Genomic DNA, 72,089 nt, shown 5'->3' with positions numbered 1-72,089 from the left:
CTTTGATCCTGGCTTCCTGTCAATGTTCCAGTGTTGGACTTGCTTTTCCCTGGATCATTCCTGTGGCCTGCTGCTCTGCATAGCTAAGTTCTTCTTTGCTATTTGTTTGCTATTTTTTTCTGTCCAGCTTGTCTAATTTGTTGCTGGAAGCTCTGGGACGCAAAGGGTGTACCTCCGTGCCGTTAGTTCAGTACGGAGGGTCTTTTTGCCCCCTTTGCGTGGTGTTCTTTAGGGTTTTGTGTAGACCGCAAAGTTACCTTTTCTATCCTCGATCTGTTAAAAAAGTCGGGCCTCACTTTGCTGAATCTATTTCATCTCTACGTTTGTCTTTTCATCTTAACTCACAGTCATTATATGTGGGGGGCTGCCTTTTCCTTTGGGGTATTTCTCTGAGGCAAGGTAGGCTTATTTTCAATCTTCAGGCTAGTTAGTTTCTCAGGCTGTGCCGAGTTGCATAGGCAGAGTTAGGCGCAATCCACGGCTGCCTTTAGTGTTGTTTGGAGAGGATTAGGGATTGCGGTCTGCAGAGTTCCCACGTCTCAGAGCTCGTTCTATGATTTTGGGTTATTGTCAGATCACTGTATGTGCTCTGACCGCTATGTCCATTGTAGTACTGAATTGCCTTTCATAACAGTGGCCTGTGTTATATACTGTTTGGGCTGTGTTATATACTGCATAACCACTGTGTTATATACTGCGTTGCCTGTATTAACGCATCGCGTATTCTACAATATGTATGTATGTATGTATATAGCAGCCATATAGTATATAACACAGGCCACGTAATATTTGCTATATACTACGTGGCCTGTGCTATATACACTATGTGGCTGCTATATACATACATATTCTAAAATACCTGATGTGTTAGAATCAGGCCACCAAAGCGCTGCGGAATATGTTGGCGCTATATAAATAAAAAGTATTATTATTATTATATCTAGTTTCATTATACATTTTGTTTTATCGCCACTTGAGGGGAACGTTCCACAATAGTTCGCCTTTATTGTACTTCATCCTTGCTGACTTTTTATATTGCTTATTCAGGGTGATTGTTCAAATTCTTATTTTTGATTTAAAGTTATACAAAATGATACGGTAATTAAAAAAAAAAATATATATATTTGCGCTTCTCAGGTCCTACGTAAAGTTCAGTTCTTCATGGCAGCCATGGACAATCTTCACACCTGTGGCCGGCGTTTAGGCCCTGTGACCTAGTAAAAACGCCAAAGGTGCCTAGGATGCCAGTTACAGAAGTGAAGACTGTCCTGGTCTGGTTGATATGAAGCCAGGTCAGGGCAGCACAAATCTTTTTTCAGAACTCTACTGCATGCAACTTCCCATTAGTTACTTGCAACCTTTTTATCATAAATATGCTAGGTTTATATAGAGAAATCTGCTAATAGACTTCCTGTAGGTAAGAATATTGTCCTAATTGCTTCTGTGACCCAAGAGTATCTGCATAAGGGCATACCGTAATTAATATTTACACACTGTACAGTGAAAATACCAGTGGAGATTTCCATTGCCCAGGAAGATGGTAGTTCTGTACATAGGCTCATTTAGCAATCTTATACGTTTGCAGAGTCTGCCAGTCCGCAGCCTATTTTGACATGACAGGAGATCTGCATGATCTGACCCTACTTCACCTACTTATACAAGGGGTAGACATAACTAGTTGCTGATTGATGGTATTCCGAAAGCAGACAACGCTAAATATATCCTGCGTAACCAATCTCATATGGTCTGCAGAGGATGAACTTAACGCATCCACACCATCAATACACTGTTATATCAAGGGTCATAAACCCATCAAGGTTGGGAGACAAATATGGCAGTGACTCAGTCCCCCGACCTGACTGTAGAAACTAGTTATTACCTGTATCGTCTATCCACCCACCAAAGAAAAAGGTGTGGGGAGACGTTGTCTTACATGGAGAGATTATGCAAAACAAATATTACTATGTGTCATATATGCAGAAAACAAACAACCGCATCCAAAAGGAGATTACAGCAGCCATGAACTCCCTGGTGAAAGCAATGACTTATCAAGGGGGTTTCCCAGTCTCCATCTGAAGATCTCATTCACCTATCGGGGACCCGACTTCAAGGAACTGCATGGGCAATGCTCTATAAATCATGCCAATTATAGTATAAGGAAAAGTATCACAAAATTAATTCATAGAGTAACAAAATCACAAAAAATGTATATGAGGGCTGATCAAAAAACAGTTAGTTATTACAATTTTTGGCACCAAGATTCACTTCTGACTTTTATAAATGGAGTCTTATTCAAAAAGGGTCCAAGACCTACACGACAGTTGCAATAGTGTAAAATACCATCAAGGGCTACAATAAAGGTCTTTTTAAGGGCAGAAAACCTATCGTAAACTAGTGCAATATAGGAAGTTGATTTGTGCTCGTTTCCCTTGGAAAGTTTGGGAGTGGGAGCAATATGAACAATTTTTCACTCCCCTTACTACCAGTGAGGTATGGCTAATATTTGGGCAAATTCACACAGAGAAGTAATCAGGAAAGGTATACCCAAGAATGTTCGTAAGGCCGACGTTGAGTGGATAAAAAATTCCCCAATTCAATGTTCGTGTTTGCAACGAAGCTTCCATAGGAGAATACTATTTTTTCCAGTCAAAGCTATAGCCATCATGAGGGAACCTACCAATCCCGATTATAAAGGCAGTGAAATCTGTCAGGTGCTGTTGGGGTCTATCAAGAGTCTAATATTTATGGACAAAAAAAACCAAAATGAAATAAACTTGGGATAATTAGGATTCCACCACTAAACTGTCCCATTTACCTTAACATGTCAGTGTCTAGTCTGAGCGTTGACTAATCTATGGCACTGGAACATGAACATGGCACGCGAATAGGGCCTTAGGTCTCAGTGGTGAGCATTGGTCACATTCAGCTGCTACCTATTTATTTCACAATGGCTGCTCAAGGTGGTGTCTGTATGTAAAAACGGACACTAGAATAATCAGCATGGTTTGTTTTGGGGAAGGATATCTCATGTGTCTTTCCGGCATGATATCCAGAAACAAAAAGGTGAAAGTATTCAAGATCCATCTCTTTGGCCCAGGACTCAAGGCTTAATATTATGTATTTGTAGGAACATGATTGTACATGACGATTCTTCCTGAGGCCGTGCGTGCGCAGATGGAGTGTCCTGCTTCCTGGGGCTTCAGGAAAATGGCCGCGGGATGCCGCGCGCACAGATGGAGATCGCGGTGGCCATTTTCCTGAAGCCGAGATGCAAACTCGGCTTCAGGAAAATGGCTGCCACAATCTCCATCTGCGCACGCGCGGCCTCAGGAAGATGGCCGCGCCCACCGATAAACCGCTGAATAGCGCTCTTTTTCTACAGCTGCGCAGTGCATTCGGCACTTGCGCATGCGAGAAGCACTACGCCACCAATGGGAAGATAAGCAAGATGTGGGGGAGAAACAGCGATGTCACCACGCCCTTTTGACCAGACCAGCCTGATTGACAGGCAAAAATGGCAACTTTTGTAAGGTATTTCGGCAGCATAGGTGTGGAATCAGGGGACAAAAAATACCCTATTGTAAAGCACAGCTCAGGCTCTATTTAACGGTATTTTTATCTCATACTGAAAAAACGGGGTGACAGGTTCCCTTTAACATTAAAATGTTATAAAAGATAAAGGATAAAAACTATAGGTACATTAAATACTGAGCCACAATATTAGGGCTCATCTCCACTTGTGAGATAAACGGACGAGTGCAATCCGATAAAAAAATCGGATTGCACTCGGACCAATGTTAATCAATAGGTGACATTCCATTTGCGATTTTTTTCTCAGCCGAAATCGGACTGAAAAAAATCTGTGTCGGCTGAGAAAAAATCGCAGCATGCTGCGTATTGCTGCGATTCTTGGACGAGACTCGCCAATGCAAGTCAATGGGTGCGAGAAAAAAAACGCACAGCACTCGCACCATGCGAGTGCTGTCCGATGTATACGCACCCGTGTCCTTAGAAAAGCCGGCAATTCAGCGTAGAGTACAGTAAAATCACACTGACAGGTTAGATTAGAGTAGATATATACACATAGAATAGGTCAGGGAGACACCTACGGTATATATATATATATATTTATATTTAATGCAGCGTGAGATAGCTTTAAAGCTGGTAATTCAATTACCGGCTTTTGCTTTCTCCTTCCTAAACCCGACATGATATGAGACATGGTTTACATACAGTAAACCATCTCATATCACCATTTTTTGAGGCGCCCTCTGCTGGCTGTTCCTAGATCGTGGGAACTTTCCTAGAAAGCTCCCTGGCTCGAGTTCATAAGAGGCGCCCTCTGCTGGTTGTCCTCATATGAACTCGAGCCAGGGAGCTTTCTAGGAAAGTTCCCACGATCTAGGAACAGCCAGCAGAGGGCGCCTCACCGCAAATGAAGCTAAATATAGATCATTGACCTATATTTAGCTTCATTCGCCGGGGTTTTGCAGAAATGAGCATCCTGCATTAGCGGAGCTCGTGTCTGCAAAATATTTTAACCCCTTCAGATGGATGTACATCGTTGGACGTGCCAGATCCTCGGAAGGTATGTATATTGTTGGTTTATTTATTTTTTTTTATTTACAGATCGAGGGTCTTCAGTGAGTGGATTGAGAGTAGAATAAACTAATACAACAACCTTTGTGATTTTTTCAATAAATTTATTTTGAATAATGTGTGTTGTTTTTTTTTAACCCTTTACTAGTATTGGATTAATAATGGATAGGTGTCATAATTGACGCCTCTCCATTATTAATTAGGCTTAATGTCACCTTACAATATCAAGGTGGCATTAACCCTTCATTACCCCATATCCCACCGCTACACGGGAATGGGAAGAGAGTGGCCAAGTGCCAGAATAGGCGCATCTTCCAGATGTGCCTATTCTGGGGTGGCTGGGGGCAGATGTTTTTAGCCAGGGGGGGGGGGGGCAATTACCATGGACCCTCTCCAGGCTATTAATATCTGCCCTCAGTCACTGGCTTTACTACTCTGGCAGAGAAAATTGTGCGGGAGCCCACGCCAATTTTTTCCGTCATTTAACCCCTTATTTTACTAGCTAGAGCGGCCAAATTTTGCATATACACACTACTAACATTAGTAGTGTGGAATATGCAAAAAAAATGGTGATATGAGATGGTTTACTGTATGTAAACCAGGTCTCATATCATGTCGGGTTTAGGAAGGAGAAAGCAAAAGCCGGTAATTTTAAAGCTATCTCACGCTGCATTTATATATATATATATATATATATATATATATATATATATATATATATGTGTCTCCCTGACATATATATATGTATATATACCTATTCTATGTGTATATATCTACTCTAATCTAACCTGTCAGTGTGATTTTACTGTACTCTACGCTGAATTGCCGGCTTTTCTAAGGACACGGGTGCGTAAAAATCGGACAGCAATACGGATGTCATACGGATGTTGCGATAAAAAACTCGCATCACACTCGCATGACACTCGCATGACACTCGCATACGTTACATCCGTTTTTTCGGTCCGTAAATCGGACCATTTTTTTCTCACACAAGTGGAGATGAGCCCTTAGGCTGGCTTCACATATCCAACGTTCACAGTCTGAGTAAGAACCATGACATCTGGACCACCCACAGGTCTACTGACCTAACACAACAGCCTCATATATGCCTTTTGGGGCTTTGAGTTTGGATCAGGAGATATGCTGCTGGTCTGGCCATCGTGGTCTGTTGTTACACCATCAACGTGAACCGTGTAAAACGGAATCACAGATTTAAGGTATAGGATATGCCATCACATTGTGATCAATGGGGGTGCAACTACCAAGACCCCAACTGACCTTGTATATAAAATAACCACAGAGCTCGGACTTCATTGCAGATTTGGCAGTGGGTTTTACCCTATTCTGCTATAAGCATTGAAAACGGTAAAAACTGCAATTAAAATCTGCATAACAATATGAGAATTCTGTAGATGTGAAATAAGCACCATGCTTTAATTTTCATGCAATTTATTATTCAGCTATGTATGAAAGTGTTTTTTGTTGTTTTTTTGTAATCCCAATTACTTGTATTGTACGGTAAAATGCTGCTTAATTGTGAAGTTGGCCTAAGGTTTCTTCACGGATTTTACCTGCATATCGTCTCCCCCGCTACTTGCTTTACCGTGAACTACAAACAGCTCAACAAACCACGAATGTGCTGCAATACTTTCCGCAGCAGGTGGCGCCAATGTGCTTTAGGGTAGGTTCACACTAGGCGTTTTTTCAGAGATTTTTTCTGCAGCAAAACCTGATCTCTTGGCAGGAAACAAGCTGTAGAAAAAAAAAAAACATTTTTCCTTGATTTTTCGTTTTTTTTTTTTTTATGCGTTTTTATGCAGCGGTTTTGGCAAGCTAGATTTGTCTCTTGTGCATACTGATAACATTTAGTGTTAACAAAAACAAAAAAGTCCTATTCGATAGAATCAGGTTTTGGCATACAAAATACGGCAAATCATGATGCCTGCGTTTTTTTCACAACCCATTCAAGTTAATGGGTGAAAGAAGTGACATGCTCCATGTCCAAAAAACCATGCAAAGCATAAAATCCTGATGGAAAAAAAAAAAAAAAGAAAAAAAAAAAAAGAACAACTGTGAGATTTCCGAAATCTCATGGGCTTGGCTGGTACAGTAAAAAGCTGAACATTAGCATAAAAAACACACAGCAAAAACGCCATGTGTGTACTTAGCCTTAAAAAACTTGAAGCCTTAAAAAACTTGAAGTCTATAAAAAAAAAAAAAAAAAACAACAATCCGCTCTGCTGGGACCCAAACCAATCAGCTGGTGATTGCATATCCTAGAAATTATTTGCTTTGTGGTAAGGGAAATGGTAACCAAGAATTAGGGTATGTGCACATGTATGCTGGAGGACTGCGGATTTTTCTGCAGCAGATTTGGAGAAGCCGCAGTGCAAAACCGCTGCGGTTTTTCCTGCGGATTTATCACGGTTTCTACTGCGGATTCCGTTGCGGCTTTACACCTGCAGTTTTCTATTGGAGCAGGTGTAAAACCGCAGCGGAATCCGCACAAAGAATTGACATGCTGCGGAATGTGAACTGCTGCGTTTCCGCGCGTTTTTTTCCCGCAGCATGTACACTGCGGATTTTGTTTCCCATAGGTTAACATGGTACTGTAAACTCATGGGAAACCGCTGCGGATCCGCAGCTGCAGAAACGCTGCGGATCCGCAGCAAAATCCATGGCGTGTGCACATACCCTCAAAGTTGCCCGTACAAGGAAAGACACAACATCTCCAGATCTAGGTCCACAAAACCCCCCAAACAAGTGTGATTAAAAAGTAAAAAACACACACAGAAAAAAGTAGCAATACAAGAGTCACTGTAATAATTAAATATTTTTATTTCATTTTTGAACAGTTTAACAGTACAGAAGTATTTCCATATACACAGCAAGTTTTTATGTATTTTTTTCTTTTTATCTTCTAAAACGTAGATTCTAAAAATGAATGTGCTGAATGCAGTGAAAAGCACCATAATGTGATCTCAAAACAGCGCTCGAGAAGAAAAAAGTTAAACAAAATATACAGAAAGAACAAAACAGGAACAAAAAAAGGATTAAGAGAGACATATGGGAAACAATTCAAAGAGTTTCTCTATATATTATTATTCTTGTGCCTTTTTGCAACTTTCATTTTTTTTTTGGAAGACTAGCAAAACAATGGAAGGTGACACTCATTGTAGCAAGGATGGAGGAACAGATCATAAATATGGCTGCTTAACAAAGTAAGTGAACATGGCAAATAAATATTTGGAGCTAGCGAGCTGCAGAATTCACACGACTGCCACGGTTTGTAGCCTACGTTCAGCAACCCCGTTCTACAACCCTCGCACAGATTACGGCCTATGGAACGCTACTACAATTAAAATATTGCACTGCTTTCTTGGACAACAGAACGTTGCAATACGGGGACAATCACGGCAACACCGCCTAAAACATACCATACTGCTATCGAAATGCATCCCTTATTTACACTTTTTTTTTTACTTTTTAAACCTTCCAAAACGCTTTTAAATGTCTAGAAAAAGGGGGATTCATAAATCTTTAAGTATATAATATAAGCAGCAATTAAATTTCCACCAATACATTGAGCGTACAGGAATAGGCAACCAATGGTTTGTTGGACTGAAGCAGAAAATCTATACCAGCCGTCTACGGTTAGGGACGGAGGAGGGGAGTGGTTCAAAAATTTGACTGCATTTATTGAAGCTTGCTCCACCACGACCATTCACATTTATATATGGAGAACATCTTGCAGAGGTCGTAATGAACTTTGTGTTTCAAGAAAATACAATTTTGGTAGAAAATGCGCTTCGTCGAAATTTATTATGCAATAATAAAAATTGCAGGCACTTGCCTCAACTTAAAACTGATCAGACAAAATTGATTTAGTTTAATCGTTAAAACCGTATACAACATAGATAACACATTCACAAAATGGGGAAATACAAAAGGGGAAACAAAATAATAACAAAACAAACAAAAAAAAAAACAATGCTAGAAATACTGCACCACCAGACGTGCCATCATGTTATTGTTTTTTTTTTTTTTTGTTATTTACCAATCCTAAGTATTAAAATTTAAGCCGTAGTGGGAACCCTGTCCCTAGCTGCCCGAATGCCACTTTAAAACAGAAGGATGGTAATGGCCTGACAGTGATCTGTATTCAGTCAAGACGTGATGTTGGAGCTTGTAAGGCAGAGAAAGCAATACATATGCTGGTAATGTAGTGGTGAACTAAATAATAAGCATACTCAGCTGACAAGTCACAGGGTATCATATAGGTACACAGTCTCCATGCTGGATAGGATCACACACCCAATTCCTAAAAATAGTGCAGCAAAACTAATAAACCTAAAATGGTTCCCAAAGAACAGGACCTCGGAGCCTTCAAAAACCTAGACATGGCAAAAATAGTTTATATACCCAACCTGAAAAGTTTCAATTTCAGTCCAAGATGAATATACAATTCCCAAGAGGAGAACATGGGGTCAACAACCATATGGTTAACTCTACGATCTGCCAAAAAAAAAAAAAAAAGGTGAAAAACGGGGAGCGCAATATATTTTAGGAAGAAATTTATTTTTAACGTTTCCTTCCACAATATTAAAATTGGAGCAATTAAAAAAAACTGGGATTGAACATTTTTGTGTTATAATCAGGATAAGTGCCATCTTTCGGAATATTTATAGGGATTAAAAAGTTTGGGGCCTAATAAAACGGTCACAAAAGTGGGCAAAGCAACTGACTGCAGCTCAACTTATATTGCTGGCCCATGGAGTCCCAGATTCCAACTAAATACATTTGCGACACCCTCTTAATATTACTGGGTGTCCCAGTGGTAGGGCTCTCCAGCAATTATACTTTTTTCACCTATTATCTGGATAGTTGATAAATGCCATTAAATAAAAAATATATATTATATACTGGAGCCGCAAAGAAGCAAGGTACATAAATATACCACAGTAACGCACTATTCCTTTGGTCAGTAGTAAATTAAAACTGCCTTTTATCAGATGCTCGTCAGTAGGCAAGACACTCTGACATCAAGGCAAGGAAAAACGTTGCATACTAAAGATTTATATTCCCTATAGTGATCCGTTGGTAAAAGACAAGACATTCTACCGCAAGACAAGGTGCGCATGTGAAGAACATGCAGGTTGGATATAATTATTGCAGGCCTTAAGAGCTGGTCTACATTCTGATCTTGTAAGAGGACATTGGCCAATAACAGTTTCTGACTTGGTGATGCTGGTGGGCACACTATAAGAAAATAAAAGGTCTTCCAGTCATAAGAGGAAGCCGTGGTTATTGTGCAAAGTTAATATTAACTTCCTCTCTTCATCTACGCAAGGCAAAGCTAAGAGTAGTGTTGTGTCTGAAGGCCTCAGGCTTGGCAGCTTTTAAGGAAAACATCCATTAAGTTGAAAGCTTAAATTTAATTTAAAATAAAATTGGGTTTACAGAGTCATTGGTAATCTTAAAAACCCATCACCATATTACATGTTATAAAGGCCCGAACAAATCATAACATTTGTTGAGAAAGGAGAGCTGGGATTCCACAAATGTTCAGAACAACGTGGAATCAAATGAGGCGTTAAAGACAAATGCTGTGTCTTAAATATTGGAAAAGTACTGATTAATGGGCAACATTTTGGGGGAGGATTTCCACAGAGGTCTGAGACCTCTTCAGAAGTTATTTGACATACTAGAAGATCAATTATGGGATCAAGTCAGTAAACAAGTCTACTGAGGGCAGAAAATCTTAATTGCTGCTGGTAATTGGATCGATTGCCTTGAATACTGGTTTTGCAAGATGGCGTCCTGGAGTGGCCACACCTTTCTAAACCGGATTCTTTTAGGGGATATGTTTTAAAAATTTAAATAGTCAATGGAAACCCACAAGTTAAGCACCTATATTACCAATACACAGAGAAAAGAAAAGGCAGCTGAACTCCCCAAATTCAACCGGGCAGATCTCTTATGTGTATGATGGCGCTAAACTCTCATGAGCAGATGTGATCAGGAGAATGAAGAATCTACATTGCATTTCAGTGTGTAGTACTTTTGATCTAGGTGTCTAGGTCTAGCAGTGACTTATACACCTCTTCCCATCGAGAACACATGCATGTCTGTCCACGAACGACTACATGTAGGTATATTGTCAAGGGGAAAAGCGTTTAGTCAAAAAAAGCATTTGACCGCCAGCTCCAGAAGGTGTATAGGCACCGCTAGATTCAAGTTTTTTTTCCTAGTCCATTGGTCATCAAGCTTAACCTGTAGAGAATGGTTAGCCAATCTTCCCACAATAAGAATACTGAATTCAGCTAGTTACTTGATCGTTAAGGACAAATTTTCTGAAGACATGAAAAATAAAAGCATCTGTGGATATGTTCCCTTTTATCTTAAAAGCCTTAAATTCTCTTATTACATCCCACACTGTACATGAAGGGTTTCAGTGCATTGTGTTATCTACAGACATTGTTTGATGTCGAGACATGAAAAGATAGAAATGGAACCTGGAATCTGCAGGTTTATTTCTGCCTATTTTATGTAAATAAAATGAAATATCTTCAAACGAAAATAATTCAACCTTTGGGAGTTATTGCACTACAAGAGGCACATAGCTGGGTGGGTTTCACCATTATCGATACTCTGGATAGTGTGGGTAACTCCTGCATCACCACTATATACAGATCAGAAAATTGGATATTGGAATTTGAAATCAACCGTGGTACCATCAACTCACCAACTCCACTCCCCAGCTCCAAATCCATGGATACCTCAACTTTCTGCTATGCAAGGCATCATACAGAAGTGAGCACCAGCTAAACCAAGTCCTTTGACTCTTACGTTACAAGTCCTGTTGTCCCTGAGAATGATTCTTGTCTAATACATTTGGTAAATGGTTAATGATTAAGGTAATGGGCAACCAAAGAGAGAGAACATTTCTTATTGAGATGGTAATAGGCAGCTGCAGAGTGATTGAGGTCTCCAAATGTTCATCAAGCCTACAATTCCAGAAGATCTCAATCCTAGATTGTAATTGGTAACCTCTCTCACTCTGCAGGTGCCCAATGTCCACCAAATCTCCAATTCCAGAAGACCTCAATCCAGCATGGTAATTGGTAACCATACTCACTCTGCAGGTGCCTAATGCTCGCCAAGCCTCCAATTCCAGAAGATCTCAATCCTAGATGGTAACTGGTAACCACACTTATTCTGCAGGTTGCCAATGTTCACCAAGCCTCCAATTCTACAATCCATCTCAATTCTAGATGGTAACCTCAACTACAAAAGGTGCCTAATGTGCACCAAGACAGTTCCAGAATATTTGATGTGATTAGTTTTAGGGTTATCTACTGTTTCATTAACAAACTCACACAATATAACATTGTACACAAAGTTGAAACATATAGAGAAAATAGGAAAAACTATTGCCATTTTAAACTGGTCCTCTACATACAGAAAAGGCAGCCATATTGTAGAAGACTAAATCAATATTCCGTCTATCAATCCAACATAAAATTAGGGACATCATTAGTTGAATTGATAATCTGCATTCACGTGAATATTGCTTGAGCCCATACAATGGTTGCTGCCACACTATATAGGACTAAGTACTTAAATCTCAAAAAAATAATGCCTCAAACAACCCCTCCCCTAGCTGTATGAGATTCAGTGTAGTGTTTTTGATGGACACATTGGCACAATTCTGGCGCTGTCACCCCTGAGCTTTTTCATGCTTTTACTGGAGTGTCGCGGGAGGTATGGTATTGCCGATTTTATACAGGGTTGATAAACTTCTCTTAGAATAGCAGCAAAGAGATTTTTTTTCCTACAGAGTACTTATGGTATCGGTAACGGCATGATCTGCCGGTCAACTTGGCCATTTCAGCCTGGCACAGGAGTCCAAAATTATTCTACAAAGCCCTGTCAAGTGGATGGATTCGTAACCACACCACCGTCGTTTCTTTAGCGCAAGGAAAAAATAAATGAGAGTAGTTAAAAGGTGTGCGAAAGTCCCGTGTGTAAGAGAATACACTTATAATCTGCAGATCGAGATCTCTATTATATATTGATATACATACAAAAAAGTCTGGAGAACATTTATAAAAGCACAAAGTCATAAGAATCTCTAATACATTAGCTATACAAAACATGAATAAATAGATTTAATGTGATTTATTTACAACTAGGTGTGCTTTTTTTTAGTAGCATAACTTAAATGTGTTCCTAAAAGGGTAAAAAAACAAAAAAAACAAACAAAACAAAAAAAACACAAAACCCTCAAGCAGAGTCCATAATGTAGGAAGGATTGGAGGGAAAGCAGGCAGGAAAGCAACAGATTGTGGACGCTTCAGACCCGAATTTTGTAAAATGTTCGGTACCTGAATTGCTTTGCAAATATTCATAGAATACTTAGTCCGGAGTCACGTCAGCCCGGTATTATTAGTTGCGCAAATGTTCCCGTAAGCCCTTTTATGCTGACCGTTGTGATGGCCCAATTCTGTACTAGTTGACGCAACAGAGATTGAGGGAAAGATTAGGAAATCTGCAATGCTGGTTAATCTCAAATGTGGGATTTAGTTTTGAGATTATAGAAGGAATAGAATACGGCAGGGGAAACAATGCGTTGTTGGAAACACCAAGTGCTATTGTGAATACAATGGGCAAATGAACGGTATGGAGTGAATGCGAGAACCGACCATCTGGGTGAATGAAGTGTTAATATTACTCTAGATTATTGCTCCAGTGTCTGTGTGAATGCCCTCAGTATAAGGCCTAATATCAATAGGGGAACTAGCAACACAATATTTTACTCCTAGTATTAAGAGGAACCCAGGGGCGGTGTTCCAAAAAAAATGAAAAATCTGATTAATACGGAAAAATGAAGTTTGAGGGCTCCCAAATCTCGCAGACCTTTGTCTAGATTCAGATCTGTAACATTTTGGTCTTGAGCTGAAGCAGATTTAAGCCAATTTCACAAGTCCGATATTCACAGATCTTCTCGGATTCTCATGAGGCTGTGAAGTCGGGGTCAGGAGACCCGTGGCCGATGCGGTTACTGCAGCCTGTGCTCAGACCGTAAATATCGGACTTGTTACACTGACCTATGCTGGAGTCACCTGCCCGTCAGTCAGGGCTGTGGAGACGGTAAGCCAAACCTCCGACTCAGACTCCTCAATTTCCATGACTCCGACTCCACAGCCATACTGTCAACACCATTTAAAAAGGCAGGGTATCTATGAAAATACATTGGTCTGGTATGTTTCAGCTGTCAAGACCAAATCTGGATTGGTCCTGTGCAGATAGTGAAGAAATTCAGAGTGGCGAAACTGCATTATCTCTGTCTCACAAGGTATTAGTAATCAGATTTTTCCAACAATGCATTGACAAAGAGAACACCTTTAAGAAAAAACATGGCTAGGAAAATAACAAAAGTGCTAGCCTAACCACTGGAAGTCTTTTCTCTTGACATATAAGTGCAAGTCGTCCCTACTGCTTCCGTTTTATCCATTGCTGACCTAGGGCCACAGATTCCAGGTTTGGTTACAAGAAATATATAGAACAAAAAAAAAAAAAACATAGAAAAAGCAAGACAATATTAGACCATGCACTCAAAGCACTGAACCATTCTTGTTCATCTTTCTAAGAGCTAGAAAATAAAAATGCCCCAACAGAAAGAAAAAAAAAACCACAAAAGTATGCTTGGGGTAAATCTACGCGGTAGCAACTGCTGGGGGTCATAGATGTCCACACTAGTTAAAAAGATTTTTTCAAAATGGTTGTAAAAACCTGTGTCCAAAAACACTTGAGTTTTCAACCGAAGAAAAAAGATTGCCTTTGTCTTTGTACTGAGCGCTCTCTGAATGGATTTAGGTCTTCAGGGGATGGATTTTGGAGAGACACAAAAATTACAAAAATAACAAAAAACGCACAACAAAAACAAATAATCAATGGCATGTGCTTTAAATGTACTGCTTGCAGCCATGTGGCCAACTTAAGGAACAAAGTGTGGCTGTCCAGATGTTTTGATTGACACGTCCCAGCCTACCCTGACGGTCATTGATTGTCAAGACCTTCTGAGACTTTTGGTTTCCACACACCTGGACCACAATATATTGCCCCTGGATAACATGCCGGATTTGGGAACAGTAACTGATTTCTAATTAATTAGTCCATATTAATGAAGTACTGCTAAATAAAAACAAGGCAGACACCAACAATCTAAAAAAAAAAAAAAAAAGGGAAATCAAAACACAACAGTTGACAAAAAAAAAAAAGTGGCTTTACAGATCTTCCAGAAGAGCCGGAGAGGTCCAGCTTTGTGTTTCTTTAGAGTGTGCTGGGTTCAATGCAACATTAGGTGCACGGATTTGTGAAAATAAAATCTATCAATATATATATCATCTGTATTAGCAGCATTCTCACTGTTCTCAGCCAGAATCACTGAATAGAGACCTCAGTGTCCCCTCTTCTGTAGCCTCCTGGCAGCTTCTGATTGGATAGTATAAGAGCTGTAAACTGAAGCCTTGCAGCGTTGCAAGACGCTTTCGACATAAATCCTTCATACCGCTCCCAGATGTGTATTCCAGGTGATGCAAGAAACTGTCCGAGTTGCAGGGAGATGGCAGAACATCTGTGCTTGGTCAGATCTAGTGGGTGGCGATGACAGATGCAGAAGGTGAGCGCGCACACTCGCCTCCACATTTGCAACAATCCTTCTCACCGCTGCATTGTTGCACCTCTTGTACATAAATATATATATATTTTTTTCGATTTGAGTGCTTCGTGTGTTTCTGGAATGTAGTCTCCTGGAGGACAATGGCGGATGGGATAGCGTGTGACTTAAAATGTAAACTGACACCCACATACCTCTCAGGAGCTCTAGGGGAAGGGAAGCAACAAACAGAGCCGGGAGTCGGAGTGGGCATTTTTTTTTTTTTTTTCCTTTTTACGTGCAAGATTATGGTGTGAATGCAGTCACTAGATAAGACCGTCTCCGATGTGGGAGCACTGGGGAGGAGAGTGAGGAATTGCTGGGACACTTGACAGCTCCCCCTCCCCTCACCTCTTACAGATGGTTTATAGGGTAACACTGGCTTTAGGATTGTCTTGGAGTTCTATCCTTTTAATTCCCGCACTGGAATAACCTTCGTCACTGCAAATACTCTGCAGGCTTCCCCGCTCGTCCAAGTCACTGGCACTGCTGCTGCTACTGCTCCAGTCAAGGTCTGCTGTTAAATAGTCTGTGCTTTCCACATCCACGTCAATCTCTTCTGTGGGGAAAGAAATATACACATTTAATGATTATAAAGGCTTCACACAGCATTTATTGCGTTTCCTCTCCACCTCATGCTAATACACAAGCTGCAGCTGCATCCCCCTCCTCAGTCTTTGAACTACTAGTCTCTAAACATGTACACAACCTGCGATCAGAGAATGGGGAAGTACAGGTTGCAAGAAGGTGAGGAAGATGCAACTTCCCTTTGGTAGAAAACATTACAAGTTCTCACGTATTCACACGTACTGCCTAATTATGCAAACAGGGTTGGCAAAACGATAAGTAGTCTTCCTTTTCCTATGAACAAACATGTTAGAAACTGACTTGCGAAATATAAGAACTATAGTGTACGAGGACTACACACTACTATATGGAGAAAAGTAGTGGGACACCTCCACATCTGGAATTGCTTGCCTGAGGAGGTGGTGATGGCGAACTCAGTCGAGGGGTTCAAGAGAGGCCTGGATGTCTTCCTGGAGCAGAACAATATTGTATCATACAATTATTAGGTTCTGTAGAAGGACGTAGATCTGGGGATTTATTATGATGGAATATAGGCTGAACTGGATGGACAAATGTCTTTTTTCGGCCTTACTAACTATGTTACTATGTTACATTACACCTATAGGAGCTTTTTGACCTCCTATTCCAAAGCCAAATACATTAATAAGGCGTTGGTCCTCCACACCCCTACTCTCAGCAGCTACAACAGCTCCCACTCTTCTGGGAAGTCTTTCTAAAAAAATCTTTGGTGGTGTCTGTGGGAATTTTTGCACATTCATCCCAAAGAGCATGTGTGAGGTCAGACACTGATGTTGGAGAAGAAGACCAGGCTCACGATCGTCTAGTTTATTCCAAAGGTTTTATATGGGGTTGACGTCAGGACTGTGTGTGGCCGGTCATGTTCTTCCACACCAAACTCCCCCCAACCATGGCTTTATGGACCTTGTGCACTGGGGCACAAGCTAAAACAGAAAAGAGCCTTCCAAACCATTCCCAAAAAGTTAGGAGGTCCAATTGTCAAAAATGTAAAGTATGCTGAAGATTTCCCTTCACTGGTATTAGGGGGCCTAGGCGATCCCTGAAAGAAAACCCTAGATTATTTTCCACAAACTTTACAATTGGCACAATGCAGTGAGGCAGGTAACGTTCTCCTGGATTCACGAAACCCAGACTGGTCCATAAGATGCCAGATAAAGAGGAGTGATTGATCACTCTACAGAAAACGTTTCCACTGCTCCAGAGTCCAGTGATGGCGGCTTTACACCACTGACACTTGGCATTGTACTTGGTGAGGTGAGGTTTGCAAGCAGCTGCTCAGCCATGACACAACGCTCCCTGCACACCGTTTACACAGGTTAATGGCTCAAGCGTTTAATTATCTGCAGTTATCTGGTCAGCAGAACGTTGGTGACTTATGTCCCTCAGCACTCGGTGACCCTGCTATGTAACCTTACATGGTCTCCACTTCATGGCGGAGTTGCTGAGGTTCCTTCCACTTTTTTAAAATACCACTCACAGGTGATGGTGGAATATTTAGGGGGGAGTCACATTACACCAGGACAGCGCTGGTATCCGTGAGCTCTGTAGAGCCAGCTACAAGGGTTAGTAACGGCAGTCGGCATGGTGAGGGCAATAGGTCTGAATAAGTAACATGGCGTCACTGATTAGAGGGGTCTCCCAATACTTCTCCATATAGGGTTATGGTTGATGTTAAAGAGGACTTCATGAGATTTTCAAGCACTCACCCCGATCAGAATCCGACCTCTCGGAGGACACAGCAGATTCTATACTGTCCATTCTTATTCTTTCCACTCCAAATTTTTCTAGCTGCCTTTTTAAGTGTCGCTGCTCCCGCTGCAGCTGCTCTATTTGGTGCAGTGACTTTCGGTCACAATCTTCAAGTTTCTATAGAAGATAAAGCAAGTAGGATTACACAGGGCAACGCATCGCTACACGGCACAGACTGGCCTGGATCCTGATTAGCCTCACCTTTATGTGCAACTTTGCTCTTGTTAAGAGACTTAGCGTGGTATGTCTGTTAGATTCAGGACCTAAGGGGACCAATACTTTTAGCTTTTCCAGACATAGCCGCAGATGAGCTCTCCTGTGGAAGAAAACACAATAGCACAGCGGAGTTAATAAGTGGTTTGGGGAAGATCGGAGCTCAGAAACGTGATCAGACATTGCTATGCCCGAATAATTATAGGCTGCCACGAGCAACGACCTAAACCAGACTGGCCACTGGCCATTAGGACTAGTGTAACAGCCATCCGCTGATATAAAAAGGTCAGTATTGTACAACATATAATACTTTTATCTCCCAAATCTTAAAGGGGTTGTCCGGGACTTTACCAATCTGCGGGGGATGTGATATGTGGCACCCCCGCGGATCAGCTACTCCCGCTGCCGATGGGAACCGCTCAGTGGTGAATCTGCACAGCTCCGTTATCTACAGAGTGACCGCAGCCGGGTACTGCATATCTGCACCCTATTCAAACCAATTTGGGGAGCGGATATGTAGAACTTGGTCGCAGCCATCATTTTGTAGACCGAGATGTGCAGCTCCACAATTGTTAAGTACCGGCTGCCGCTGGCATAGGGAGTGGCTAATCGGAGGGTGTGCCAAATATTGCACCTCAGCTAATCAGACATTGACTATCCATCCTAAAGATCGTCCATTTATGTTTACGTCCCAGACAACCTCTTCAAGTTTCAGAACATTTTATGTATAATTATTTTACATGCGTGCTTAGTTATGGTCCCGTGTTCAGATTCAGAGCTCCAAATTCCATATATAAAACACAGGAGGTAATTAGCGGCTTCTTGGAAATACCACTGGACGGAGTGTAATGCATACTGGTTGCCAGTGGGGCTCAATAACACAACTCTATGCAGCAAGCTCCAAAGCGCCATCTAGTGGTGGCTGCAGGGAGAGAAAAAAAAACTCCACAATAACATGAAGCTGTTCAAAGACCTTCATAAAGAGCACAATCTACCAACACAATGGATCAATGGATGGTTGGCCCAAAAAAAAAAAAAAAAAAAAAAGGCACGAGCGGCTTATTAATCTTTAAAAACTTGACAAAAAAAAATAATTTTTACTTCTTTTCTTTTAGATTAAGCAATTCTTAAAGAGGTTGTCCAGGCATATAAAATTGATAATCTATCCTTGGAGTTTATCATATCAGATTGGTGGGGGTCTCACATTGGCGCCCCTATAGATTAGCTGATTTAGTAGCAGATTTGCGGCACATTAAATGGAGCAGCGCTGTTGAGCTCAGTTTAATGTTTGCTGTATATCTGTCCCTCATATTGGCTGATTGGTAGCAAGTCGGGTGTCCGACCCTGTTCAATAGAGGAGCTTATCCTAACGACAGGTCCTCGATATTATATGCCCGGACTTCCCCTTTAACTGCTCTCAAGATCTATCATTTCGACAAAGACAGACGTCTTGTCACATTATTCTAAAATAATCTGGAAAATTCCTACTGTAAAGACACAATGTACGATGTGAACAAAACCACCGTGTTACTGTAGAAACTAGACCCTGTACATCAACTTTTTTGAAGTAGGGAAATGCGACAAGTCTACACCATAATTATAGCAATTACCAGGGTGGAGTGGAATTGGAAAACGACTAAAAACAAAAACATCAATACAGGCACAAAAATAGACCTGTAATGACTCAAGCAGAGAATCGGGTGACAATTGAGACACTGCGGCCCCGCACTAAAGCCACCGGTGATGACTTAACCAAACAATAAGGAAGAGGTGATGGAAAGGGCTCCTGTAAGGAGACATGGCCGCGGCACGGAGGGAGAATAAACCAACATGGAAAGAGACTGGACCTACCTGTTCTTCTCCATTTCATTATGGGTTGATCTGAAATGCAAAAAATAACCAATGAATTAGTCACATCCGCTCTAATATTAGGCTTACACAGTCATTTAAATATAAGAAACGTGGCCTTGTTAAAGGCAGAGCCGGATTACTGTCAGGGAGACGAGGAGAGCGCCGTGTGGGTGCACCCATTACTACGGGAGTAAAGCACATGGGTTTCTAGGTGGAATCACAATTATAATCCAGATTGAGCAGAGACGTACGTCAGTAATACAATGTTTGTATTAGTCCTTAAGCCCCATACACATTAGACTAATGTCCGCCGCACCGGCCAATACGGACAGGTTTGGCTAACACTCATGTGTACGGGGGCACAAGCCGACTGAGTGTCGGGGAAAATGGCGCTCAGGTCTGTCCAATGTCAGAGTGCCGATTGTTTTGTTCTTCTGAAGATAAACAACCGACAGACATCGAGAATACAGGTGAGCTCGGACGAATGAGCGCTCCAATATGGGAGACACAGCCGAGAGGACTGTCGGCCGAACGATCATGGAGATGACAGTCATCAGATAGCGGGTTAAGGCTTGCGGATGCTACCACAGGTGGTCTGGTGACTACAAACACTTGTGAGAGGCAAGATGGTCACTAGAAGTACTTGTGAAACAAGGAACAAGAACATCATGGCTATGAACGATCGTGTTAACGAGAAGCCTAAGATTTACAGATGCTGGGAGGGCAGTGTGGTCACTAACAGGTATCCTAGGGGGCTGCATTAAAGGGGCTTTCTGAAAGCACTGGTTCCCCAAATGCGGTTTAAAAAAAAATTTTGTTTTCTCTCCTGGGTCCAGTAAAGAGTCTCCACCGCTGCTCCCAAAAGGTGTATGTTGTTGTCTGCAGCACTAACAACGCTCCAGTCAGTAACGGAGCTGATGTCAGCACTGGAGACAGACACCGGGCGTAGCAGCAGAAACGCAGTGTTGGACTCGGGGACGGTGAGTAAACCACATGTTCTTTTATAACAAACTGGAGTTTGGGGAAAGGGCCATTCTAAGACTGAAAAACCCCTTTAAAAACGCCCATAGGGAAATTTGGTGGAATATTCCTTGAAGGGGAAATTTAGTTCTTTAATGCTGGGAGTATAATTAAAAAGAAGAAGAAAAAAAAACAAAAAAAAAAACTATGAACTGGGATATAAACTGGTGTGCTTGCAGCATGTAAGCTTGCAGCAGCGCACTGTCACACTGGCCACTGAACATAAAAATACAAAAACAGCAATAGTGCATCAAAATAATATACTACCGGTAGTTAACATGTTTTTGATCACAAAAAATGCAAAAGCCATCCCACCACATCACAGTGACCCTAAAGGGAGACCGATTCGTGTCCACTGGCTGGGCCCCGTCCTTCTCAGCCCTGGGCTCAGTGGTTAGCACTGCAGCCTTGCAGCGCTGGGGTCATGGGTTCGAATCCCACCCAGGACAACATCTGCAAAGAGTTTGTACGTTCTCTCCGTGTTTGCGTGGGTTTCCTCCGGGCACTCCGGTTTCCTCCCACATTCCAAAGACATACTGATGGGGCTCACAATCTAGATTCCCTATCGGGGACAGTGATCATAATGTGTGCAAAACTGTAAAGCGCTGCGGAATATGTTAGCGCTATATAAAAATAAAGATTATTATTATTATTATTATCCACATGCATGGCACTTGACAGACAGTAAGGTTTTTAATATTAGAGTTAGGACTGTCCCAATTAGGTAACCGTGAAGTGGTGGGATGGCTTTTGCTTTTCTTTTTTTTTCCCCCCTTTCTTTTTTAATCAAAAAACATGTTAACCAAGTACCATATATTATTTTCATGCACCACTGCTGTTTATGCATTTACTGCAGGATATTCAATCATTATGTTTGTCTTTGCTTTTTTCTTGGGAGTATAACTTTGTAACAGGAGGGTAAATAAAAAAATAAATAAAAAAAATAAAAAAACATAACTAACATTGTTAAAATCAGTTTAACAATAAATAAGAAAAGTCTTTTTTAAAGATGTGGTGTGTTTTCTTTGGAGGCAAATTTTTAGCCACATGAAGCCCCCAAATTCTGCACTGGTGTCTCAATTTGAGTTCCGCCCCACTTCTAGTTCTGGAAGCTTCAGTTTGACCCAAGTAGACCTTCCTCCGTCTATCTGTGTCTTGATGAGGTGTATGAAGGGGCTAGCTGTCTTGTTTAATTTATTAGGTAAGCCAGCGCCCTAAATCACAAGTCAACAGAAGGTGGAGAAGGAAGCTCTCCACCAGTGTGGGAACAGCAATGGAAGTGAAGCTTCCTGGAACCATGAGAGGAGGTATGAAACTGCCCAAGTGTGTAGTACCAATAGGGAAAGCTTCATTAGTACATTATTCAAACTTGGACCACAACCAAAGAACTTTTCATGCCAATAAGAGAACTTCTTAAAGCAGATGACAAAATAAAAGCAGCTGAGCCTGCGAAATAATTAGGATGATGCAGCATTCTATGGGGTGCTACAACCCTTTCATTCTGGCAATATGATGACAGAGGGCCTAAAGCTCAACACTCACATTAGTCTAAAGTTGAGCAAAATGGACAATTTCAACCAAAATGATCATTTTTTTCTAGCTGCCCAGTGACAGACCGTCGGCATGTGGAGCCGTGTAGACCAGGTTTCAAATGTTTGTTCTAAATGATCAATGGTTTATCTTTTCCCTGTGTCATTGAACATTCGTTGCCAATGTGGACTAAAGTGTGTAGCCAAGTAACGATCATCTTTCAGCCCAACTAATGTGAATGGCCACCATAAGGGATGGATTACATGTACTCCAGTAAAAGTGTGCACATTTCTTAGGAGCTACAGTAGAAGCAGCTGTAAACTGACTTCCAGGTGACAACGGGGCACCATGTGGCCTTCTCCAAATATCTGGCTTGACACATCATGTACATTGCAATCACAGACTGGGGTATATGTATCAAAATGGATTCAGAATAAGGCCTCAGACATACCACACTGATGTGTGCAGACCCCAGGTGTCACGTGGATGCCTAAATATAGTTTTCTCCTACAGCTTAGAAACTGGAGAATAATTGCTTCGTATGGACAATAAGGTCATATTTTCATCGTTTTAAAAACAACATGGAGTAAATCATCAGGACACGTTTCAATCACTGAATTCAGGTTTTTCACCCAGTCCCAATGCCATAGGTGTATAACATCGAGCCCATGGCCATGGCATCTGCCTTTACTGTCAAGTCTGACAGAATGGCTCATTGTAAAGAGCTCACAGATACTAGGGCGGTCCTTTAAATTGAACATCACCGGTGTTATAAGTTGGATCATGAAAACTCTTCGCTCCTAAATATTCTAAGATCGACTGGGAATGGTATTACTGAGAAGTGGAAGCAAATAGGAACCACAGGCAAAAAGTGGAGATCGTGTAAAGATATAGAGCGCTGAGGAGAAGAGGGCATGAAAGGCAAGAATAAAGTGGGTGTAAATAGAGTTACACATTCCATTCCATCAGGTATGGTTGTGGGGTCTGCCTTGTGAGTGTGAGGGGAAATGCTGCTTTTAACCAGTCTGTGTCAACCTGAACGGCGCAACATCACTGTTGTAGTATGATGGACATGACTGTACGACAAACCAGCTAATCAAAAGAAGAGCTGTGGCTGCCAGCAGGTAAGGAGCGGTACTCCCTGTCCTGTTCAGTGACCAACGGAATGAGAAGTGAAAATAAGTTGTCATCGCTCTGCAAACTCAATAACTGCACAGTTCAAACCTTCTGATATCACCAACACAAAAACTGAGCTTCATGACATGGGTTTCCTTGGCCCAACAGTTGCATACAAGCAACAACCCAACTGGACTTGGCGACTGTCAGGAAAACATTACCTACCTGACTATTATGCCAGCTATAATGTTGGGTGAAGGAGGGATAAGGTTATGGGCTTTTTTTCAGGGGTTGGCCACCGTTGAGCTAATTTGGTGTTGAAGAACATGATTGGCCGCACAGAGTCCTGACCTCAACCCACCGAACACCCATGTGATTAACTAGAACAGATTGTGAGCCTGGTCCCCTTCTCCACAACAACATCAGACCTCGCAAATGTTCTACTGGATGAATGGGCAAAAATTCCCACAGACACCACAAAAATCTTGCAGAAAGTCTTCCCAGAAGAGAGCGGACTGTTATACTTGCAGAGGGATGAGCCACTCCATATTAACGTCTATGGATTTAGAGTGAGATATCAAAAAACAAGTACCTGTAGGTGCGATGTGGAGGTGTTACAATAATTTTGTCAACATAGTGCATCTGTGTCCCACGCATTGACAATATCACAAATGAAGTTTGGGTCTACATCAGAAAGGTGTTTAAAAAAAAAAGGGATTAAAAATAGGTAACACATGTTTGTGATGTGGAAGATTCAGCAGCATTGGTTACCCATTCAGCGAATGCCCCACCCTGCCCCTTCCCCACATTATTATATGAATCACCATTTAATGATGGTGTTTTCAGATCAATAGCCCTCAAGGCTGAGCCAAATGTCTTATCCCAACAACAAAGTCTAAATCCAGACCCAGAAGACCTTTGTGTGCAGTCAGCACCAACAACAAGGCTCACGACATAAGGACTCAAGATGTCTGACATGGTTACACTATGTTAATAGTATTTGCAGCAGTGCAGAAATTGTGACGTCCAGAAGAACATGTGAAGAGAAACGCTGGCACATACAGATGCAGCATGCACAATGGCTTCTTATCACAGCGGAGAATATATTGACGATACGAAAGGTATTGTTGTCACAGATGACCCTCCCTGTAAATGTTATCAGAGGAACAGGTCAGGCTGTTCCTAAACAAGTGATCTTTGGTGCAGCATCAGTATCAAACACATAAAATAACACAATCTCACATGTATAAAAGGGCAAGATCATTTACAGATATTCAAAACTGCATTGCAATACTACAGCTTGTCACTTCAAGGAGTCCAAAAGGAACAAGCAATGATGGATAGGCCGACGTGCTCGTAGTATCCGCTCACCTCATCCTGCTGAGGAGAAAAGTCAACATTTAAGTCTCAGAAACGCACTCTGAAAGGTACTTCAGGTCTGGTAAACTTTGAGGTGATCGGGGCTGGTGACTTAGTGTCTGATACCTGCTGCGTCTTGTGCATGAGTAATAATGTACCATGCACCTGACAGATATCAGTAGATGGAGGGCGAGGTGGTGCGTTGATAGAACAGGTGGACTTCTCACTCGGGAGGTGGGTGGACGACATCACGTAACTCCCAATGTAGAAGTGAGCAGCTGCACCTCATAAATTTCATTCTGAGGACTGGTGGAAGTAAAGGCCCTTGTACACAGATAGCGGTCAGCTCCCACCTGAAAGATTATTTTTCTCTTTCCCCCACCTCCACCATATCAAGAACTCTTGCCTCTGAGGAGTGTTCCTATGTTCACAGTCAGAGTCCTATCTCTAGGGAAAAGAAAAGGATTGTCCATCATGGAAGAGTCAGTAGGCCCCCATGCACATTAAGTTGTTGGCTGATAAAAAATGATATCGGCAAGTTCCGGCGACTTTACATATATTTGTATGGGAGCCTCAAGGGTCTTAACCAATGTGACATATCTGGGGATCACTGACTGAATCCCACTTGAAATCAAGCAGTTCTGCAATACCAAACCAAAGACACCCAATATCCCCGCTTCCAGGTAAGCCTCCATCACACATCTCCTATTTTGTCTGGTAAAATGCTACACCCCGTAATAGGAACCAGACAGATCCTATTATTAATGGTGTCTATTTGTCTACCGCTGGTGTTAGCCATGTAAGGGTTCCAAGGATGGAGCAGAGGGAGAAAAAAAAAACCCCCAGATGTGAACAGAGTCTTATGTGTTTCTTCAGACACCGAAATCCTGACAACTATTGGCATGCCTCTAAGGACTCGTGAGCAAACCTGAAAAACATGGGTTGCAGAAAGGAGTACTCGTCGAGATAAGGGTTGGCGTTTCGATGGGAGTGATTCATCCAAACCTATGAAAGACCGTGATTAAACGGGACAGGCAGCCAAGCTTCACGCTGACAACCGGCTTTCTTCAGATGGGAAGACACATTCCACAAGAAATGACATTCACTCCTAGAGGTGTAAGATTACACCGAGATGCCATTTTACAGGATTTTATGAAAAAGGCACTAATTACACACATGATATAATAGTAATACCAGACAACAAGGAAAGAATTGGTCATGACTCCCTGAATAACATAGTGCGGGCCTTTGAACAGGCCATGCTCACCCGGACAATTCAGTCATTACATTTTTCTACAGTGATGACAATATGCTTTGTGTTAAGTAAAAAGGGCAGCACACTGCAGCGCCAAAACATGCAAACTTGAAAACACGAAATTTGAACTGCATTACTGCACTAGAAATATGAAAAATGAGAGCTTTTAGCGCATAAAAATGGCCATATTTATGTGTACCTCGTAGCCACTTTACGGCATCTCTCTTATACGAGGTCCTACGCTTGACCTACCTAGTAATGCAGTTCAAATTTCGTGTTTTCAAGTTTGCATGTTTTGGCGCTGCAGTGTGCTGCCCTTTTTACTTAACTATATACGAGTTGGCGACTCTGGGTTCAGCACCTGTTCACACTCAGTCTATGTTTGGATGTGCAGGTCAGGTTTTTGAAATGTATTCTTTAGCCTTCTGATCGTGCACTCCCCGCCTCCTAGCCACAGGTGTTTTAATTATAGTAGGTCCAATACCCCTCCACAGAAAGAGAGAATTTGAGTCCAAGAAGAGGTTTCACATGTACCCATTCAGATGGAGACGTTTATTCTCGGTGAGGTAGGTCAAGCGTAGGACCTCGTATAAGAGAGATGCTGTAAAGTGGCTACGAGGTACACATAAATATGGCCATTTTTATGCGCTAAAAGCTCTCATTTTTCATATTTCTAGTGCAGTAATGCAGTTCAAATTTCGTGTTTTCAAGTTTGCATGTTTTGGCGCTGCAGTGTGCTGCCCTTTTTACTTAACTATATACGAGTTGGCGACTCTGGGTTCAGCACCTGTTCACACTCAGTCTATGTTTGGATGTGCAGGTCAGGTTTTTGAAAAATATGCTTTGTGTTGACATACTTTTAGTTGACATATACACACGTGGTCAAAATTGTTAGTACCCCTCGTTTAATGACCGAAAAACCCACAAAGGTCACAGAAATAACTTGAATCTGACAAAAGTAATAATAAATAAAAGATCTATGAAAATGAACAAATTGAAAGTCAGACATTGCTTTTCAACCATGCTTCCACAGAATTTAAAAAAAATAAAACTCATGAAATAGGCCTGGACAGAAATGATGGTACCCCTGAAAATAATGTGACAAAAGGGACATGTTAAATCACGGCGTGTCCAATAAGGCCCCTTTCACACATCAGTTTTTTGCTGTTCGTCACAATCCGTTGGCTTGACGATCAACGAATCCATCGCAGATTGTGAAAAACTGATGCGACGAATCTGTTTTTTTCGACGGATCCGACTAGCGGATCTGGCTACTTGGATCCTTTAAAAATCGGAGCATGCTCAGTTAAATTTGATTTGACGGATCCGGCGCCCATAGGCTTCCATTCGAGCAAACGACGGACGGTGACAGATCCGTCGCTGTCCGATTTTTTGACGAACACAAAAAACGTTACTTTGACAGTCTCCAGACAAACAATTTTCAACAGATCCGGCGAATGACGGATGAAACGGGAGGCCATCAGTCGCTAATACAAGTCTACGAGAAAAAAACGGATCCGGCGGCATCAGTCGCCAGATTTGGTTTTTTTTAAATTCTATGGATTGCGACTAGTGATAAGCGAGTGTACTCATTACTCGGGTTTTTTTAGTGTTCTGAGATTTAGTTTTCATCACCTCAGCTGAATGATTTACAGCTATTAGCCAGGCTGAGTACATGTGGGGGTTGCCTAGTTGCTAAGGAATCCTCACATGTAATCAAACTGTCTATAGGGTATGTGCACACGTCAGGATTGCATCAGGATTTTGTCAGGATTTTTCATCAGTATTTGTAGCCAAAACCAGGAGTGGGTGATAAATGCAGAAGTGGTGCATATGTTTCTATTATACTTTTCCTCTAATTGTTCCACTCCTGGTTTTGGTTACAAATACTGATGAAAAATCCTGACAAAATCCTGATGCAATCATCCAGCTGCTGTGAGGAAAAATAAATCTCAGAGTAGTCATAAAGACTCGGAGACCACCTGAGCGTGCTCAGGGAAAACCCGAGCAAGAAGTACACTTGCTCATCACTAATTGCGACTGATACCAAACAACTGATGTGTGAAAGGGGCCTAATTAGCATCACAGGTGTCTACAATCTTGGTATCAGTGAGTGAGCCTGTATATAGGGCTACAGATACTCACTGTGCTGTTTGGTGACATGGTGTGTATCACAGTCAACATGGACCAGAGGAAGCGAAGGAAAGAGTTGTCTCAGGAGTTAGAAAGAAAATTATAGACAAACATAAGACCATTTCCAAGCAGCTTGATGTTCCGGTGATTACACAGTTGCACATATTATTCAGAAATTTAAGATCCATGGGACTGCAGCCAACCTCCCTGGACATGGCCGCAGTTGGAAAATTGATGACAAATCAACAAGATGGATAATACGAATGGTAACAAAAGAGCCCAGAAAAACTTCTTAATAGATTAAAGGTGAACTTCAAGCTCAAGGAACATCAGTGTCAGATCGCAGCATCCATTGTTGCATCAGCCAAAGTGGACTTCATGGGAGACGACCAAGGAGGACACCATTGTTGAAAAAAAAAATCATAAAAAGAAATGTGCTGCCCAGTGTCAGAAAGCTTGGTCTCAGTTGCAGATCATGGGTCTTGCAACAGGACAATGACCCAAAACACACTGCTAAATACACCTAAGAATGGCTAAGAGGAAAACATTGGACTGTTCTGAAGTGGTTTTCTATAAACCCTGACCTAAATCCTATTGAGCATCTTTGGGAAGAGCTGAAACATGCCGTCTGGGAAAGGCAACCTTCAAACACGAGACAACTGGAGCAGTTTGCTCTTCAGTAGTGGGCCAAAATATCTGTCGAGAGGTGCAGAAGTCTCATTGACAGTTACAGGAATCACTTGATTGCAGTGATTGCCTCAAAAGGTTGTACAACAAAATATTAAGTTAAGGGTACCATCATTTCTGTCCAGGCCTCTTTCATGAATTTTATTATTTTTTTTTTTTTTTATTCTGTGGAAGTATGGTTGAAAAGCAATGTCTGACTTTCATTTGTTCATTTTCATAGATCTTTTATTTATTATTGTATATGTCAGCTTCAAGTTCTTTCTTTGACCATTGTGGATTTTTCTGTCATTAAACGAGGGGTACCAACAATTTTGACCACGTGTAAGTATTATGGCTCAGACTACCTGGAATGAAATGTGCTGTCCTACCAAGTTTAAGCCCTTTAATCCCATATGACGTACTATCCCGTCAAGGTGACCTGGGACTTAATTCCCAGGGACGGGATAGTACGTCATAGCGATCATGGGGGGAGCGCGGCCGAGTGTCAGCTGACTACGGCTTCTTTCACACTAGCGTCGGAATCTCCCCGTCGAAATGTGTCGGGAGAGATTCCGACGCTAGCGTTTGCTGCATTGCACAATGGGTGCAGCGGATGCATTTTTCCGGCGCATCCGCTGCCCCATTGTAAGGTGCGGGGAGGTGGGGGCGGAGTTCCGGCCGCGCATGCGCGGTCGGAAAAAGCGGTCTGTCAGGAGAAAAAAACGTTACATGTAGCGTTTTTTTCTCCCGACGGTCCGCAAAAGCACGACGCATCCGTCGCTCGACGGATGCGACGTGTGGCAATCCGTCGCAAATGCGTCGTCAATGCAAGTCTATGGGGAAAAAACGCATCCTGCAAGCACTTTTGCAGGATGCTTTTTTTCTGCAAAACGACGCATTGTGACGGATTGCAGAAAACGCTAGTGTGAAAGTAGCCTATCGCAGCTGACATCGGCACTATGTGCCAGGAGCGGTCACGGACCGCCCCTGGCACATTAACCCCCGGCACACTGCGATCAAACATGATCGTAGCGTTCCGGGGGCATAGCGAAGCATCGCGCAGGGAGGGGGCTCCCTGCATGCTTCCCCGAGATGTTCGGTACAAGGCGATGTGCTCACCTTGTACTGAGCGTCTCCTCCTTGCAGGCCCCGGATCCAAAATGGCCGCGGGGCTACATCCGGGTCCTGCAGGGAGGTGGCTTACCAGCGCCTGCTCAGAGCAAGCGCTGGTAAGCTGATCTGACACAGTGCTCTGCAAAGTGTCTGACCTTATAACATGATGCGCGCGCCGCGCCATGCGCCCAAACGGTGGTTCCCCCCCCACATATGGGGTATCAGTGTACTCGGGACAAAATTGCACAACAACTTTTGGGGTCCAATGTCTCCTGTTACCCTTGGGAAAATACAAAACTGGGGGCTAAAAAATAATTTTTGCGGAAAATTTTTATTTTTTTATTTTCACGGCTCTGCGTTATAAACTGTAGTGAAACACTTGGGGGTTCAAAGCTCTCACAACACATCTAGATAAGATCCTTAGGGGGTCTACTTTCCAAAATGGTGTCACTTGTGGGGGGGTTTCAATGTTTAGGCACATCAGGGGCTCCCCAACGCAACATGGCGTCCCATCCAGCCAATTTTGCATTGAAAAGTCAAATGGCGCTCCTTCGCTTCCAAGCTCTGCCATGCGCATAAACAGTGGTTTACCCCCACATATGGGGTATCGGCGTACTCAGGACAAATTGTACAACAACTTTTGGGGCCCATTTTTTCCTGTTACCCTTGGTAAAATAAAACAAATTGGAGCTGAAGTAAATTTTTTGTGAAAAAAAAAAATGTTCATTTTTTTTTTTTTTAAACATTCCAAAAATTCCTGTGAAACACCTGAAGGGTTAATAAACTTCTTGAATGTGGTTTTGAGCACCTTGAGGGGTGTAGTTTTTAGAATGGTGTCACATTTAGTTATTTTCTATCATATATATCCCTCAAAATGACTTCAAATATGATATGGTCCCTAAAAAAAAAAAAAAAAAAAATGATGAAACTGGGAAACCCCCTTTTAACGGCTTAGTAATATTTCTATTTTGGGTTTTAAAGTTTGCTTACATTCATATAAAAGGCACCATTACGAGGGAGCTGTCACCATAGATTTGCAAATTTTATTAAGTATTACTTCAGTGTTGAAGACTTTCAATTCCTTTTGATGTTGTATCATGAGTAAATGGCGCCTGGTTGTTTTTTGGTTGGATTTAAAGGGATACTAGAATATGCCAGCACGAGTTTGAGAGGTATTAGAGAGCGATAAAGATCTGCTGACACTGACTGATATGCCATAAGAAAAAAAAGTCAATCCTTTCTGGAATTTTTGGGGTCTACAAATGATGTCCACGTGCCAATATTTGCTACCTCTTCTCAGGTCAGAAGCTCATCTGTGCTATGTAACATAATTGTAATAAGGGATGTACAGAGCTGTTGTCCAATATGAATCTTTTTTTGACCAATAATCAAAGGGGTTCTCTTGCACCTCTCACTTCCACATCAGGAGGAGAAAAAAAACGCAGAAGACGTTGTGTAGACAACTGAACCAAGGTATCTTGTGCGTGTTCCAGTCCAATGATTAGGTATGTTGTAAGATACCGGCTGTCTATGCACGAGACCTGGCAGACCCCTGTCAAAACAATGTCATTTCTCCCTCCTAATGTGAAAGAGGGATGAGGGAGAATCCCCTTATACAGGTCCTTCTCAAAAAATTAGCATATAGTGTTAAATTTCATTATTTACCATAATGTAATGATTACAATTAAACTTTCATATATTATAGATTCATTATCCACCAACTGAAATTTGTCAGGTCTTTTATTGTTTTAATACTGATGATTTTGGCTCAATAAATTAGCATATCAAGAAAAGGTTCTCTAAACGACCTATTACCCTAATCTTCTGAATCAACTAATTAACTCTAAACACACGCAAAAGATACCTGAGGCTTTTATAAACTCCCTGCCTGGTTCATTACTCAAAACCCCCATCATGGGTAAGACTAGCGACCTGACAGATGTCAAGAAGGCCATCATTGACACCCTCAAGCAAGAGGGTAAGACCCAGAAAGAAATTTCTCAACAAATAGGCTGTTTCCAGAGTGCTGTATCAAGGCACCTCAATGGTAAGTCTGTTGGAAGGAAACAATGTGGCAGAAAACGCTGTACAACGAGAAGAGGAGACCGGACCCTGAGGAAGATTGTGGAGAAGGACCGATTCCAGACCTTGGGGAACCTGAGGAAGCAGTGGACTGAGTCTGGTGTGGAAACATCCAGAGCCACCGTGCACAGGCGTGTGCAGGAAATGGGCTACAGGTGCCGCATTCCCCAGGTAAAGCCACTTTTGAACCATAAACAGCGGCAGAGGCGCCTGACCTGGGCTACAGAGAAGCAGCACTGGACTGTTGCTAAGTGGTCCCAAGTACTTTTTTCTGATGAAAGCAAATTTTGCATGTCATTCGGAAATCAAGGTGCCAGAGTCTGGAGGAAGACTGGGGAGAAGGAAATGCCAAAATGCCTGAAGTCCAGTGTCAAGTACCCACAGTCAGTGATGGTGTGGGGTGCCATGTCAGCTGCTGGTGTTGGTCCACTGTGTTTCATCAAGGGCAGGGTCAATGCAGCTAGCCATCAGGAGATTTTGGAGCACTTCATGCTTCCATCGGCTGAAATGCTTTATGGAGATGAAGATTTCATTTTTCAGCACGACCTGGCACCTGCTCACAGTGCCAAAACCACTGGTAAATGGTTTACTGACCATGGTATTACTGTGCTCAATTGGCCTGCCAACTCTCCTGACCTGAACCCCATAGAGAATCTGTGGGATATTGTGAAGAGAAAGTTGAGAGACGCAAGACCCAACACTCTGGATGAGCTTAAGGCCGCTATTGAAGCATCCTGGGCCTCCATAACATCTCAGCAGTGTCACAGGCTGATTGCCTCCATGCCACGCCGCATTGAAGCAGTCATTTCTGCCAAAGGATTCCCGACCAAGTATTGAGTGCATAACTGAACATTATTATTTGTTGGTTTTTTTGGTTGTTATTAAAAAACACTTTTATTTGATTGGATGGGTGAAATATGACAATTTATTGAGACAGGTTTTTTGGGTTATCAGGAGTTGTATGCCAAAATCATCAGTATTAAAACAATAAAAGACCTGACAAATTTCAGTTGGTGGATAATGAATCTATAATATATGAAAGTTTAATTGTAATCATTACATTATGGTAAATAATGAAATTTAACACTATATGCTAATTTTTTGAGAAGGACCTGTAGACATCATCTGAGTTACTGGCCATAAGGCAACTTAAAGGGGTTCTCCAGCACAGGAAAACATGGTCGCTTCCTTCCTAAATATTGCTCTACTGTTCACAGATTTTGTGTTGCATCACAGCTGAGCTCTATTCACTAAAATACCAAAACACAACCAGCGGAGAACTGCGGAGCCAATTTGGAAGAAAGTAGACATGTGTTACCAATAGTGGAGAACCAGTAATAGATTGCAGATCACATCAACATGACATGTAGTCATGCTTTTTTCTAAGAATTGCCTGGAATAGTCCTATAGCAGTGCTCATCCTGTTCTTCCAAGTTCATGAAGAAAATGGTGGTCCTTACTGACCTGAAGGCCCTCAAAGCAGTAGGAGAAAAAAATAAATAAAAAAATTATATATATATCTCCTATGTCTGGAGCATTTCAGTTGTTCAATAGGTGATTTGCTGACCGTATTGCACCATTGTGTCCCTGTAGTGTTCGACATTGAATTAAAAATAAATGGGCAACGTTCACACGTATTTGGTCAGTATTTTACCACAGTATTTGGTCAGTAAGCCAAAACTAGGAGTTGAATAATCAAAAGGAAAAAGTATAATAGGAACACGCCACCACGCCGGTATTCATCACCCACTCCAGGTTTTGGCTTATAAATACTGAGGTAAAATACTGAACGTGGCTGTAAGAGACCGATATGCTGATCTTTGTCTAGTCCGAGGATCCAGTAAAACACCTTGCAGACGTCGCAGTATTATTCCATATTTTAGTACTTCGTTTTTACATAAGTATTGTCTAGCATTCAGGCTGGCACAACAGAAAAGAGACATATGGCCATGGAAAAGACTGATCTGCGATTTTTTTTTTTTTTTTTAATAAGTGGTTATCCCATTTGACATATTAGGGCGTGTGAATGTCAAAGAAAGGGTACCAGCTCAGGAGCCCCCTTTATGAACCAGACATGGCCCTTATATGCACTACATAATCGGCCATTTATAGGAATGGCTAGCCTACTGAATTCCCCTTCAGTGGCCGCTGTAAGAAATGTATGGCCGTCTCGCCCCAATAATCCCCTCAATCACATGATTTATCATCAATTCCCACCAGATATTGGGGAAGGGAAATCTTTAAATACAAAGATATACAATTATTATGCATACAGCATGATATGAAAACTCATGATATACCCCATTTTTGTTAAAGCATGACGGCCGCCAATAAGCAGGACAGCCATGTCTCCTCTTAGCGTATTCTCACATGGGCCCTATATAGCAGGCACTACCTTCTATTAACCCATTTTATTCTGTTGTGCAAATTATTAATGTGGTTCATATGGCGACTGTCAGATGCAATTTGTGTCACTGTGGGGGTAGTCGCCGACCAGTATTGGCCCATAGCAGAGCATAGGCTTCACATTAGGAGATGTGCTGTATGTACTAGCCATTTCCATGTCCCTAGCCTCATGTTATAGTCACGTCGATGGCTTCCATGCAAACAATTTGCCTGTGACAGTTTTTACCAGGGATGTCCCATTAGGCCCAAACTCTGTGTGACCTTGTCATCTGTCCCCTCAGCGTGCACGCTGCATAATGACAGGCCAAGGGACGACGCACATGGTGGCGGTACACCAACGACACGGCTGCCTATGTGTCTCATCCTGCCTCATGTTACTATGGTTACAGCTGAGCAATTCACCATTTCCATACATTGAATAGGAATCCATGGGGGAAGCCAGCAATGAATATGCGAGTACAACAAATGAGAGGCGTTTAGGCCCAGAAATAGAATAAAACACATACTAATACATTAGAATATGCTGACACATGAAGGTAGCTCCTTCTGTACAGACAGTGCACTGCGCTCTCCGAATATGGCGTCACGGTGCTGTACAGCTATGGCGTAGAAAGGCTGTACTCACACAAGAGAAGGCAGGGACGCAATTACGGTAATACGATGCACAATATTAGAAATTAAATCATAAATGGGTTGTACTTCACGCCAACAGATTAACTACAACCCCCCTTTTGACATGACGTTGGGGCAGGTACTAAAAACTGGTGCAATAAATGGAGTGAAAACACTGATAAGATTTGATTTGGGCATTTATAACAACGAAATGTTGCAATTTGTGCAAACATTTACTGCAAACGTAATGAAAAATTTTGCAGCAAAAAATAAGAATTTTTTTTTCTAATCTATGGTCTTCATATACAAAAAAGAAAAAGTATAACGGCACTGCTGTGGGGTCAGACAAGCATATGCTGAATGGAGTGCTTTTTGATAGAGATCGCCTCTATGGATTCCGGGTGCTCATGCAAAAACAGGGAGTATGCAGCAAAGAAGAAAAATGCAGATAGCACTCACCGGTCCTTAAAACTTCATCCTTTATTCAAACTTTAAGATGTCATGGCCAGAGGAACAGGTTGCTGGGATGTGCGAGCTGGTGTAAGACGACGGCCGTTTCGCGCCAATTAGCGCTTAAATGGGTCTCAATCTATGGTCTCGTTGCAATACTGTCTTAGCCAATTTATAGACAAGCCACCCGCTGTGTGATTAAATGCCCTGCCATGGGGAGAGATGTCAGGTGAACTATTCTATGAAGGGACAAATATACTTGTTACTCGAGATTTCCCGAGCACGAGTATTTTTTAGTGCTCGGAGATTTAGTTTTTCTTGCCGCAGCTGAATGATTTACATCTGTTAGCCAGCATAAGTACATGTGGGGATTCCCGAGAAACCAGGTAACCCCCACATGTACTTTGAGAGATTAATGAAAAAGCACACAAAAAGGGGGAACACAGAAGGACTCTAAGGACCATGATATATGCAAACAGGATCTAAACTACATTGTTGCTGAATAAAATGTATTAAGAAAAAAAAAAAAAAAAGAATGTTCTTAGCGCATACATTTGTCAATTGATGTGTGCCCATCAACCACAGCAAGGTGACACTTCTTTGGTAGGTTCTAAACAATTTTAAATGGGCAGGTTAGGAGCCAACACTTATTAAAAGCACCCTTGGGCTGATGGGAGGTGTGAACAGTTAGAAAAAAAGGCAGTCACAACCTCCTATTGGAAACTGAAAAAAAAAAAACCTGACCAGCACCTCTATATAGTGTGAACAGGTGCAAGCTGTAATGACTAAATAGCATGCAAAAAAAATGATTTGCGCCATTTTTCAACTTGTCTTTTGTTGTTTAGTTCTCTGAGTTTTAAGTTTATGTAGCTTTTCCAGATATTTAGACAGATTCATGAAAAGCATACAAAAAAGGGAGACACAGGAGCACTCTGTAAGGACCAATCTATATGCAAATGCAAATAGAGGACCTAGACTACATTGTTGCTGAATAAAATGTAGGAGGGGAAAAAAAAAAAAAAAAAAAAAAAGACGCGCACATTTGCCCATTTAAATTGTAGGCTTATAGCCCAAGAGAGGCATCTTTAGGATGATGGGATCCATCAGAGAAGTGCCACCTTGCCATGGTTGATGGGCACACGTGAATCGGACAGTTTATGAAATATACTCGTTACTCAAGATTTCTCGAGCACGCTCAGGTAGGTGTCCGAGTATTTTTTAGTGCTCGGAGATTTAGTTTTTCTTGCCGCAGCTGAATGATTTACATCTGTTAGCCAGCATAAGTACATGTGGGGATTCCCTAGAAACCTGGCAACCCCCACATGTACTTATGCTGGCTAACTGATGGAAATCATTCAACTGCAGCGAAGAAAAACTAAATCTACGAGCACTAAAAAAAAAATACCTGCAGTACCCCCGAGCGTGCTCGAGAAATCACTAGTTAAGAACCTTTTTTTTTCTTAATACATTATAATCAGCAACAATGCAGTTTAGATCCTATGTTTGCATATATCTTGGTCTTTACAGAGTGCTGCTGTGTACCTTTTGTATGCTATGCAGTCATTGCAGCTTGCACCTGTTCACACTATATGGAGGTGCTGGTCAGGGTTTTTTTTTTTTTTTTGGCAGGTTTCACCCTTAGCTGGATTGATTTTATGCATGCATGTTTTGCAGGATTTTGCAAAAAGTCTAACTTTTTTGCACTATAAAGTTGCCGAAAACGGTAAAAGGCAGAAATTAAAGCACCAAAGTGCTAAATTAATGAACGGTATGTCTCATTTTGATTAATTTGATGCAAAAAGTCAGCAAAAACCACAAGTTAAAGAAAAAAAACAAACAAAAAAAACAACAACAACTGCAAATTATTATGTTTTGAGCCCTAAATGCACAAACAAGGGGTCATGTACCGCTAGCTGATTAGATGGAGGGAGGCAATCAAGCCCGCATACTCGGTTTGAGCTAAAGAATACGAGGAGGTACGCACAAGTCAATTAGAACAGATCTAAAAACTATAGTAACACAAACAGCGTAAGGCTATATTCACACTTTGCGGATTTTGCTGCGGATCCGCAGCGGATTTGACCGCTGCGGATCTGCAGCAGTTTCCCATGAGTTTACAGTCCAATGTAAACCTATGGGAAACAAAAAACGCAGTGCACATGCTGCGGAAAAAAACACGCGGAAACGCTGCGGATTACATTCCGCAGCATGTCACTTCTTTTCTGCGGATTTTCACCTGCTCCAATAGAAAACTGCAGATGAAAATCCGCAGAAGAAAACGCAGTAAAAACCGCGATAAATCCGCAGTAAAAACCGCGACGGGTTTTCACTGCGGATTTAGGAATTCTGCTGCGGAAAAATCCGCAGTGGAATCTGCAAAGTGTGCACATAGCCTAAAGCTGAGGACAACCTAATACAATGTGAACGGTCTCTGAATAAAGAGCATAGCAAAGACCTAAATAAAGCATTTTATTTACATGCATTTTTGAACATTAAGGGTATGTACACGTACAGGATTTCTTGCAGAAATTTCCTGACAAAAACAGACATTTCTGCCAGAAATCCGCATGCGTTTTTGCGCATTTTTTTTCCCGGAGCTTTCCCAATGCATTAAATTGCGGGGAAAACATGAAAAATCCGCAAAATTAATAAACATGCTGTTTTTTTACCACGATGCGTTTTTGTTCGCGGAAAAAACGCATCATGTGCACAAAAATTGCGGAATGCATTCTAAATGCGTTTTTAGAGCAAAAAAAATGCAAATGCAAATCCTGAACGTGTGCACATACCCTTAATCGTTTTCTTTGGATATTACAGTATTTCATTTCTGCTTTCATATGCGAATTACGGCAGTCGCACCTTCCTCGCACTACCTGGGATGTGTCACCTTATATTTTATTCACTCGGCAGTCCAATCTGCTTTTCATTCTCACCACTTTAACAGCTCAGACACATTTTTCACATGAAACCCAGAGATGGAATCACGAGAGGTTTCTCAATGAAGGCCCAAATCCACTGGGGCAGTAGGGGGGGCTGAGGGGGGGGGGGGGGAGGGTTGGGGCGAGTGCACGCTGCCAAACGTCACATATGGATTGCATGTGAGCGGACAGCAAAACTCTTCGTGACTGCAGCACGTCGTGGGCATGAGCTTACCTGCTACTGCTGCTTTTTTTCGATTTGCTCTTCCTCTTCAAGCTGTCCCTCTCCTTGCTATTGTAAGGCAACATGGAAGCATAACCATGCTCGGCTTCTGCATTAGACAAGAGACATCTTTTAACCAGAAGACTCATTAAAAGCCTTGATCTAAGCACTAGTGACAAAGTAATGTGGCAAAAGCACAGACCCCATCAGAAAGAGTACACAATGTCATCATAAACAGAAAAGTAAAAATATATCAAATACAACAACCACTTTTCCAAATTGCACATAAAAAACCCCAAACAAAAATAAAAACAGATTGATCATATTAAAATACTGGCAGATTACGAGATGCCATAAAGAGCAATTCCATTGCAGGGTTAGCATTGACACCTACCACGAAACAAATGCTATAGCATTAAATGCGCAAATGGTCAATTATGCAATTCTCGGATATAATCAGCAGAGAGTCCAAGATGGAAGTCCACTTAAAGTAACCAGACTCCACAAGGCTGCTTTTACACTTACCGTTGTTTTGCGGCCCCAATAGATTGCTATGGGGTTGCAAAAATGGGCTGCAATAATTTCACGGTGCGCCATGAGCCGTATGGCCGTGAAAAAAGATTGAGCCTGCTCGATCTTTTTCATGGCTCACGGGCACAGCCCCCATTGAAGATCAATGGGGCCGCAAAAATAACGGAAGTTTGTTTTTGTGGTGCACTGTGACTTCCGGTTTTGCTGACCGCCGTTTTTCCCCCCCCAATACTATTTCCATAGTATTGGAAAACCGAAAAACTGCGATCCGCAAGTATTTTTGAAGTCTGTTATTGCGGTAGACCATGAAAGTTGCGACGATACCGCCCGCAAAAAAGACCTGCAATAACGAGTGGCAAAAAACCACGGCAAGTGTAAAAGTAGCCTAAGGCGACATTCAAAACCCAAGACAGGAACAAAATGAACATATACCATGCTGTAATTAGTAATAGCAATAGGGCATATAAATAATATTGTGTACTTAGAAGACACAGTTTTTGATTAACAAAAACAAACAAAAAAAAAAAAACAACGTAAAAGCCATCGAACCACGTCATGGTGTTCTAAAGAACCATCCCGAACTTGGGTACACCTTGACGTTGGTGGGATGGCTTTACTTTTTTTGTTTTTCTCCAGGAAGTCAGCTTTATGCATGCTTTTCATCTGAGGCATAAAACAAGCTTTAAAAAGGCAATATAAAATGTCAATAATGGATAACAACACAATGCAGAAGACAACAATGAGAGATACTCAAGTTCCTAGGTATTAAATGCAGCACATTCATGGGCGTTTTCAGTACATGCTGGCATTTTATCAGATAAATGACAAAAAAAAAAAATATAAACACACACACACAAATAAGGCTCATGTTCCTTCCAGCATAGTAGGGTACCCTTCCCCCTCTGGAATCAGTTGTGACCGCTAGTAACAGGCACACACACACACTGATTCCTCACTGTGTACAGCCCATGCACCCCTCGCTGAAGACCTCCACAAATACAAGACCACTTTTTTCCTTTTTTTTTTTTTTAAATGCAAATACCCTTGTATTTTTAGCATGAGCTTATATACATGTCAGAGCCTAGAAAAAGAGGCAGGCCCAAATCCATGCAGCTCGGTGCTGCATCACGTGAATTATTCAATAAATTAACATAATAATAGGAGGCGGCACAAGTGGAAAAATATTTGGAAGATAATTAACAACTATTATGGAGAGATGCGGCCGGGTAATTACTGCTTTCACGGTCCCGCCAGCGCTTGGCTATACCAAGTATAGGGGGATTAGGACTGGCTGTGTACATGTTTATGGGGACGACATTAGCACACATTGTACGGAGCTGCTCGGTGAGTACCACACGGGGGGCGCCAGGAATCAGCATGTGCGGAGATGGGCATCTCATCTGATGGAGGAGCCTGAGCAGCCATTAGTAACCTGCTCTGGAGTGATTACCCCGCTCATAAACGGGATCACTCATATGTGCACTCATGACGGCACCGTAATAACACAACAGCTTATGGCGATGAGTGTGGACGTGCAGAAGGAGCGCAGCACTGGGGGATCTGCACAGAAATAATGCTGCTCCTGCATGCATCATACACTGAGCAACCTGGAGGGGTGGCCGCAGAATATTTACTACTGTACACTAATGTGCTCATTATACATCACACACCGGATATTACTGTATATACATAGTCCGTGCGACAGGACAGAAAGCCACGTGTATGTCAGGTATGTGCACGTGGATGGCAACAGACGGCGCACATGGCATCATATAGCATGACAGCATACACAGGTGCATTGTGGGAAAATGATAGGCAAATTCATGCCGAGATGCAGGCAAAATCCTGATCCTTAGTATATGCCAGGCTTCCATATAGAAATGTTAAAAAAAAATTTGAGATATAGATAGATAGAAATATATAGATATAGATATAAGTAAAAAAAATGGAAAACAGCACACAAAAAAATAGAAAAAAGTGGGCTTTTAATGCCTGAACGGCGTGGCAACGCTTCGGATATGGTGTCCTTTTTCAAGATATAGATATACATTTAGATAGATAGATCTAAAAAACAAAGGGAACACTAAAATCCCACATACTAGATATCTCTGAATGAAATATTCCAGTTGCAAATTTTTATTCATTGCATACTGAAATGTATTCAGAACAATAAAAAACATAATTATCAATGTAAATCAAAATGAATATCTCACAGAGGTCTGGATTTGAAATGATACTCATAATCAAAGTGGAAAATCAAATTACAGGCTGATCCAACTTCAGTGGAAATGCCTCAAGCCAAGGAAATGATGCTCAGTAGTGTGTGTGGCCTCCACGTGCCTGTATGACCTCCCTACAATGCCAGACCTGGACTAAAGCATCCGCCAACTCCTGGACAGTCTGTGGTGCAACGTGACATTGGTGAATGGAGCGAGACATGATGTCCCAGATGTGCTCAATTGGATTCAGGTCTGGGGAACGGGCGGGCCAATCCATAGCTTCAATGCCTTCATCTTGCAGGAACTGCTGTGACACTCCAGCCACATTAGGTCTGGCATTGTCCTGCATTAGGGGAAACCCAGGGTCAACCGTTCGAGCACATGATCTCACAAGGGGTCTGAGAATCTCATCTTGGTACCTAATGGCAGTCAGGCTACCTCTGGCGAGCACATGGAGGGCTGTGCAACACACCATTACTGACCCACTGCCAAACCAGTAATGCTGGAGGATGCTGTAGGCAGCAGATCGCTCTCCACGGCGTCTCCAGCCTCTGTCACATGTGCTCAGTGTGAACCTGCTTTCATCTGTGAACAACACAGGGCACCAGTGCCGAATTTGCCAATACTGGTGTTCTGTGGCAAATGCAAAGCGTCCTGCACGGTGTTAGGCTGTGAGCACAACCCCATCTGTGGATGTTGGGCACTCAGACCATCCTCATGGAGTCGGTTTCAAACCGTTTGTGCAGACACATGCACATTTGTGGCCTGCTGAAAGTCATTTTGCAGGGCTCTGGCAGTTCTCCTCCTGTTCCTCCTTGCACAAAGGCGGAAGTAGCAGACCTGCTGCTGGATTGTTGCCCTTCTACAGTCCCCTCCACATCTCCTGGTGTACTGGCCTGTCTCCTGGTAGCGCCTCCAGCCTCTGGACACAACGCTGACAGACACAGCAAACCTTCTTGCCACAGCACGCATTGATGTGCCATCCTGGATGAGCTGCACTACCTGAGCCACTTGTGTGGGTTGTAGAGTCAGTCTCATGCTACCACGAGTGTGAAAGCACAGCCAACATTCAAAAGTGACAAAAACATCAGCCAGAAAGCATTGGTACTGAGATGTGGTCTGTGGTCCCCACCTGCAGAACCGCTCCTTTATTGAATGTGTCTTGATAATTGCCAATAATTTCCATCTGTTGTCTATTCCATTTGCACTACAGCATGTGAAATTGATTGTCAAAGAGTGTTGCTTCCTAAGTGGACAGTTTGATTTCACAAAAGTTTGATTTACGGTACTTGGAGTTATATTCTGTGGTTTAAGTGTTCCCTTTATTTTTTTGAGCAGTGTATATGAGGACACTGCTGTGCACGGTTCAGTGGGCAGGTGACAGACACATACACTGTATATACACACACACACATATATGAGGACACTACTGTGCACGGATCAGTGGGCAGGTGACGGACACACACTGTATACATATATATGAGGACACTGCAGTGCACGATCAGTGGGCAGGGGACGGACACACACTGTATATACACATATACATGAGCACACTGCTGTGCACGGATCAGTGGGCAGGTGACGGACACAGTGTATATACACATATATATGAGGACACTGCTGTGCACGGATCAGTGGGCAGGTGACGGACACACTGTATATACACATATATATGAGGACACTGCTGTGCACGGATCAGTGGGCAGGTGACGGACACACTGTATATACACATATATATGAGGACACTGCTGTGCACGGATCAGTGGGCAGGTGACGGACATATCACACACTGTATATACACAGATATCTAAGAACCGACGCATGACCAGCTCTACCGTCTCCTAGTGTATCCTCACCCACCCCCTGTAGACTGTGAGCCCTCGTGGGCAGGGTCCGCTCTCCTCCTGTACTTGTGTGTACCTCGTTTTACTCATGTTTATTGTACTGGTCTATATTTGCCCCGTTCAAAACTAAAGTGCCATGGAATAAATGACGCTATGTAAATGTACTGTATAATAATAATAATAATAATAATAACAATGACACTGCTGTGCACGGATCAGTGGGCAGGTGACGGACACACACTGTATATAAACATATACATGAGGACACTGCTGTGCATGGATCAGCGGGCAGGTGACGGACACACACTGTATATACACATATATATGAGGACACTGCTGTGCATGGATCAGTGGGCAGGTGACGGACATACACTGTATATACACATATATATGAGGACACTGCTGTGCACAGATCAGTGGGCAGGTGACGGACACACACTATATACACATATATATGAGGACAGTGCTGTGCACGGATCAGTGGGCAGGTGACGGACACATACACTGTATATACACATATATATGAGGACACTGCTGTGCACAGATCAGTGGGCAGGTGACGGACACACACACTGTATATACACATATATATGAGGACACTGCTGTGCACAGATCAGTGGGCAGGTGACGGACACACACTATATACACATATATATGAGGACAGTGCTGTGCACGGATCAGTGGGCAGGTGACGGACACATACACTGTATATACACATATATATGAGGACACTGCTGTGCACAGATCAGTGGGCAGGTGACGGACACACACACTGTATATACACATATATATGAGGACACTGCTGTGCACGGATCAGTGGGCAGGTGACGGACACACACACTGTATATACACATATATATGAGGACACTGCTGTGCACGGATCAGTGGGCAGGTGACGGACATATACACTGTATATATGCATATACATATATGAGGACACTGCTGTGCACGGATCAGTGGGCAGGTGACGGACACATACTGTATATACCAGGGTGGATTTGATTTAAATCTAACTGATTTAAATCACGATTTAAAATCACGATTTAAATCACTAGTCAGTAAGGATTGATTTAAATCAGTGATTTAAATCAAAGTTTCTACCTAACTGAATTTGACTCCGCAGAGGTCCCAGTCTCTTCTTCACAGCAAAAATGTTACAGCATGAACAGAGTTGAGAAAAAGACCTTAATCCTATTGTTCTACAAACCTATGAATACAGAATCAACCCCTTCAGTGCCAAGTCCAAGAAGTTAGACAATATGTTTCTGATTGTTTGAAGTGGAATAGATCTGCACAACACAAGAAGAATATGAATCTAAGTGTGAGGAGGAGGAAGGGCAAGCAGACAAGAAAATGAAAGTGAAACTTTGAGCACAATACTGCAGCATAGCCACAGACAGACAAGTCTGGATCTGTTTGTGTGTACGATCTGAGGTTTATTACATTCTTTCCTTATAATGGCAGCAGGCCGTAAAAGAGACCCAGTTTGGGAATATTTTAATGAAGCTCCTTCGCCTATCGGTAAGGCAGGCATGCGTGCAAAATGCAAACGATGCAACAAAGATGCAAGGTCTGGTAGCGCGAATGAGGCAACATCATGAGAAGTGCGGTGATGAAGATGAGGTTGGGACCTTTGCGGAGCCAAATTCAGTTTTGAGAACGCGTAAGTAAAGCGAGCGTCTGTGATAATATAGGAGAGAAACTGCCCACTAATCCTACAGAAACCTCTGGAAGAGCATGGCATTGTGAATGTTACACATATACAGCCTTTATTCTACTGAGTTAAACAACTCAGCTTTATCTCATGGTGGAAGAACCTTTGGATGGTAAAATATTTTCCTCAAAAAGCAGTTTATTGAAAAAAATCCGATTTAAATAAAAAAAACCCCGATATTTTTGATTTTTTTTTTTTTAAAAAATTGATTTTTATCCACCCTGGTATATACACATATATATGAGGACACTGCTGTGCACGGATCAGTGGGCAGGTGACGGACACACACTGTATACATATATATGAGGACACTGCTGTGCACGATCAGTGGGCAGGGGACGGACACACACTGTATATACACATATATATATGAGGACACTGCTGTGCACGGATCAGTGGTCAGGTGACGGACACATACACTGTATATACACGTATATGAGGACACTGCTGTGCACGGATCAGTGGGCAGGTGATGGACACACTGTATATACATATATATAGGAGGACAGTGCTGTGCACGGATCAGTGGGCAGGTGACGGACACACACACTGTATATACACGTATATGAGGACACTGCTGTGCACGGATCAGTGGGCAGGTGATGGACACACACTGTATATACATATATATATATATATATATGAGGACAGTGCTGTGCACGGATCAGTGGGCAGGTGACGGATACACACTGTATATACACATATATATGAGGACAGTGCTGTGCACGGATCAGTGGGCAGGGGACGGACACACACTGTATATACACATATATGAGGACACTGCTGTGCACGGATCAGTGGGCAGGGGACGGACACACACTGTATATACACATATATATATATGAGAACACTGCTGTGCACGGATCAGTGGGCAGGTGACGGACATATACACTGTATATACACATATATGAGGACAGTGCTGTGCACGGATCAGTGGGCAGGTGACGGACACACACTATATACATATATATAAGGACACTGCTGTGCATGGATCAGTGGGCAGGTGACGGACACACTGTATATACATATATATATGAGGACACTGCTGTGCACGGATCAGTGGGCAGGTGACGGACACACTGTATATACACATATATATGAGGACACTGCTGTGCACGGATCAGTGGGCAGGTGACGGACACACTGTATATACACATATATATGAGGACACTGCTGTGCACGGATCAGTGGGCAGGTGACGGACACACACTGTATATACACATATATATGAGGACAGTGCTGTGCACGGATCAGTGGGTAGGTGACGGACACACTATATACATATATATATGAGGACACTGCTGTGCACGGATCAGTGGGCAGGTGACGGACACACACTATATACATATATATATGAGGACACTGCTGTGCACGGATCAGTGGGCAGGTGACGGACACACACTGTATATACACATATATTTGAGGACAGTGCTGTGCACGGATCAGTGGGTAGGTGACGGACACACACTATATACACATATATATGAGGACAGTGCTGTGCACGGATCAGTGGGCAGGTGACGGACACACACTATATACACATATATGAGGACACTGCTGTGCACGGATCAGTGGGTAGGTGACGGACACACTGTATATACACATATATATGAGGACAGTGCTGTGCACGGATCAGTGGGCAGGTGACGGACACACACACTATATATACACTGTATACACACATATATATGAGGACAGTGCTGTGCACGGATCAGTGGGCAGGTGACGGACACACACACTATATATACACTGTATACACACATATATATGAGGACAGTGCTGTGCACGGATCAGTGGGCAGGTGACGGACACACACTGTATATACACATATATATGAGGACAGTGCTGTGCACGGATCAGTGGGCAGGTGACGGACACACACTGTATATACACATATATATGAGGACACTGCTGTGCACGGATCAGTGGGAAGGTGACGGACACACACACTGTATATACATATATATGAGGACAGTGCTGTGCACGGATCAGTTTGCAGGTGACGGACACACACTGTATATACACATATATATGAGGACAGTGCTGTGCATGGATCAGTGGGCAGGTGACGGACACACACTATATATACACTGTATACACACATATATATGAGGACAGTGCTGTGCACGGATCAGTGGGCAGGTGACGGACACACACTGTATATACACATATATATGAGGACACTGCTGTACACGGATCAGTGGGCAGGTGACGGACATATATACTGTATATACATATATATATGAGGACAGTGCTGTGCACGGATCAGTGGGCAGGTGACGGACATATATACTGTATATACATATATATATATGAGGACAGTGCTGTGCACGGATCAGTGGGCAGGTGACGGACATATATACTGTATATACATATATATATGATGACACTGCTGTGCACGGATCAGTGGGCAGGTGACGGACACACACTATATACATATATATATAAGGACAGTGCTGTGCACGGATCAGTGGGCAGGTGACGGACATATACACTGTATATACACATATATAAGAGGACACTGCTGTGCACGGATCAGTGGGCAAGTGACGGACACACACTATATACATATATATATAAGGACAGTGCTGTGCATGGATCAGTGGGCAGGTGACGGACACACACCATATACATATATATATAAGGACAGTGCTGTGCACGGATCAGTGGGCAGGTGACGGACACACACTATATACACATATATATGAGGACACTGCTGTGCACGGATCAGTGGGCAGGTGACGGACACACACTGTATATACACATATATATGAGGACACTGCTGTGCACGGATCAGTGGGCAGGTGACGGACACACACTGTATATACACATATATATGAGGACACTGCTGTGCACGGATCAGTGGGCAGGTGACGGACACACACTGTATATACACATATATATGAGGACACTGCTGTGCACGGATCAGTGGGCAGGTGACGGACACACACTGTATATACACATATATATGAGGACACTGCTGTGCACGGATCAGTGGGCAGGTGACGGACACACTATACACATATATATAAGGACACTGCTGTGCACGGATCAGTGGGCAGGTGACGGACACACTGTATATACATATATATATGAGGACACTGCTGTGCACGGATCAGTGGGCAGGTGACGGACACACTGTATATACACATATATATGAGGACACTGCTGTGCACGGATCAGTGGGCAGGTGACGGACACACTGTATATACACATATATATGAGGACACTGCTGTGCACGGATCAGTGGGCAGGTGACGGACACACACTGTATATACACATATATATGAGGACACTGCTGTGCACGGATCAGTGGGCAGGTGACGGACACACTGTATATACACATATATATAAGAGGACACTGCTGTGCACTGATCAGTGGGCAGGTGACGGACACACACTATATACATATATATATATATAAGGACAGTGCTGTGCACGGATCAGTGGGCAGGGGACGGACACACACTGTATATACACATATATATGAGGACAGTGCTGTGCACGGATCAGTGGGCAGGTGACGGACACACACTATATACACATATATATGAGGACACTGCTGTGCACGGATCAGTGGGCAGGTGACGGACACACACTGTATATACACATATATATGAGGACACTGCTGTGCACGGATCAGTGGGCAGGGGACGGACATATACACTGTATATACACATATATATGAGGACACTGCTGTGCACGGATCAGTGGGCAGGTGACGGACACACACTATATACACATATATATGAGGACACTGCTGTGCACGGATCAGTGGGCAGGTGACGGACATATACACTGTATATACACATATATATAAGGACAGTGCTGTGCACGGATCAGTGGGCAGGTGACGGACACACTGTATATACACATATATATGAGGACACTGCTGTGCACGGATCAGTGGGCAGGTGACGGACACACACTGTATATACACATATATATGAGGACACTGCTGTGCACGGATCAGTGGGCAGGGGACGGACATATACACTGTATATACATATATATATGAGGACACTGCTGTGCACGGATCAGTGGGCAGGTGACGGACACACTGTATATACACATATATATGAGGACACTGCTGTGCACGGATCAGTGGGCAGGTGACGGACACACTGTATATACACATATATATGAGGACACTGCTGTGCACGGATCAGTGGGCAGGTGACGGACACACTGTATATACACATATATATGAGGACACTGCTGTGCACGGATCAGTGGGCAGGTGACGGACACACTGTATATACACATATATATGAGGACACTGCTGTGCACGGATCAGTGGGCAGGTGACGGACACACACTGTATATACACATATATATGAGGACAGTGCTGTGCACGGATCAGTGGGCAGGTGACGGACACACACTATATACACATATATATGAGGACAGTGCTGTGCACGGATCAGTGGGCAGGTGACGGACACACACTATATACACATATATATGAGGACACTGCTGTGCACGGATCAGTGGGCAGGTGACGGACACACACTGTATATACACATATATATGAGGACACTGCTGTGCACGGATCAGTGGGCAGGGGACGGACATATACACTGTATATACACATATATATGAGGACACTGCTGTGCACGGATCAGTGGGCAGGTGACGGACACACACTATATACACATATATATGAGGACACTGCTGTGCACGGATCAGTGGGCAGGTGACGGACATATACACTGTATATACACATATATATAAGGACAGTGCTGTGCACGGATCAGTGGGCAGGTGACGGACACACTGTATATACACATATATATGAGGACACTGCTGTGCACGGATCGGTGGGCAGGTGACGGACACACACTGTATATACACATATATATGAGGACACTGCTGTGCACGGATCAGTGGGCAGGGGACGGACATATACACTGTATATACATATATATATGAGGACACTGCTGTGCACGGATCAGTGGGCAGGTGACGGACACACTGTATATACACATATATATGAGGACACTGCTGTGCACGGATCAGTGGGCAGGTGACGGACACACACTGTATATACACATATATATGAGGACACTGCTGTGCACGGATCAGTGGGCAGGTGACGGACACACTGTATATACACATATATATGAGGACACTGCTGTGCACGGATCAGTGGGCAGGTGACGGACACACTGTATATACACATATATATGAGGACACTGCTGTGCACGGATCAGTGGGCAGGTGACGGACACACTGTATATACACATATATATGAGGACACTGCTGTGCACGGATCAGTGGGCAGGTGACGGACACACACTATATACATATATATATGAGGACACTGCTGTGCACGGATCAGTGGGCAGGTGACGGACACACTGTATATACATATATATATGAGGACACTGCTGTGCACGGATCAGTGGGCAGGTGACGGACACACTGTATATACACATATATATAAGGACACTGCTGTGCACGGATCAGTGGGCAGGTGACGGACACACTGTATATACATATATATGAGGACACTGCTGTGCACGGATCAGTGGGCAGGTGACGGACACACTGTATATACACATATATATATAAGGACACTGCTGTGCACGGATCAGTGGGCAGGTGACGGACATATACACTGTATATACACATATATATGAGGACACTGCTGTGCACGGATCAGTGGGCAGGTGACGGACACACACTATATACACATATATGAGGACACTGCTGTGCACGGATCAGTGGGCAGGTGACGGACACACACACTGTATATACACATATATATGAGGACACTGCTGTGCACGGATCAGTGGGCAGGTGACGGACACACTGTATATACACATATATATGAGGACAGTGCTGTGCACGGATCAGTGGGCAGGTGACGGACACACACACTATATATACACTGTATATACACATATATATGAGGACACTGCTGTGCACGGATCAGTGGGCAGGTGACGGACACACTGTATATACATATATATATGAGGACACTGCTGTGCACGGATCAGTGGGCAGGTGACGGACACACTGTATATACACATATATATAAGGACACTGCTGTGCACGGATCAGTGGGCAGGTGACGGACACACTGTATATACATATATATGAGGACACTGCTGTGCACGGATCAGTGGGCAGGTGACGGACACACTGTATATACACATATATATATAAGGACACTGCTGTGCACGGATCAGTGGGCAGGTGACGGACATATACACTGTATATACACATATATATGAGGACACTGCTGTGCACGGATCAGTGGGCAGGTGACGGACACACACTATATACACATATATGAGGACACTGCTGTGCACGGATCAGTGGGCAGGTGACGGACACACACACTGTATATACACATATATATGAGGACACTGCTGTGCACGGATCAGTGGGCAGGTGACGGACACACTGTATATACACATATATATGAGGACACTGCTGTGCACGGATCAGTGGGCAGGTGACGGACACACTGTATATACACATATATATGAGGACACTGCTGTGCACGGATCAGTGGGCAGGTGACGGACACACACTGTATATACACATATATATGAGGACACTGCTGTGCACGGATCAGTGGGCAGGTGACGGACACACACTGTATATACACATATATATGAGGACAGTGCTGTGCACGGATCAGTGGGCAGGTGACGGACACACACTATATACACATATATATGAGGACAGTGCTGTGCACGGATCAGTGGGCAGGTGACGGACACACACTATATACACATATATATGAGGACACTGCTGTGCACGGATCAGTGGGCAGGTGACGGACACACACTGTATATACACATATATATGAGGACACTGCTGTGCACGGATCAGTGGGCAGGGGACGGACATATACACTGTATATACACATATATATGAGGACACTGCTGTGCACGGATCAGTGGGCAGGTGACGGACACACACTATATACACATATATATGAGGACACTGCTGTGCACGGATCAGTGGGCAGGTGACGGACATATACACTGTATATACACATATATATAAGGACAGTGCTGTGCACGGATCAGTGGGCAGGTGACGGACACACTGTATATACACATATATATGAGGACACTGCTGTGCACGGATCAGTGGGCAGGTGACGGACACACACTGTATATACACATATATATGAGGACACTGCTGTGCACGGATCAGTGGGCAGGGGACGGACATATACACTGTATATACATATATATATGAGGACACTGCTGTGCACGGATCAGTGGGCAGGTGACGGACACACTGTATATACACATATATATGAGGACACTGCTGTGCACGGATCAGTGGGCAGGTGACGGACACACACTGTATATACACATATATATGAGGACACTGCTGTGCACGGATCAGTGGGCAGGTGACGGACACACTGTATATACACATATATATGAGGACACTGCTGTGCACGGATCAGTGGGCAGGTGACGGACACACTGTATATACACATATATATGAGGACACTGCTGTGCACGGATCAGTGGGCAGGTGACGGACACACTGTATATACACATATATATGAGGACACTGCTGTGCACGGATCAGTGGGCAGGTGACGGACACACACTATATACATATATATATGAGGACACTGCTGTGCACGGATCAGTGGGCAGGTGACGGACACACTGTATATACACATATATATGAGGACACTGCTGTGCACGGATCAGTGGGCAGGTGACGGACACACTGTATATACACATATATATAAGGACACTGCTGTGCACGGATCAGTGGGCAGGTGACGGACACACTGTATATACATATATATGAGGACACTGCTGTGCACGGATCAGTGGGCAGGTGACGGACACACTGTATATACACATATATATATAAGGACACTGCTGTGCACGGATCAGTGGGCAGGTGACGGACATATACACTGTATATACACATATATATGAGGACACTGCTGTGCACGGATCAGTGGGCAGGTGACGGACACACACTATATACACATATATGAGGACACTGCTGTGCACGGATCAGTGGGCAGGTGACGGACACACACACTGTATATACACATATATATGAGGACACTGCTGTGCACGGATCAGTGGGCAGGTGACGGACACACTGTATATACACATATATATGAGGACAGTGCTGTGCACGGATCAGTGGGCAGGTGACGGACACACACACTGTATATACACATATATATGAGGACACTGCTGTGCACGGATCAGTGGGCAGGTGACGGACACACTGTATATACACATATATATGAGGACACTGCTGTGCACGGATCAGTGGGCAGGTGACGGACACACTGTATATACACATATATATAAGGACACTGCTGTGCACGGATCAGTGGGCAGGTGACGGACACACTGTATATACATATATATGAGGACACTGCTGTGCACGGATCAGTGGGCAGGTGACGGACACACTGTATATACACATATATATATAAGGACACTGCTGTGCACGGATCAGTGGGCAGGTGACGGACATATACACTGTATATACACATATATATGAGGACACTGCTGTGCACGGATCAGTGGGCAGGTGACGGACATATACACTGTATATACACATATATATGAGGACACTGCTGTGCACGGATCAGTGGGCAGGTGACGGACATATACACTGTATATACACATATATATAAGGACACTGCTGTGCACGGATCAGTGGGCAGGTGACGGACACACACACTGTATATACACATATATATGAGGACACTGCTGTGCACGGTGCACACGTGACTCTTCCGCCCGCTCCACGGCCAGGCTGGAGCGCCAGCAGCGCACAGATCGTCGCTCACCTCTCTCCCTCCGCTCCAGATACTCCGCCGCTTCCAGCAGCATCTGGATGTTGACACAGACCGAGGCCGCCATGTTTCCAGCACCGGGAGCAGGAGAGAGTAGTGGTGGTGACAGGGCACGGTGTACCGGAGGGGGTGGTGACAGTCCGCGGGCTGAGCGGTGTGCAGTGTGCGCCGGGCTGGTGCTCAGTGTCCTCAGCCTTGTCCCGGTGTCTAAGTAACCGAGTCTATGGGGGAAGTGCTGGGATTGTTGTTTATCTGCTCCGGCTAAACACGCCCCTTTCTCACCAGCACAGGCACGCCCACTGGCACAGTGGCGAGACCCGATTGGTCACGTTTCAACGGCACAGTTCCAACCCTCTACTTGCTATTGGTCTTGATAACACATGGGGCCGACCAATAGAACATCTGGAGGGAGGGGCAGGAATTGCTGTCAACAGACTTTGTCTGTGATTGGCCAATGTCGGTAAATGGCACGCCCATATAGGGCTGGGCACGCCTATTCAGCTGTTTGCCTATCCGAGTGGGCAGCTCCTGGAAATGTGTTCCATCCGTGGAGGTAGTGACGTCATCAACAGGCATGTCGCTACCATGTAGTTAATTATCGCTAAGCAGGCGCTACGTGTCAGTGTGCGGAGAGCGCTGCCTGCTCACACTCCTCAGCTCACTATGTATGGATAGCCGCACAGAGCGGTCCTGGTGACGTCATCGGCGGAGCGCAGCTGTCACTCACAGCAGGGACCCCCTCTGTGACGTCACCCGCATCGTCTCTGGAAATAGACCGCATTACGTAATGCGGTTGGCTGACAGGTCACGTGACCAGGGGTCTTCACTGTTTCACCACGTGATTTGGAACATTGCTGCAGTGCAAAATCCCTGAGAGCGGCCGTGTCCACCGGAGGGAACGGAGGGGCAGTGACACACTGGGGGCTGCTCCGGTCTGGAGGGCGGCAGCCGGTCTCGGCCCCGTTTATACAGCTGACTGTAAGGCCGGAGTCACGCTACAGCGAGATACCGCCGAGTCTCCTGTGTGTGATCCCGGCCTTACCTTACACTGTATCCTGCACGCTCCGAATTATTCAGCCCTCATGACCGGCATCATTGGTGCAGCTCCTCTGGCTGTTGTGACCTGCTACCCCGTTGACATGTCCGCCCCTGCACTTCCGGTGACATGTCTGCCGCTGCGCCTCCTGTGACATGTCCTCTCCTGCACCTCTGGTGACATGTCTGCCGCTGCGCCTCTGGTGACATGTCCGCCCCTGCGCCTCCGGTGACATGTCCGCCCCTGCTCCCCTGGTGACATGTCCGCCCCTGCTCCCCTGGTGACATGTCCGCCCCTGCACCTCTGGTGACATGTCTGCCGCTGCGCCTCTGGTGACATGTCCGCCCCTGCGCCTCCGGTGACATGTCCGCCCCTGCTCCCCTGGTGACATGTCCGCCCCTGCTCCTCCGGTGACATGTCCGCCCCTGCGCCTCTGGTGACATGTCCGCCCCTGCTCCTCCGGTGACATGTCCGCCCCTGCGCCTCCGGTGACATGTCCGCCCCTGCGCCTCCGGTGACATGTCCGCCGCTCCGCCTCCTGTGACATGTCCCCTCCCCTGCGCCTCCGGTGACATGTCCGCCCCTGCTCCTCCGTTGACATGTCCGCCCCTGCTCCTCCGGTGACATGTCCGCCGCTGCGCCTCCAGTGACATGTCCGCCCCTGCTCCTCCGGTGACATGTCCGCCGCTGCGCCTCCGGTGACATGTCCGCCCCTGCTCCTCCGGTGACATGTCCGCCCCTGCGCCTCCGGTGACATGTCCGCCCCTGCTCCCCTTGTGACATGTCCGCCCCTGCGCCTCCGGTGATATGTCCGCCGCTGCGCCTCCGGTGACATGTCCGCGCCTGCACCTCTGGTGACATGTCTGCTGCTGCGCCTCCTGTGACATGTCCACCCCTGCGCCTCCGGTGACATGTTCGCCCCTGCACCTCCGGTGACATGTCTGCCGCTGCGCCTCCGGTGACATGTCCACCCCTGCGCCTCTGGTGACATGTCCGCCCCTGCTCCTCCGGTGACATGTCCGCCCCTGCTCCTCCGGTGACATGTCCGCCACTGCTCCTATGGTGACATGTCCACCCCTGCGCCTCCGGTGACATGTCCACCCCTGCGCCTCTGGCAGGTACAGACTGGGGCTGAATTCAGCCCTGGTATTTGAAATCACACAGGCCCATGGTGTCCTCGTTCCCAAGCACCAGATGGGATAGATTACTAATATTATCCTGGATGGAGGAAAGGAAGATATACTACAAGGCCAATATTTCTAATGATACCTACGTCACATCTATTAACAGCATGGGTGTCTCGCGAACACCGATTCTGTGAACAACATAACAGACAAGGTGGCCCAAAACCAGACAGGCCCTTCTGGCATTTGCCAGATGGCCAGTCCGGCCTTGGCCTCCGGTGACATGTCCGCCCTTGCTCCCCTGGTGACATGTCTGCCCCTGCGCCTCAGGTGACATGTCCGCCCCTGCTCCCCTGGTGACAAGTCTGCGCCTCCGGTGACGTCTGCCCTTGCTCCCCTGGTGACATGTCCTCCCCTGGTGACATGTCCGCCCCTGCTCCCCTGGTGACATGTCCGCCCCTGCTCCTCTGGTGACATGTCCGCCCCTGCGCCTCTGGTGACATGTCCGCACTTGCTCCCCTGGTGACATGTCCGCCCTTGCTCCCCTGGTGACATGTCCGCCCCTGCGGCTCAGGTGACATGTCCGCCCCTGCTCCCCTGGTGACATGTCCCCTCCCCTGCTCCTCTGGTGACATGTCCGCCCCTGCGCCTCCGGTGACATGTCCGCCCCTGGTGACATGTCCGCCCTTGCTCCCCTGGTGACATGTCCGCCCCTGGTGACATGTCCGCCCCTGCGCCTCTGGTGCTGGGTGCTGTGGCGCACACCTGTAATCCTAGCTACTATGGGAGGCTTGGGCTGTGGGATCACTGGAGCTTGTAAGTTCTGGTCCATCCTGTGCTATGTGGATCAGGGGTCTTCTCTGTCCTCAGCATCAATATGATGGCTCTAAGCCAGCTGCTTGGAGCCTCTGGTGACTTGTCCGCCCCTGCTCCCCTGGTGACATGTCCGCCCCTGCTCCCCTGGTGACATGTCCGCCCCTGCTACCCTGGTGACAGGTCCGCCCCTGCTCCCCTGGTGACATGTCCGCCCCTACGCCTCTGGTGACATGTCCGCCTCTGCGCCTCTGGTGACATGTCCGCCCCTGCGCCTCTGGTGACATGTCCGCCTCTGCGCCTCTGGTGACATGTCCGCCCCTGCGCCTCTGGTGACATGTCCACCCCTGCGCCTCTGGTGACATGTCCACCCCTGCGCCTCTGGTGACATGTCCGCCTCTGGTGACATGTCCGCCTCTGGTGACATGTCCGCCCCTGCGCCTCTGGTGACATGTCCGCCTTTGCACCTTTGGTGACATGTCCGCCTTTGCGCCTCTGGTGACATGTCCGCCCCTGCCCCTCCCGTGACATGTCCGCCCCTGCGCCTCCGGTGACATGTCCGCCCCTGCTCCTCAGCTTTCCTGATACCTGGGTGAATCCATTTTGCCTTTCTCACAATGCAAGTCTCCAGCAGCAGAGGAAGCAGCCAGGACGTGCTGCTTTCACTGCAGGCTGTGACCACAGGTCTGCACTCAGCCCACATCTGGCCACATCCCGACTAGACTGTTTCCGGCCGCACTCAGTTGTACTGAGTTTTAAGAACACTGGCATTGTGCGAGGCTGCTCCCACGTAGTCGTTATGTGGGAGCATACATATTGCACACTGGCAGCCACGTGACCGCTGCCAGAGGGTCCTCATAGGCAAAAGATGAAAAATACGTTTTTATGGAGACTCCTCAGAGAGCGCAGTGTTCACAATATGAGGACTCACACGTCTGCAGGCACAGAAGAGTCACTGCAGATGTGAAGTTCAAGACTGGACAACCCATTTTAAGGGATTGTATAATACTGAGCCGTCAGTAGTCAGAAAGTGCATTTTATGTGAATTTGGAGAAACTGCTTCTTATTGTAGTTGTGTTGAGCTACAGTGGCATGTAAAAGTTTGGGCACCCCTCATCGAAATTACTGTTATTGTGAACAGTTAATCAAGGTGAAGATGAAATAATATCTGAAGTTAAGATAATACATTTCCTTTGTATTTTAGGGACAATTTTATATTTATTTATAATTTTATATTTTAGTGGGCTGATACTAACTTTTGTGCACCTTTGGGGATTTGTTTACTTAGATAACTTTGACCAAGGTTTCAGACCTTAGCCCGTTAAGGTACCGTCACATTAAGCGATGCTGCAGCGATATATACAATGAGCCGATCGCTGCAGCGTCGCTGTTTAGGTCGCTAGGACACGTCAAACACGGCAACACCAGAACGATGCAGGAGCGATCCAGTGACGTACTTATCGTTCTCGCTAGTTGTTAGCTCCATGAAAAAACATTGCAGGCATCGTTGCTTTTGCTGTCAAACATGACGAATCATGCCGACCTGACGACCAAATAAAGTTCTGGACTTCTAGCTCCGACTAGCGATGTCACAGCAGGATCCTGATCGCTGCTTCGTGTCAAACACAACGAGATCGCTATCCAGGACGCTGCAACGTCACGGATTGTTGTCGTTCTCGTTGGAAAGTTGCTCAGTGTGAAGGTACCTTTAGGGTTATGGCTTGTTTACGATCATAGTTAGGAAAGGCCAGATGATGCAAATACTCCAACTTTATATAAATTTATCCTCCTCTAACCTTGTGTGAAAAAAACAGCAGCCGTGGGTTCTTCTAAGCAGCTGACTCGCACTATGAAAAGGGCAGAGGCCCTGAAAGCAGGAGGAGGATATAAGAAGATAGTAAAGCATTTTCAAGTTGCTCTTTCCTCAGTAACTAAGAAATGGCAGTTAACAGAAACAGTGGCGATCAAGATAAGGTCTAGAAAACCAAGCAAAGTTTCAATGAGAGCTGCTTGTAGGATTGCTGGAGAGTCTTGACTGCAAAAGATCTTCAGAAATATTTAGCCTGACTGGAGTTGTGGTACATTGTTCTACTGTTCAGAGACACCTGCACAAATATGGCCTTCATGGAAGAGTCATCAGAAGAAAACCTCTCCTGTATCCTCTCCATAAAATTCAGCATCAGAACTATGCAAAAGAACATCTAAACAAGCCTGAAGCATTTTGGAAGCAAGTCCTGTGGACTGATGAGGTTAAAATACAACTCTTTGGCCACAGTGATCAAAGGTCTGTGTAGAGAAAAAAGGGCACAGATTTTCAGGAACATCTCACCAACCACAAAGCATGGGGGTGGATAAATCATGCTTTGGGGTTGTGTTGCAGCCTATGGCACAGGGAAGAATGGATTCAATTAAATTTTAACAAGTTCTTGAGGCAAAAATAACACCATCAGTGAAAAAGCTGAAGCTGAAAAGAGGATGGCTTCTACAAATGGATAATGATCCTAAACACACATCAAAATCCACAATACCCTACCTGAAAAGGCACAAGCTGAAGGTTTTACAATGGCCCTCACAGTCCCCTGATCTGAACAGCATTGAAAATCTGTGGCTAAGCCTAAAAAAAGCAGAGGATGCAAGAAGAACCAGGAACCTCACAGAACTGGAAGAATTTTCCAATGAAGAATGGATGAAAATCTCTCAAACAAGAATTGAAAGACTCTTGGCTGACTACAAAAAAAGTTTATAAGCTTTGATACTTGGAAAAGGGGGTGCCCAAACGTTTGCATCAGACCATTTTCCTTTTTGTAAAATTTAAAATGTAACTAATAAATATATACTGTATATATACATTTTTTGCCTTAAATACAAAGGAAATGTGTCATTTTTAACTTTCGTCCTTTTAGAGATTGTCATCTTCAACTTACTTACGGTAACTGTTCACAGTAATTTTGACCAGGGGTGCACAAACTTTTACATGCCATTGCAATAGATTTGCCATAAATCAATGGAACAAGAACAATCAGCAGAAAATCTGTAGATTTTGCTAATAATCCTAATTTTAAATGGGGTAATATTTCTTTTTATTTTAACTGTGTATATCTCTGTTTCTGAAGGGCCCCGGGACGTACAGTAGGAGAGGACGGATCTTGGCAGCAGTTAGCAGGTACATGGCCATATTTTCCACTTGTGAAGGATTTGCATTAGATAGGGAAATTAAATTGTGAGCCTTGGTGAGGAAAATGTATGATGAGAGAACATTGACACCAATGGGCAGCAGAACACAAGGCGAGCTGTGCTGGGTCACATCAGGTTGTCCTCAATGTGTAGTAGAGCCTGTATGCAGGGGAAGCGCAAATGGAGGATGGAATAGTTCTTGGATAAGGAGATCTCTGATCATGCTCATGTGCTAACTGAGTGACTTCCACATGCTCGAATACTATATTCGAGTCCCCGCGGTTGCATGTCTCGCTGCTGTTTGACAGCCGCAACATATGCATTGGTTGCCTGTTTGTTATCCAATCTCCACATGTGTTGCAGCTGTCGGACAGCTGCGAGACACGCAACTGCGGAGACTCGAACATTGTATTCAAGCATGCCGAAGTCACTTGGTTGGCACATGAGCATGCTCAGATAACATCTTATCCGAGCACATTGGCTCATCACTTGTTCTCACGCCATTTTTGCTTAGCTCTGATGAAGTGGCCGGAAGTTGGATGGGGGCATGGTGACCGCTACTCGTCAATTTATGCAGGGAATGGGTAGAGGTTATGAAGATGACGTCCATATCATATGTTATATGAAGGGACATCCATATCATTGGTGGAACCTGTGCAGCCACGCAAGGGCCTAAAAGGTAAGGGGCCAATTTTTACCTTCAAAGCAGGTGTAATCGTAAATATTGTTCTTACAAATGGGCCCTTTTCTGTATGTGTCCATCAATGGTGTACACCATGAATCAACAGCATTTGACCCAAGCACGCCTCAAGACCGGTGTGAACAGTCCTATGTATCCTCCTGCAAAGTGGTGTAACTTCAACTATAGAAAGGTTCTCCAGTAGAGCTTTCCCGGGGGTTCATCTTAGATTTCTGATATCCTGGGATTCCAGCTGCATGGAAGGAGAGAACTTGGTAATGGAGAAGAGAGAGCAGAATTTCGGGCGTCTGTATCCAAAAGGGGAAGAGGGTTGCTCCAAGCTTTCAGCTTTTCTGTACATCTAAGCCAATGCCTTTCTCATTAAAGAATTACGTCCTATCAGTAGCTGGTGTCGCACTGATCTCCCACAGTCCTGATGCCTAGGTCCAGTGATGTCCAACAACACAACCAGACGGTAGACCACGTCACTGATTATCACGTATGTAAGTAAAAAAAATTACAAAGCTTCTCTCATCCATATGAGTATTGTACAAGGATCGTATACGTGTGCAGTATGCAATTTTTGCAGTCCCATAGACTAGAATGACGTAGATCTGGGGATTTATTATGATGGAATATAGGCTGAACTGGATGGACAAATGTCTTTTTTCGGCCTTACTAACTATGTTACTATGTTATGTTACTATGTAGGTGTTACATCTATGGAAAAAGTGGATAGAACTTGTACGTGAAACATGGACGTCTAAATGAGGTCTAAGGCAAACCTAAATCCAGAGCATTGAGTTCTCACATCTTAGACATCTGTGTCATACCCACATGAAATGGCATAAGTGTCTGGCAGATGCCAGCAGTCCCATCTTTGGGACCTCCAGTAACGAGGACATCTTTCACCGCCGTGGAGAGGTGGCCATAAGCGTTGTTCTCTACATCACCTTCGATGGGAGTTCCAAGATGAAGTCCAACATGCTTCTCGAGATAAGTGTGGGTCCCAAAGATGGAATCTGTGTCGGACATTTATGGCATATCCATTGGATATGTAATAGATGTTGGAATATCCCTGTAATAAATGTGATCAAATATCTTAACAGAGGAAGTTGGGAAAATATATGTCTGGGGTATGAGGTTAGAAGTTGCCTGGTAGTAGTGACTTTACCTTCGTGTCTTACACTAGGAACTTTTTATAGGACGGGGTCTCCAGTATGAAAAACTAGAACTCGCAGTATGCTCTGGCAGATGAAGGCTGCCATGACATGAAACCACTGGTACACGGACCAGAGTCAGAATTAAGCCTGAGAAAATGAGGCCTCCTAAAGCCCTGTCTGCACACAGTATGGTGATATTATATGGATACTTTATGTATGGGACAATATTGTAAGAAGGGAAAATTTCCTAACAATGTTCTTCGTGGGACGCCAGCATACATGTAACAGACGCCACTATATACTATATGTCACAGGCGTCGTACACTAAAGATCTGGCCCCAATAAAGACAATAATCCTGTCTACTTAGAGCAAGTATCAGATTTTCTACTTTATTGATCATTTCCATTGGGAAATCTGCCAAACTGGACATATGCAAATAAAGCGGAGAAGCTCTTCTCCGATGAATGATTTCTCCAGATACTTCATCTCCAGTGCGGGTTTTGATTAACAAATTATTAAATGGACAATGATTTGTTTCTTTCTGTCCCCGTCAGTCCCGGCATAACTCTTTGTAAATCAGTTTAATTGCAGATTTGTGTTACCACATTACAAAGCAGATCAGTCTCATGTCCCAGCCTAGAAAGGGTTAAACTTACCATCAATTGACGGAAGCAACTCGAAACTGGAAGACACCCATGTGTGTGGGCTGCATCTGACAAACATGATAAAAGTGGTGTGCGCAGGGTTTATTCATGTGCCGCGTGACTAACGTGTGAAACATTGCACGACACGTATCTGCCACACGGACCAGGGAAACATTAGAAGGGGCTGTCTCAAGATCTTAAATGGTTAAAATGGCAGAAGACTTATAAGAACAAGCAACGCTGAAATTTACCTTTTAATTAAAAAAAAATCTCACCGTTCAATTACAGAGAGATTTTTAATTGTATAATTTACAGCTCGTTGGCGAGGTTACCAGCCACCCTTTAGCCCGAGAGTGGTCGGGTGCCTCGTCAAGGAGCGCACACCGCTTGTAGGCTTTACCGTCTGCTCAGGCAACGCTGGATACGGCCAGCTTCATTCCCCAAGCTGCAGAGGCAAAACGGTCTGTGCTAGCATCATGGACATGTGCACAGAGCAGAGGAGCAGCCATGACACTGGTTCAAGAGCGCACTGGCCTCCGCAACCAGGGAGTCAGGAGGCAGAGGAGCGGTGTGCTCAGGAGCACAGAACATTACACCACACCTGTAAGAGCTGGTGCAGGCCGTACAGCCAGGCACTCCTGCATATGACTGTATAGCATAAACAATACAGTGGCTTGTGTTATGACCTGGTGGTCAGGACAATAATGGACCTGGTGGTTAAGAGCACACGGAAAGACTTGATAGTTACTGATAATATAGGACAAGTTCTGAGACGTGGGAACTCTGCTGACCGCAATCCCTAAACCTATCACACACACTAGAAATAGCAGTGGAGCGCTCCTGACGCTCCCTAGGCGCCTCGTCACAGCCTAAGGAACTAGCTAGCCCTAAAGATAGAAAAATAAAGCCTACCTTGCCTCAGAGAAATTCCCCAAAGGAAAAGGCAGCCCCCCCACATATAATGACTGTGAGTAAAGATGAAAATTACAAACACAGAGATGAAATAGATTTAGCAACGTGAGGCCCGACTTACTGAACAGACAGAGGATAGGAAAGGTAGCTTTGCGGTCAGCACAAAAAACTACAAAAAGACCACGCAGAGGGCGCAAAAAGACCCTCCGCACCAACTCACGGTGCGGAGGCGCTCCCTCTGCGTCCCAGAGCTTCCAGCAAGCAAGACAACAATCAAAATAGCAAGCTGGACAGAAAAATAGCAAACCAGAGAAAAACAAGCAGGAACTTAGCTTCTGCTGGGAAGACAGGTCACAAGAACGATCCAGGAGTGAACTAGACCAATACTGGAACATTGACAGGTGGCATGGAGAAAAGATCTAGGTGGAGTTAAATAGAGCAGCCAGCTAATGAATTAACCTCGTCACCTGTGGAAGGAACCTCAGAAGCCGCATCCCCACTCACCACCACCAGAGGAAGCCCATGGACAGAACCAGCCGAAGTACCATTCATGACCACAGGAGGGAGCTTGACAACAGAATTCACAACAGGCTTGCAAAAGTATTCACCCCCTTGGTGGTTTACCGATTTGGTTACATTACAACCTGTGTTTTAAATATTTTTGTAATCCCATTTGTGTGTGATGCATCAGCAATAAATAATCTAAGTTAGTGAAGTGAGAAAAATATAGGAAATTAAATGTATGCGATCAAATACCGTAACTAAAAATTGTCATATGCATATGTATTCACCCCTTCTGTGATGAAGCCCCTAAAAATTTCTGATGCAAGTAATTACCTTCATAGGCATATGCTTCATAAAAGAAAGTCCACCTGTCAGTATATACACACCTGCACGGAAAGGCCACAGAGGCTGCAACATTATTAAGCAAAAGGCACCACTATCCAAACACCATGTTGAGAAATACAAGACAGGGTTGGGTTACAATAAAACATCACAATCTCTGATGATCCCCAGGATCACCATTAGATCCATTATCATCAAATGGAAATAGCATGGTACCATAACAAACCTGACAAGAGAGGGTCACCCACCAAAACTGTCACCCCGGGTAAGGAGGGCAATATCAGGCAGCACAGAGACCAATAGAGCTGCAGAGACCAGAGTATCTGTCCATACGACTACAATAAGCCATACATTCCATACACTCCATAGAGGCGGCCTGTATGGAAGAGTGGGCAGAAAAAAGCCTTACACACAAAAATTGTAAGGTGCGTTTTGAGTTTTCCAAAAATACATGGGAGAAAATTGAACTTTTTGGCCATAAAGGTAAACACTGTGTCTGGCGCTAAACCAATACAGCTCATAACACCAACAACATCATCCCCACAGGGAAACGTGATGGCAGCATCATGCGGTGTGGAATTTTTTTTGGCATTATGGAAAGGGAAATCTATCTGAGTCAAGGGGAAGATGGATGGTGCGAAATACAGGAATATTCTTGAGCAAAATCCGTCTGTCATTGATTTGAGACTGGGGTGGAGGTTAACCTTCCAACAAGACAATGACCCAAAGCATACTGCTAAACAACACTCGAGTGGTTTAAGGGGAAATGTGTAAATGTTTTTGGAGTGGCCTAGTCAAAGCCCAGACCTTAATCCAACTGAGAATCTGAAATCAGACTTGAAGATTGCTGTTCACCAGAAGAGACCTCTAAAGCCTCTTTCACACTTCCGTTTTTTACAATCAGTCACAATCCGTCAAAATTTTGAAAAAAGACAGATCCTGTGCAGATTGTAAAAAACGGATGCACTGGATCCGTTTTTTGACGGATCCATTGAGGTAATTGTTGACAGAATTAAAGGCTATGTGCACACGCTGTGTATGCGTCTTCACCATGTTTTTTTGCGGCGAAAACGCATACACAACGCAACCCATGTTAAAAAAAAAAAAAATATCGTGATAATCTTACCTTCCGGCGATCCCCCTCAGCCTTCCCGCGGCCCCCGCAGCCTTCCCGATTGCTTGCGATGCTCTCGGCAGCTCCCGTTCCCAGTGATGCCTTGCGAGACAATGACCTGTTATGACGTAGTGGTCTCACGAGGATTAGTGATGGATAGGTGTCTTATTGACCCCTCTCCATTACTAACCGTGCTTCATGTCACCTTACAATCAAAGGTGACATTAACCCCTTATTACCCCATATCCCACCGCTACAGGGCAGTGGGAAGAGAGAGGCTAAGTGCCGGAATTGGCGCATCTGTAAGATGCGCCATTTCTGGTGTGGCTGTGAGCTGGTATTTGTAGCCAAGGCAGGGGGGGGGGGGGGCAATATCCATGGCCCCTCTATAGGCTATCAATATCAGCCCACAGCTGTCTGCATAGCCTTTCTGGCTATAAATTATAAGCCGGACCCCATGTCATTTTTTTTGTTCCCCCTATTTTAAAAGCCACTAAAGGCTAAATATACATCTGTGGGCTGATATTCATAGCCTGGGAGCTCCATGGGTATTAACCCCTTCCCAGACTATAAACATCGGCCTCCAGTGACTGGCTTTCCCTCTCTGGCGCAGAAAATTGCACGGGAGCCAACGCCGTTTTTTAAAAAAAATTAAACAGATATTGCTTTTAAGGCCGGGGTCACACTTGCTAGAAACTTGCACGAGTCTTGCACCTCAATACCTGGCACTGCCCCCGACACTGGGGACCGGAGTGTGCGGCTGCATGTATTTCTATGTAGCTGAATGCTATGTTCCCAGTGCCAGCGGCAGTGCCGGGTATTGAGGTGCCTCACTCGTGCAAGTTTCTCGCAAGTGTGACCCCGACCTAACGCAGATTTTGTGTGTGTGTGTCTTGATTTAACTCTTTATGTACCATTTTATTATGTTTATTACAAAACATCGCTCTTGGTATTATCTATCTATAGATCTATCTATAGAACTATGTATCTATCTATAGATATATCTATCTATACAGTAGATAGATACAGTATATCTATGGATATATAGATGATAGATAGCTCTATAGATAGATCTATCGATCTATTATCTATCTAGAGATCTATCTATTATCTATCTCTCATATCTATCTATCATCTGTCTGTGTGTGTAAACATTATTGTTCAATGGAATATGTAAATGATGAGGTTGGACACGAAATGAAAACACAATTCTTTTTTTTTTGTGTTAAATAATAGATCTTTATTTGGCCTAAAAAACGCATACAAATCCGCATGAAAATCCGAACCAAATCTGCATGGATTTTTACGCATGTTTTCTGGCAAGAGACACAGATTCTCTGCAGAAAATTCTGCAGGCAAATCTGCAAAGTGTGCACATACCCTTAAAGATGAAAAATAATGGTCTATCAGTGACTGTACTTAATTCCTGCAGTACTCGGGGGTGTATCCCATCCGGGCCCAGAGATTTGTCAATTTTAGGCCAGTCTCACACGTCCAGATAATTCCGGTACCAGAAAAATCGGTACCGGAATTATCCGTGTCCGTGTGCTCACGTGGTACATCAGTGTGGCACACATGTGGCATCCGTGTGCCGCCCGTGTGCCGACTGGGTACCACACGCACCGTGCAAGAGACAGCACTACAGTTAAGCGCTGTCCCCTGCATCTGGAGCTGAAGCCGCTATTCATTTCTTCTCTCCAGCATCGTTCGCTGGAGAGAAGATATGAAAGGTTTTTTTTTGGGGTGTTTAAAAAAAATGATCCCTGTCCCCAACCCCCTCCCACCCCCTGTGCGCCCCCCCCCCGCTGTTAATAAAATACCCGGCTCCCTCGCTGGCGCTGCTTCCTGTCCTCGCCGCAGCTTCTCCTGTATGAGCGGTCACGTGGTGCCGCCTATTACAGTGATATGCGGCTCCACCTCCGAACGATGCTGGAGAGAAGAAATGAATAGCGGCTTCAGCACCACGCTGGGGGGACAGCGCTTACTGTAGCGCTGTCTCCTGCACGGCACACGGACAACATCCGTGTGCGGTACGTGTTTTACACGGACCCATTGACTTTAATGGGTCCGTGTAATACGTGCGCTCCCACGAACACTGACATGTCTCCGTGTTTTCTAAACGGACACATGGTCCGTGAAAACACGCTGAGACACATTGATTTTAATGTGTCTACGTGAGTCAGTGTCTCCGGTACGTGAGGAAACTGTCACCTCACGTACCGGAGCCACTGACGTGTGAAACCAGCCTTAGTGATTTTTAGTTGCCGCCATACTTCCTGCTGGGTTAAGCAGGTGACATTTAACGGGGAATTTTTGTTGTAACGGGGAATCACTGATCATGTTGTCCGTCATGGGATTTTCTTGTGTAAATACTGTTGAAAAAAAAGTCATTTAGCATATTGGCTTTTTTCCTCATCCATCATTTCACCCAGACTATTTTTAAGGGGTCCAACCAGGGTCGGACTGGGACACCGGAGAATCCTCCGGTGGGCCCTGTCCCCAGCCCCTGCCTCCCTCATTTGTGCCTGCCCTGCATCATGCTCATAGCGTGCACCCAGCAGTGCGCACGTTATTGTATAGCCGACACCGCAGCGGCTGGCAGACTGCACGGGTGATGGGAAGTGCAGGAGCAGCTCCTTCACATCACCTGCTGCCGCTGCCATTACTCTGCCAGGAGAGCTGTGTGTGCCGACCCTCACTTCAGCCAGCACAGTCAGAGGAACAGCTGACTGTGAGGCTGAGACTGAGAGCAGACAGCACACACAGCTGACCGGCGCAGTCACCTGTTTCCTGTACTGCGACTCTCTGCTCCTCTTCCACAAAGCCCTGGGCAGCAGTGTAAACGCTGATTGGCTGCAATTCAGCCAATCAGTGTTAGCTTTCTTTGTGTCACCTCACAGCACAGCTCAGGCAAGGAACTGTGCTGTGATTGGTCAGCTGTCCTGCCCAAGCAGCACACAGACTGGCCCATATAGTGTACACAGAGGAGCAGTGGGATGGCTGCAGTCAGTGTGACTGTAAGGCTACGTTCACATTTGCGGCTTTGGACGCAGCGTCGTGGACGCAACGCACGACGCACGAAAGACGCAAGTAGAACGCATGCATTTTTGACGCATGCGTTCAACCCTTTTTTAATATATAGGGTCTTTTCAGTGTCTCTATTTTTAAAGTAAAGAACGCATGCATCCTACAACACACAACAACGCAAGTACTTGCGTCTTCTGCGTTGCCAATACACTTCAATGGAGGTTTTGAAGTTTCGACGACGCAAATACAACGCAAGTGCGACGCAAGCGTTTTTAAAAATTTTGGACGCAGAAAAAATGCAACATGTTGCGTTTGCAACGCACTGCCAGGTGCGTCGAAAGGACGCATGCGTCGCAAAACGCACCGAAACGCATGAAAACGAACGCACATGCGTCCCCAATGTTAAAGATAGGGAAGCATGACGCGTGCGTTGTTTTGTGGCGACGCCACTGCGTCCAAAGCCGCAAATGTGAACGTAGCCTTAGTACATAAATAGTTATGATGCCTGCACCCAGAGTAGATGGGTGACACGGGTGGGGGCCCACAGTGATATTCTAATTTTCTTGTGGGCCCCCTCCCCTATTGTGTCAACCACCTCTATTTTAGGCTATGTGCACACGTATTCTGGGTCCACTGCGGATTTTTCTGCAGTGGATTCCAGTGGATTTGATAAATCCACAGTGGAAAACCGCTGCGGATTTACCGCGGTTTTTCTGTGTTTTCTACTGCGATTTTACAACTGCGGTTTTCCATAAGGGCAGTTGTAAAACCGCTACGGAAAATGCAGAAAGAAGTGACATGCTGCGGAATGTAAACCGCTGCGTTTCCACGCGTTTTTTTCCGCAGCATTTGCACAGCGTTTTTTGTTTCCCATAGGTTTACATGGTACTGTAAACGCATGGGAAACTGCTGTGGACCCGCAGCTGCAGAAACGCTGCGGATCCGCAGCAAAATCCGCATCGTGTGCACATAGCCTTACTGTGGCTCCCCTTTCACTCTCTGAGCAGGCCCATAGGAAATTAGAGGTGAAATAGTGGGGGAGGGGGCCACAGGAAAATAGAGGTGAAACAGTGGGGGAGGGGGCCCATAGGATATTGGGTGACACAGTGGTGACGGGGGTCATCAGGTGATTAACACCTTTACGACATCTGCCTTACATGTATGGCTCGTGTTAAATGCCAGTGTCAATCTCTGACTGCAGCATATAACACATGCCAGCATGCGTGCATATCATTCCCTCACCCATTGGTGCCCATGAGGTGATCGTGGGTCGCCGATGGGTTTTAATGACAGCCTGGGGTCTTCTTCCTGTAGCCGAGCTTTAAAGGAGACCATAATGTCTTCTATATGCAGGGATGCTGTGGCATCACTGTATATAATAGCACGTGCGATCGGATCTTCATGTCCTCTAAGGCTATGTGCACATGCTGCAGATTAGGCTTAGGAATTTCTAGTGCGGATTCTGCCACTCCTGGCAGAAAACGCACCTGCGGATTTGTCACGTTTTTTGTGCGGTTCCGCAACGTTTTTTGTGTGTTTTTGCTGCGGTTTTCTTGCGGATTTGCTGCGTTTTTTACCCCTGCGGTTTTCTATAATGGAATGGGTACAAAAACGCTGCAGGTTCACAAAAAAGAAGTGACCTGCTACTTCTTTTAAACCGCAGCGTTTCCGCAACGGATTTTCCGCAAAGTGTGCACAGCATTTTTTTTTTCTCATTGATTTACATTGTACTGTAAATCAATTGCGGATCTGCAGCGTTTCTGCACTGCAAAAAACGCTGCGGATCCGCAGAGAATCCGCAACGTGTGCACATAGCCTAAGGGGGCTAACTGTACCAGTGAAAGGTAAAAAGAAAATAAAAAAATTCCTAAAAGTTCAAATCACCCTTTTTATCCCATTGAAAATAAATATATTTTAAAAATAAAAAACAACAAATATTTGGTATTGCTGGTTCAGAAAAGTCCGATCGATCAAACTATAAAAACAATTAACTTGATCAGAAAACACCGTAAAAAGAAACAAATGCCAAATGTCCTTTTTTCTGTTCGCCACAATTCCACAAATAAAGCTATAACAAATGATGAAAACATTACATCTATCCCAAAATCGTACTAACAAAAACAATGTCTCGCCCCCAACAGAAAGCTTCCCTGTGTGTAATAAAATACGCAGCAGTCGCCGTCTTCTGCCGCTGTGTCATTGCTTGTGTCTTCATTGCAGTGGAATATGGCCACCGGAAAGTATTTTACTTCACCTACTGGACCTACATTACTGCTCTCCTGTGTGGTGTAGTATACAGAGATGTATGTATATACAGTGGGGCAAAAAAGTATTTAGTCAGTCAGCAATAGTGCAAGTTCCACCACTTAAAAAGATGAGAGGCGTCTGTAATTTACATCATAGGTAGACCTCAACTATGGGAGACAAACTGAGAACAAAAAATCCAGAAAATCACATTGTCTGTTTTTTTAACATTTTATTTGCATATTATGGTGGAAAATAAGTATTTGGTCAGAAACAAACAATCAAGATTTCTGGCTCTCACAGACCTGTAACTTCTTCTTTAAAGGTACCGTCACACTTAGCGACGCTGCAGCGATACCGACAACGATCCGGATCGCTGCAGCGTCGCTGTTTGGTCGCTGGAGAGCTGTCACACAGACCGCTCTCCAGCGACCAACGATGCCGGTAACCAGGGTAAACATCGGGTAACTAAGCGCAGGGCCGCGCTTAGTAACCCGATGTTTACCCTGGTTACCATCCTAAAAGTAAAAAAAACAAACACTACATACTTACCTACAGCCGTCTGTCCTCCAGCGCTGTGCTCTGCACTCCTCCTGTACTGTCTGTGTGAGCACAGCGGCCGGAAAGCAGAGCGGTGACGTCACCGCTCTGCTTTCCGGCTGACCGACGCTCACAGCCACACACGCCGATTCAGCGATGTCTGCGGGGAGTCCAGCGACCAAATAAAGTTCTGGACTTTCTTCCCCGACCAGCGACAGCACAGCAGGGGCCTGATCGCTGCTGCCTGTCACACTGGACGATATCGCTAGCGAGGACGCTGCAACGTCACGGATCGCTAGCGATATCGTCTAGTGTGACGGTACCTTAAGAGTCTCCTCTTTCCTCCACTCATTACTTGTAGTAATGGCACCTGTTTAAACTTGTTATCAGTATAAAAAGACACCTGTGCACACCCTCAAACAGTCTGACTCCAAACTCCACTGAAGACCAAAGAGCTGTCAAAGGACACCAGAAACAAAATTGTAGCCCTGCACCAGGCTGGGAAGACTGAATCTGCAATAGCCAACCAGCTTGGAGTGAAGAAATCAACAGTGGGAGCAATAATTAGAAAATGGAAGACATACAAGACCACTGATAATCTCCCTCGATCTGGGGCTCCACGCAAAATCCCACCCCGTGGGGTCAGAATGATCACAAGAACGGTGAGCAAAAATCCCAGAACCAGGCGGGGGGACCTAGTGAATGAACTGCAGAAAGCTGGGACCAATGTAACAAGGCCTACCATAAGTAACACACTACGCCACCATGGACTCAGATCCTGCAGTGCCAGACGTGTCCCACTGCTTAAGCCAGTACATGTCCGGGCCCGTCTGAAGTTTGCTAGAGAGCATTTGGATGATCCAGAGGAGTTTTGGGAGAATGTCCTATGGTCTGATGAAACCAAACTGGAACTGTTTGGTAGAAACACAACTTGTCGTGTTTGGAGGAAAAAGAATACTGAGTTGCATCCATCAAACACCATACCTACTGTAAAGCATGGTGGTGGAAACATCATGCTTTGGGGCTGT

At 44.4% G+C, this 72,089-nt stretch overlaps 1 protein-coding gene across 2 annotated transcripts; it reads right to left on the bottom strand.

Moving 5' to 3' along the window:
* Window positions 1-15,375: 15,375 nt before the first annotated feature.
* On the bottom strand, window positions 15,376-54,038 carry MXD1 (MAX dimerization protein 1). 2 transcript variants are annotated; one of them, XM_069766537.1, is made up of 6 exons: window positions 53,739-54,038; window positions 38,634-38,730; window positions 19,739-19,768; window positions 17,876-17,990; window positions 17,632-17,791; window positions 15,376-15,878 (listed from the first exon to the last, which is right to left on the bottom strand). In XM_069766537.1, the coding sequence occupies exons 1-6, from the start codon at window positions 53,809-53,811 to the stop codon at window positions 15,685-15,687; spliced, it is 669 nt and encodes a 222-aa protein (XP_069622638.1). In that variant the 5' UTR covers window positions 53,812-54,038; the 3' UTR covers window positions 15,376-15,684. The 2 variants fall into 2 exon arrangements, with proteins under 2 accessions (XP_069622638.1, XP_069622637.1); XM_069766536.1 differs by having other exon boundaries at window positions 15,566-15,875; window positions 53,739-53,963.
* Window positions 54,039-72,089: the final 18,051 nt, after the last annotated feature.

Source organism: Ranitomeya imitator, chromosome 4 (assembly GCF_032444005.1).
Source record: "Ranitomeya imitator isolate aRanImi1 chromosome 4, aRanImi1.pri, whole genome shotgun sequence".
Lineage (NCBI taxonomy): Eukaryota > Metazoa > Chordata > Amphibia > Anura > Dendrobatidae > Ranitomeya > Ranitomeya imitator.
The sequence above is the reverse complement of the archived record's forward strand: the minus strand, read 5'-3'. Positions and strand labels throughout refer to the sequence as shown.

Bases quoted from the DNA above. Each gene is read 5' to 3' on its own strand.
- MXD1 (XM_069766537.1), bottom strand. From the start codon at position 53,811: ATGGCGGCCTCGGTCTGTGTCAACATCCAGATGCTGCTGGAAGCGGCG. The intron at 38,731-53,738 runs GTGAGCGACGAT...TGTCTAATGCAG, and splicing joins TCTGGAGCGGAGGGAGAGAG to AAGCCGAGCATGGTTATGCT. The intron at 17,792-17,875 runs GTGAGGCTAATC...TATCTTCTATAG, and splicing joins GAGCAAAGTTGCACATAAAG to AAACTTGAAGATTGTGACCG.